This window comes from Gastrolobium bilobum, unplaced genomic scaffold (genome assembly GCF_033153095.1).
Source record: "Gastrolobium bilobum isolate Gb01-03AN ecotype WA unplaced genomic scaffold, APGP_CSIRO_Gbil_v1 utg102952, whole genome shotgun sequence".
Lineage (NCBI taxonomy): Eukaryota > Viridiplantae > Streptophyta > Magnoliopsida > Fabales > Fabaceae > Gastrolobium > Gastrolobium bilobum.
In genome coordinates, this window is record NW_026899060.1 from 1 (window position 1) to 68,558 (window position 68,558).

At 34.7% G+C, this 68,558-nt stretch overlaps 4 protein-coding genes and 1 non-coding gene across 10 annotated transcripts; 2 read left to right on the plus strand and 3 right to left on the minus strand.

Annotated features, from left to right (window-relative positions):
• The first annotated feature begins 6,575 nt into the window (after positions 1 to 6,575).
• On the plus strand, positions 6,576 to 14,329 carry LOC133286770 (TITAN-like protein). The gene is made up of 7 exons (XM_061484219.1): positions 6,576 to 6,914; positions 7,010 to 7,136; positions 11,987 to 12,311; positions 12,424 to 12,494; positions 12,841 to 12,886; positions 13,183 to 13,604; positions 13,824 to 14,329. Exons 1-7 carry the CDS (start codon positions 6,613 to 6,615, stop codon positions 13,857 to 13,859), a joined length of 1,329 nt encoding a protein of 442 aa, XP_061340203.1. The 5' UTR covers positions 6,576 to 6,612; the 3' UTR covers positions 13,860 to 14,329.
• A 5,934-nt stretch (positions 14,330 to 20,263) lies between these two features.
• On the plus strand, positions 20,264 to 24,256 carry LOC133286771 (mediator of RNA polymerase II transcription subunit 30). Of its 3 annotated transcripts, none has more exons than XR_009748173.1 (4): positions 20,264 to 20,744; positions 22,681 to 22,770; positions 23,092 to 23,260; positions 24,039 to 24,256. XR_009748173.1 is itself a non-coding variant. In XM_061484220.1 (3 exons), exons 1-3 carry the CDS (start codon positions 20,358 to 20,360, stop codon positions 23,188 to 23,190), a joined length of 576 nt encoding a protein of 191 aa, XP_061340204.1. In that variant the 5' UTR covers positions 20,264 to 20,357; the 3' UTR covers positions 23,191 to 24,007. The 3 variants fall into 3 exon arrangements, 1 of the variants encoding a protein (XP_061340204.1); XR_009748174.1 differs by having other exon boundaries at positions 24,072 to 24,256; XM_061484220.1 differs by lacking the exon at positions 24,039 to 24,256 and having other exon boundaries at positions 23,092 to 24,007.
• An 852-nt stretch (positions 24,257 to 25,108) lies between these two features.
• LOC133286769 (non-specific phospholipase C6) lies at positions 25,109 to 27,500 on the minus strand. Of its 2 annotated transcripts, XM_061484218.1 has the most exons (4): positions 26,786 to 27,500; positions 26,283 to 26,584; positions 25,598 to 25,774; positions 25,109 to 25,438 (listed from the first exon to the last, which is right to left on the minus strand). In XM_061484218.1, exons 1-4 carry the CDS (start codon positions 27,403 to 27,405, stop codon positions 25,140 to 25,142), a joined length of 1,398 nt encoding a protein of 465 aa, XP_061340202.1. In that variant the 5' UTR covers positions 27,406 to 27,500; the 3' UTR covers positions 25,109 to 25,139. The 2 variants fall into 2 exon arrangements, with proteins under 2 accessions (XP_061340202.1, XP_061340201.1); XM_061484217.1 differs by having other exon boundaries at positions 26,283 to 27,500.
• A 5,795-nt stretch (positions 27,501 to 33,295) lies between these two features.
• On the minus strand, positions 33,296 to 45,639 carry LOC133286768 (CBS domain-containing protein CBSCBSPB1). 3 transcript variants are annotated; one of them, XM_061484216.1, is made up of 14 exons: positions 45,312 to 45,639; positions 44,074 to 44,242; positions 43,824 to 43,956; positions 43,561 to 43,731; positions 43,343 to 43,424; positions 43,118 to 43,231; positions 42,878 to 42,944; positions 42,561 to 42,666; positions 42,421 to 42,479; positions 40,650 to 40,744; positions 40,441 to 40,577; positions 34,657 to 34,742; positions 34,472 to 34,561; positions 33,296 to 33,806 (listed from the first exon to the last, which is right to left on the minus strand). In XM_061484216.1, the coding sequence occupies exons 1-14, from the start codon at positions 45,407 to 45,409 to the stop codon at positions 33,633 to 33,635; spliced, it is 1,581 nt and encodes a 526-aa protein (XP_061340200.1). In that variant the 5' UTR covers positions 45,410 to 45,639; the 3' UTR covers positions 33,296 to 33,632. The 3 variants fall into 3 exon arrangements, with proteins under 3 accessions (XP_061340200.1, XP_061340198.1, XP_061340199.1); XM_061484214.1 differs by having other exon boundaries at positions 42,412 to 42,479; positions 45,312 to 45,636; XM_061484215.1 differs by having other exon boundaries at positions 40,441 to 40,574; positions 42,412 to 42,479; positions 45,312 to 45,633.
• A 6,555-nt stretch (positions 45,640 to 52,194) lies between these two features.
• LOC133286772 (small nucleolar RNA R71) lies at positions 52,195 to 52,301 on the minus strand. Its single transcript, XR_009748175.1, has one exon. It is a non-coding gene; the product is annotated as a small nucleolar RNA R71 (small nucleolar RNA).
• Between the last annotated feature and the right edge of the window lie 16,257 nt (positions 52,302 to 68,558).

The following is a 68,558-nucleotide window of genomic DNA, read 5'->3' on the forward strand; positions in this document are numbered from 1 at the left end:
TATTTAAATGCAAAGAACAATGACTCTTGAGTGACTAAAAATAATTAGTAAGCTGTAAGAACTTCTCTTTTATTTTTTTATCATTTTTCATCGTTTCAACTAGCCTGAGCAGGACTCAGCTTTGATGAGTGAAAAGCCTGTAATGTTTTGAATAGTTCCTGACTATTATATACTCAAAGTCAGTTGAAGTAACCCAAATTCTTTATGAAATTGGTTTCGCCTTCAATATCATAAGAAATGTCTTGCATCTTCTGTGCCTAGTAGAATTCCTGCTCATTTATGATGCTTTCAATTTCCTCCCTAGTCACTAGCTCTTGATATTTAGGAAGTGTGGGGGCGGTCAGCTATTTATATGCAAATTTGTTGGATTCATAATAAAAACTGTGATCTTCCGCCTTAAGATTGTTGGGTTCTAAACTGAAATGTGGTGTTAATAGACAAGGACAACGGGTGGTAGGATGGTATTGGGAGGAGTCCATCTCCTTGAATGGAAATCTGAAAAGACTTTAGTTTGTGAGTTCAGAGATATAATGCTAGAAGTGAAGGAGGTTCCCTTCAATATATACTGGCTAAAATGTAAGGAACTCCCTTTTACTATAGGTCAATTGCAGAAACTCCACTGTGGTTCAAAACTGAGCAATTCAACTCCTTGAACTCACTGAACCTGGTTTATTGACTCCATTCAAGGGGGTTTTCTGCATATGCACAAGAGGTTAAATTTACACTACTTTGCATGGTTTGATAATTTTAGGAAGAAGTTTCTAGTTCAACTCAATACTTCACTAATATAATGAAAAGTATGAAATTCATATTTCATAGACCCCTGAACTTTTATTTATAGGTCGCCGGATCATTAAGTGGCTTAACTAATGAATTTTGACTGACTATCTGACTATGTTTTATTACTTATACCCCTTAAGTAATAAGAAACTTGTAGAAAATCAGAATTCAAATATGTTTCCGTTTTTATTTCCTATTAATTAGGATTGATTATGATTGATTAGGATTGATTGTGATTTATTAGAATTAATTGTGATTAGGATTGATTAGTCATCGCTGAGTCATTCTTAGCGATTCTTTCTTGTATAAATACACACTCATGTAATTTATTCAATATCAATATACAGAAACCTTTTTTCAATATGGTATCAAGAGCGGGTTCGTTCCTACCCTAAATCAGCCACCTTCAAGGCTGAAATCATCCAAAAAAACCACCCAAACACAATTCAACCTAAACCCAAATCTCAGAAACCATACCTACAGACCTCCAATCGAGAAGGTGGAGGTACCATTCAACTCAGAAGGCTCCGACGAGTTGAACGCAGCCGGACCCGTCGCCATCAGACTGCCCACGCGCCGCCACACGCGCGGCCACTCTCCGGCGAGTGGCCTTACCGGACTCTTTTTCCGGCGCGAGCTGCCCAGAACTCCTCGTCGGCCTCTTCTGTCCCTGTTCCAGTGGTCAGATATAAAATCGGAGAAATTTTTTTTTTGGATCCACGGTCAAACCTTCGCTTTCTATTCATGGCTTCCTCGAATCGTTCTTCTGCCTCCTCATCTGCCCCAAATTCTCAGCCCTCTGGAGACAACTTAGGTTTGCAGATCACTAATCACCGGTTGAACGGTAAGAATTTTCTGCAATGGTTTCAATCGGTTAAGTTGGTCATCCGGGCAAAGGGTAAGATGGGCTATCTTGAGGGAAAAATTAAGAAACCTACTGAGGATTCTCCTGATTATGACAATTGGGAGATTAATAATTCCTTGGTCATGGCTTGGCTGACTAATTCCATGGAACCACAGATTGGCCAAACCTATCTGTTCTTCAATACTGCCAAGGAAATTTGGGATGCTGTTCAACAAAATTATTCAGATCTGGAGAATACCTCTCAAGTCTTTGAACTGAGAAATAAGTTGAGAGACTTTCGTCAAAGGGGTATGACTATTACTGAATATTTTACTGCACTAACAAATTTATGGCAGGAATTGGATCTTTATTATGCATCCGATCTTAAAGGATTGGAAGCTAATACCCAATTTAAAAAACACTTGGAGAAGGAAAGACTGTATGATTTCCTTGCCGGACTCAACCGAGATCTTGATGAGGTTCGTGGTCAAATATTAGGGCAGTGACCGTTACCCTCACTTGCTGACGCCTTTGCTGAAGTTCGTAGAGAAGCCAGTAGACGGAGAGTTATGCTGAGAGAAAAAGAGTCGCTTGATAAGTCTGATGATATGTCTGCATTAGCTGCCAACCGTACCATTGACCGTTCCTCTTGGAGAATCAAAACAGGATGGTCATCCATGGTGCACCCACTGCAATAAAATAGGTCATACTCGTGGGAAATGTTGGGAAATCCACGGGAAACCTGCAAATTGGAAGCCCAAAGGACAAAATAAAGGTCGTGCATATCAGATCTCTACTGATGACAAGGTTGATGAGCCTCATGCATCCTCTGACTCTGATGGTGTCTTTCTTAGCAAGACTCAGTTTGAACAACTTCAGAGACTTTTGACTCAACCTCTTAAGGCCACTAGTAATGTGGTCCAGCAAGGTACAACTTTCCATGTTGATAGTCAAAATCATTGGATCCGTGATTCTGGAGCCTCTGATCATGTGACAGGTAATCTTGGCTTGTTTTATTCATACACTCCATATTCTGAACCCTCAAGGGTCAAGATCGCCGATGACAGTTTTTCCCAGATTGCGGGACACAGAACCATTAAACTTTCTGAGCTGATTAATTTGACATCAGTTCTTTATGTTCCTTCTCTGTCTTGTAATCTCATTTCCATAAGCAAGCTGACTTCTGAGTTGCATTGCTTTGCTAAATTCTTTCCACATGGTTGTGTTTTTCAGGAACAGGACTCGGAGAGGATGATTGGCAGTGCTAGAGAGGATGGTGGACTTTACTACTTTGAGGAGGATGTGACTCATGAAGCTGTTTTCGTAGAAAAAAACTCTATGTTTCCTTTTGATTCATGTAATGATGTTATGCTGTGGCATCGTAGGCTAGGCCATCCAAATTTTATTTATCTTCAGAAGTTGTTACCAAACTTATTTATTAATAAAAGTCCTAGTTTGTTTTCTTGTGATATTTGTCAACTTGCCAAGCATACTCGTGCTCATTATCCTTCTAAAGTTCACCATGACTCTTCCTCATTTTCCTTAATTCATAGTGACATATGGGGTCCAGCCCGTGTTAAAAATATTTCAGGTACTCGATGGTTCATTACCTTCATTGATGACCATTCCTGAGTTTGTTGGGTATATCTTCTAAAGGACAAGTCCGATGCAGCATCCGTGTTTACAAAATTTCATGTCATGGTTCAAACCCAATTCCAAGTTGCTATACAAATTCTTCGTACAGATAATGGCAAAGAGTATTTTAACTCTATTCTTGGAGAATATCTTTCCCAACATGGCATCCTTCACCAAAGCTCGTGTCCTGACACACCCCAACAAAACGGAGTTGCGGAAAGAAAAAACCGACATCTCCTTGAAGTTGCTCGGGCTCTTATGTTTACCACGAGTGTTCCTAAATATCTTTGGGGAGAGGCAGTTCTCACGTATCTGATAAATCGAATGCCATCTCGCATTCTAAAATTTCAGTCTCCTCTCTTTAGTCTTTTTCGTACCTTCCCTTCCTTCCGAGGCGTCTCCTCCTTACCTCTCAAGTTATTTGGTTGCGTTGTATTTGTCCATATTCCCTCCCATCAACGGTCTAAGCTTGATCCTAAGTCTCTCCAGTGTGCCTTTATTGGTTATTCTCCTACTCAACGTGGCTATAAGTGTTATTCACCCTCTCTTCGTAAGGTCTTTGTCTCTATGGATGTCACCTTTTCTGAGAATGATCCTTTCTTCCCCGTGACTTCTCTTCAGGGGGAGTCTATAGGAGTAGATGAAGATCAGTCATGGGAACCTGCTGATGCCACAGTATTACCTCTACTTTTGGAAACAGGGGGAGCTACAGAATCCTCATCGTCAGGAGCCTCCTCAAAATGGGGACAAGTTTATAGCAGGCGAAAGCCTCCTCAAAGTTTGAATAACCCAGAGCCTCTACACTGCCAGGATTCTGAACCATGTTCTAGTTCCAGCACCCTAACACTTGAGTGCCATGGTGAAAATGATCTACACTTGCCTATTGCTCTCAGAAAAGGTACTCGATCTTGTACTACTCATCCTATTTCTAATCACATTTCATATGGAAAGTTGTCCCCAGGGTTCCGTGCTTTCAATACTATGTTGGATAGTACAAAGATACCGAGAAATATACATGATGCTCTCGATGATAAAAAATGGAGGGATGCTGTCTTTGAAGAAATGAATGCTTTAGAAAGAAATGGAACTTGGGAGATAGTGACCCTACCCAAGGGAAAACAGGCAGTAGGATGCAAATGGGTGTTTACAATAAAATTCAATGCAGATAATAGCATCAACAGATACAAGGCAAGATTGGTTGCAAAGGGTTTCACTCAGACTCATGGGATAGATTATCATGAGACTTTTGCTCCGGTTGCTAAAGTCAATACCATCCGAGTTCTCGTATCTCTTGCTGCCAACCTAGATTGGCCTCTGCAACAGTTAGATGTGAAGAATGCATTCCTAAATGGTGACTTACATGAAGAAGTCTATATGGATCCTCCACCTGGTTTTGAAAAGGGAAATGGATCAGTGTGTAAACTAAAAAAGTCTTTATATGGATTGAAACAGTCTCCAAGAGAATGGTTCGACAAATTCACACAAGCAGTCAAAAAAAGAGGCTTCATTCAAGCACAGACTGATCATACTCTCTTCCACAAACATTCTAAGGATGGTAAAATTGCTATTCTTATTGTATATGTAGATGATATAATTCTTACAGGTGATGATATTGAGGAATTGAACACCTTGAAGAAATTTCTAGCAGCTCAATTTGAACTCAAAGATCTTGGCACTCTCAAATATTTCCTTGGTATGGAAGTTGCTAGGAGAAAAACAGGCATCACTCTCACACAAAAGAAATATGTTCTAGATCTTTTGTTGGAAACAAGAATGTTAAGGTGTAAGCCTGCTGAGACACATGTGGAACCTAATACCAAGTTAAGTATTGAAGATGGGAATGAGGTGGATAAAGAACAATATCAGCGATTGGTTGGTAAACTAATTTACTTATCTCATACGCGTCCTGACATTGCCTTTGCGGTGAGTATGATTAGTCAATTCATGCACTAACCCATGGAGAAGCATCTTAGTGCAGTCTATGGGGTGCTTAGATACCTCAAGAACACTCCAGGAAGAGGATTATTCTTTAAAAAGGAGTATAAAAGGACAATTGAAATCTACACTGATGTAGATTGGGCAGGCTCATCAGTAGACAGGAGATCTACCTCAGGCTATTGCACCTATGTGTGGGGAAATCTTGTTACTTGGAGAAGCAAAAAGCAAACAGTGGTTGCAAGAAGTAGTGCTGAAGCAGAATTTCGAGCTTTAGCTCATGGAGTTTGTGAAGGAATATGGTTGAGAAGACTTCTTCAAGAGTTGAAGATTTCATATTCCCTACCAATAAAACTATATTGTGACAACAAGGCAGCTGTTAGCATTGCTCAAAATCCTGTGCATCATGATCGAACAAAGCACGTGGAAGTTGATCGTCACTTCATCAAAGAAAAATTAGATGATGGAAGTGTGCGTATGATATATGTTCCAACCAAAGAGCAAACTGCAGATATCCTTACCAAGGGCCTACACCGTCCAGCATTCGAAGACTTGATTGGCAAGTTGAGAATGATCAACATTTATCTCCCAACTTGAGGGGGAGTGTAGAAAATCAGAATTCAAATATGTTTCCGTTTTTATTTCCTATTAATTAGGATTGATTAGAATTGATTGTGATTTATTAGAATTGATTAGTCATCGCTGAGTCATTCTTAGCGATTCTTTCTTGTATAAATACACACTCATGTAATTTATTCAATATCAATATACAGAAACCTTTTTTCAATAAAACTAGTTATTATTTTGCATCACCAAATTTTTTGCTAATGAATTGTGAATTTCAATTTTGATTCCTGTTGATATCTTTCTGACTTGGTAAAAGACTATACAAATCTCACTATTCTAAGGTTCAGCTTGGTGTCCTTTTTTAAAATGGGGTAAAAAATTCTGGGATGTGCTTTATATGAAAAACTTCATGACGAACCCATCCTTGAATTTTTAGCCACAAGTTTAAAGGGATATCAAACTGACTGGGATAAATCACTTGCTCTAAATTCACAATTTGCTAAACATGTTTCTGCTATATTATTGTACCATAGACTGGAATTTGAAATTGTTGCTATGAAAAAGACGATTCTGTAAAAGAAAATTTTATTCAGAAATCAAAATGTCCCCCTTACATAGACTTAGAATCCATACTGTTTATAGTGATTCTTAAAAGATATTGTTACACAAATTCGCATCTTCTTTTTCAGAAATATATATCACTGTTTTGCTCAAATATTTTTGTACATCTTAATTCTGAGCTTTAGAACTATTATTTTGTCTAGTGAAGCTTTCATTTTCCAGTTCAACTAACATGGTTAGTGTTACAGTTAAAAGCATTTGACACTGGGTTGGATGCTAGCCCTGTGACCATGATGATGGGGGAGCAATCTGAGATCAAGAGAAGGAGAGCAGCAACAAGGAAGAAGAACATTGAGTTTGAGTTCTGTAAGGTCTGCAATATAAATCACGACCATGGTCTCCGACACAAGTACTTCCCAAACCACAAGAAATCCCTCTCCACCTTCCTCTCTCGTTTCCGAAACAAACTCTCTGATGTTCGCGTCTTCCTGAACACCCCTAGCCCTCTCAATTCCCAACTTTCTTCTCGCAATTGCTTGTGGTGTGTTTTCTGTGACCAAGATATCCAAGAGCGCTCTAGTTCCTTTGCCTGGTATTGAATTTTGTTTTCTGCAATTCAATTTCAAATGGAAGTTAGTCAAGATTTCCTTTAGCTAGACTGTAATTTTTAATTTGTTCTTGTGGCAGTGCTAATGTGATTCGTCACCTAGCAAGTGTTGAACATGTGAAAAATTTGAAGCACTTCTTCTGGAAATATGGTGGCGCCATGGATCAGTTGGACGCATTTAAGGTTTCTAACGATGATTTAGCTAAGGTGCTGTAAACATTATATCAATCTTATTTTATATGTTTTCGGAGCTTTAGGGAAATTTAAAACAAAATCTCTGATTTATAATTATCAGAGTTTGAGTGAGAGAGAGAGAGAGAGAATTAGAGAAAGAGCCATTGATTTAACTGAATATTCAGGTTGTGAGAATGATACAGAAGAGCTTTATTTATAGAGCAAACGAGAGGACTCAGATCTGAGTCAGCATCTAACTAGCATCTAACTAACATCTAAACAAACTAACACAAAGATAAGAAGCCATCTGATGCAGACGAATGTACAGAAATAGAATCTAAAGAATTACAAAGCTAAGTGAGCTGTATCACTAATACCCTCCCACTCAAGGAGGCTTGGATAAACTATCCAAGACCTTGAGTTTGGATCGTAGTTCAGCAAAGCGAGCACGGGAGAGAGGCTTTGTCAGTGTATTAGCAACTTGATCAGAGGAAGGAATATGTGTCACCACCAATTCCTTATTGAGGGCACGTTCACAGACAAAGAAGATATCAGGCTCCATATGCCTCGTGCGGGCATGGAGAACATGATTACGAGTAAGAGCCACTGTGCTCATATTGTCACAAAGCACTGAGGAGTAGCTAAAGGGATATGAAGTTCCCTAAGAAGAGAATGGATCCATAGGATTTCAGTACAAGTGGTGGCTATACTGCGATACTTAGCTTTTGTGCTAGAACGAGCAACCACAATTTGCTTCTTGGACCACCATGATACAAGGTTAGGACCAAGAAATATGTTGGCACCAGATGTTGAGCATCTGTCATCAGGATTTGATGCCCAATTAACATCACAAATCGTTGTGAGAGACAAAACACTAGTAGAATAGGCTGTGTTGAGCTGCAAACCAAAAGAAACAGTCCCCTTCAAGTAGCGTAGGATTCTTTTGACAACAGCCCATTGCTTCTCTAATGGTTGATCGATACATTGACAAATTTTATTCACTGCATAACTGATGTCAGGTCTAGTAATAGTGGCATATTGGAGAGCACCAACAGGTCTATAGTGATGGGGATCAGGGTAGTAATGAGAACCAGCCCGAGAAAGTTTGCAGCTACTTGGCTTAGGAGAAGAGATGCCTTTAGCTTCTTGCATAAAAGCTCTAGTGAGCAAATCGCGAATGTATTTAGACTGAGACAACATCAGAGAATTTGAGGAAATCCTTTGGACTTCAACACCAAGAAAATAATCAAGATTACCCAGGTCCTTGAGAGAAAACAGAGAATGAAGTTGTGAGACAAGCTGAGCAATGAAAAAGGGACCAGTTCCAGTCACTATGATGTCATCAACATAGATAAGAACATAGATGCATCTTGTGGAAGATCGAAGAGTGAACAATGAAGGATCACAACAGTTGGCGTTGAAGCCGAAAGAAATAAGAGAACTATTTAGTTTATTGAACCAGACTCTTGGAGCCTGTTTTAGACCATAAAGAGCCTTGTTAAGTTTGCAAACCAGTGATTTATTAGAGTCTTAGATGCATCAAGGATGAAAATCAAAAACTTCTGGTGAGAGATGAAGATGTAAATGAAAGATGGTTGAAATACTTCAACAAGCTGTTTAATGGGGATGGAAATACAAGCGAGGTGGACTTAGAGGACGCGTATGATGATATGAATAGAAGATTTGTACGCAGAATTAATACACATGAAGTTAAGGAGGCTTTAAAGAGGATGAAGACTAATAAAGCCTTGGGGCCTGATGGTGTCCCTATTGAAGTGTGGAGAGGCCTGGGGGATGTGGCAATAAAATGGTTGACCAATCTTTTTAATAAGATTCTCCAGACGAATAAGATGCCTGATGTATGGAGGAAAAGTATGATTGTGCCTATCTACAAAAACAAGGGAGATATACAGAATTGTTCAAACTATAGAGGCATTAAGCTAATGAGTCATACTATGAAGCTGTGGGAGAGGGTTATTGAACATCGCTTGAGGAGAGATACCAAGGTTTCTGTAAATCAATTTGGATTTATGCCAGGAAGATGTACCATGGAAGCCATTTTCTTGATGCGACAACTAATGGAAAGATACCGAGAAAAGAAGAAGGACTTGCATATGGTGTTCATAGACCTTGAGAAAGCATACGATAGGGTTCCAAGGAAAGTTTTATGGTGGGTCCTGGAGAAGAAAAAGGTTCCATTAAAGTATGTAAAGGCAATCAAGGATATGTATAATGGGGCTACTACATGTGTAAAAGCTTGTAACGGATCATCAAGTTATTTTCCTATCACGGTAGGTGTACACCAAGGGTCGGCTCTAAGTCCTTACCTATTTGCCTTAGTTATGGATGAACTAACAAAAGATATTCAAGAGGAAGTGCCATGGTGTATGCTTTTTGCAGACGATATTGTGCTTATTGATGAGAGCAAGGAGGGTGTTAATAGAAAACTTGAATTGTGGAGAAGCACATTGGAATCCAGAGGATTCACATTAAGTCGAAGCAAGACTGAGTATCTGAAGTGTGAGTTTTCTCTGGTACAAGATGAGGACCAAGAACCTGTGCATCTAAATGGTCAAGAGGTACCCAAAAAAAATGCTTTTAAATACTTGGGCTCCATTTTACAAAATGGTGGAGAGATTGATGAGGATGTAAATCACAGAATCAGAGCAGGGTGGATGAAATGGCGTAGTGCATCTGCATTTTTGTGTGACCGCAAAATTCCCCTGAAGTTAAAAGGAAAATTCTATAAAACGGCAGTACGACCGGCAATGCATATGGAGCGGAATGCTGGCCAGCACATAGGCAACATGAGCATAAGATGGGAGTAGCAGAGATGAGGATGTTAAGGTGGATGTGTGGGTACACAAGGATGGATAAGATAAGAAATGAAGATATTCGACGAAAGGTCGGAGTAGTACCGGTAGCCGAGAAGATGAGAGAACATAGATTGAGGTGGTTTGGGCACGTGATGAGAAGACCCATGGATGCTCCTGTAAGAACAGAAGTTTGTTACCAAGAGCTAAACACAAAAAGAAGCAGAGGTAGGCCGAAGCTTACTTGGGGGAAAGTAGTAAAACAAGATTTAATGGAGTGGGATATAGATTGGCGGACAGTATGTCTTAGAAAGGAATGGAGAAAAGCTATAAGTATGGTGGAGGGTTAGACTCGCTGTTATTCCTATGTTCCAGATGGTCCTTTTTTAGTCCTTTTCCCCTTCATTTCCCCCACTTCTTCTTGTCCCTTTCTTTTTTACTTTTATTTATTTATATATACATATATTTTTATTTCATTTTATTTTATTTTATTATTTTATTTGTGTATTTTTATTTATTTATTTATTTATTTTTTATTTTTTATTTTTTTTTACTTTTTTTCAACCGTTTTGTATCTTTCATGTGGGTTCATCTACCACCGACCCCAATTAATTTGGGATAAAGGTGTTGTTGATGTTGATGTTGATGTTCAATCCCTTGGGTTGAATCATGTACACCTCCTTTTCAAGATCACCATTTAAGAAGGCATTATTGACATCCAATTGCTTAAGAGTACAGCCATAAGTGAGAGCCAGAGTAAGCATAATCCGAATTGTTACTGTTCGAACAACAGGGCTGAATGTCTCGTTGTAATTGTTAGAGATTAATATAAATCACTAAAAAGTGGTTCTTTACATGGTAACAGAGCTTCAGTGGCCATAAGGTCACGAGTTCGATCCTCACCGCCTCCCACTTTCTAGTGGAATTAAATCAAAGCACAAAAAGGTAAACCAAAAATTGGGCCTGTGCAATATCCACACTTCAAGCCCAAAGGGCTCTTGTGTGAGGGGGTGTGTTAGAGATTAATATAAATCACTAAAAAGACCCTCACCTAACACCTTAAGGTTTTGGGTTGAAGTGGTTCTTTACAGTAATTAAACCCAGGTTGTTGGTGGAAAGCCTTTGCAACCAGCCTTGCTTTATACTTATTGATAGATCCATCATGATTTTCCTCAAGTTTGAATACCCATTTGCATCCTATGGCAGACCTATTAGGAGGAAGAGGAACAAGAGTCCAAGTCTGGTTAGCTAATAAAGCATTATATTCAACTTTCATAGCCTCGAGCCAAGGTGGACTGCTCAGCGCCTGTTTGACTGGTAGGCTCAATGTGAGTGAGAAGAGCTTGAGCTCTAGCTAATGTCTTTGATCTGGTTTGAATAGAATGTACAAGAGAAGTAGGTGTAAGAGGAGATGTAGGTAAAAATTCTGAAGTAGAAGACTCAGGAGAAGAAGATGATGTGGAGACAAGAGAACTATCCAACTGTGAGGGAGATGGTGAGTTTCAGTAAGGGGCTAAATTTGTATGACTAGGTGTAAAGGAGGATGCTGAACCTGATGTATTGGACTGTATAGGACAGTGTGACTGACTAGGAGATGATTTTGCAGTAGGAGAACTTGGTGCATGAGCATTTTGGGAATTTGGTGTTTCAACATGCTGAGTACTCGATTCATCAGCACTTGGAGTGGCAGAAGATAAATTATGGTGTGGTGACATGTCTTGGACAAAGAAAGGAAAAGAATGAGTGACAGCTGGAACAGTGGGAACAGCAGGTGTGGACCATGATGTGTGAGAGAGAGAAAATCAGAGAAAGAGCCATTGATTTAACTGAATATTCAGGTTGTGAGAATGATAGAGAAGAGCTCTATTTATAGAGCAAACGAGAGGACTCAAATCTGAGTCAGCATCTAACTAACATCTAAACAAACTAACAGAAAAATAAGAAGCTATCTGATACAGACGAATGTACAGAAATTAAAGAATTACAAAGTAATTACAAAGCTAAGTGAGCTATATCACTAATAATAATGTAGTTGTTGATCAGTTGTTGTTTTTTTCTTTGTGAGTGCAGTGGGAAAAGAGGTGCATGGCCCTAAAAAATGAAGCTGTGTTGTCGAGTGAGGAATGTTGCGGAGCAGTGTTTGGACCTTCAAGTGATATCCATAATCAACTCAACAATGGAAAAATTGATAGTTTTGAAAATGTTTATTCCCATTCTGTAGAATCATATTCTCCGAATGGTGTTTTTCCTTTACAATGCTATACGAATGAGTATCAGGTATCCTGTTCAGGACAATCTGGAGTTGGCAATACCGGCTTGTTAGATATTGATACCTCTTTTTTAACTTCGGAAGCGTGCTCTGGTGCAAATCCTTTTGCTTTGCAAGATTTTGCTGGTAGGCGTATCCTGTCTATTGGAAATTTCATTTCTTATTCTTTACAACTACCATCGACATGGGGGATTCATTAAAAATGGGTCTTATCTTCTTTGTGCTTATATTGTCTCAGTTGAAAGAAGCCATTCTGTCCCTTGTAATGGTAGACAATGGTCAGGTGATGGTTACTCTTGTAATAAAGGGGTAAGTTCCATGGGTGTGTGTTTTTTTTGGTCGTAAGCTTTGAGTGTTTCACATACTATTTGAGTTTCACACTTTCAGCAGTGGTTGGTATTGGTAACCTCATTGTTTTACAAGATCAATATATCTGAAGTTTCGCCCAATTTTTAGTTGTTATCTAATTTTCATGTCTTGATGATCAAGTATTATAGTTTGCTTCTTACAATGTATGCTAGTACTTATAAATTATAATCTCTAATTTCTTTTTTTTTAACATTTTTTCTGATTGTTGCTCTCTTCCTGTGTCGTAGCTGTCTAATGAGTAATTTCAACTCTGATAAAAGTATTGCATTTTGTATGAATGTACTAGGTGCGTGACAATGGTAGAATGGTAAGCAGAGAGAGCAACCATAAGGGTATTCATCTATAATTTTGTCAATTTTGTTTTGCTTCCATTCTTATAATACTAAAAAGCTGCAAAGCATATGCCAATTGAATATGTAGTGCACTGTTGCATTTGTACATATATGTAAAATATTTAAGTAATATGAATGCAGAAAAAAGGAAAAAAGGAAAAAAAAAAAACTAAAACTTTACTATGGTGTTATAACTTATTCATAGATAGGCAACAGATGAGTTTGTGACTCTGGTGGTGAACTAGCATGAGTGATGCATTTTCTACTCATGATCCTTGATCCTTCTTCATTTTCAGGTCAACAGATGCTCAGCCGAGTCTCTTCTGTGCCTATTGAAAATGCTGGTGGAAATGTTCATTCTGGAGCACCTCCACCATGGTTTGAAACAACTGAGGGAGTGCAGATATATTCTGAGCCTGTTTCAGTAGACCTTGTCTCCCATTCAAACAAGTCAGGGAAGTCCAAAAAGTTGAATCCAAAACGGGTGGGAGCAGCTTGGGCGGAGAAGAGAAAGATTGAAATGGAGATGGAAAAGAGGGGAGAGACTGTGAGGAATGAGTTTGATGCCAACTGGCTTCCTAATTTTGGTAGAGTCTGGCAATCTGGTAGCAGAAAAGAATCGAGAAAAGAATTTGAGAGAGAGAAAGGAAAGTTACTAAATGTTGAAACTCAATCTGAGATGCCAATCAAGATACAGCCTTATGTCAGCAAAAGAATGGTGAGTTTTATCCTATGTCATACACTCTAGGATCACTGGTCAAGTTTCCTTTGAAACTGTCAGCCAAAACTAGCTTGGTTTGTGCCTGGCTTATGCTGACAAACTGAACTGGCTCTAGCTGCCAAAACTGCAATGTACTCTAAAGCTATTATCATATTGATATTTCTGTCATCAATTTTGTAAATATTCAAACGTGTTCTTTTTGTTTGTTCTTTGCAGCGGATGGATAGTTGTGGTGATTATGCAAATGAGTGAAATTTCTGGTGGCAAACATGTTCAGGGAGTCTACATTATTGTATATGCGCATTTCAGCATCGTTTACATTGGAGGCTGACGAATAAACACAATGAAACATGGTGCGTTCATGTCAATCTTTGAAAAAAATAACACAGTCATTGTGCAGTATTGACCCACAATAATAATAGTTAAGTAAAACAACATGCACTGATCAAGGAGCGATGGCTGTTACCCTACAATGATTGTGGTTATAGTGAATCTATTTTACTGCATTTCATGTGCCATGTGACTTCAATTCTTATTATGGTTGGTCTGCTCAATTTTTGCGCAGTTCTGGGTGTTTGATTTTTTTTTTTTCAACCAGCTTGATTTTGAACGTAAGGGTGGTTGCATTGACATTTAGATAGGCGTTGCTTTGCAATATGTTGGTTTCATCCATGGGAATGGGACAACTTATCCATAGTTGTACAGAATACTTAGATTATTCTCCCCAGTTATTTAAGAGATCTATGTTCAGTATTTTGTTGATAATGTGTTTTAAATAACGTGTCAGCACGAAATGTTATTTTTCATTTCTGTTTTGTATGATGACTATGATTTCTGAGACCTAATTTATTTTGTGTTAAATTATGAATTAATATAAATTCAATCAATCAAATAATAATTTAAAATTATAATAATTCTTAATTTGAATGCAACCTTCTTTTTTTTCTTTTGCAAAGTACAATCTTTTAAAATTCCTGAAAATTTAAAAGTATCATATTTACAATTAATAATAATAATAATTTGAAGATTGATTTTTCTTTTTTGTTTGTTAGAACTGAGAAGCGCATTCTTTACTTGATACAAGGGAAAGAAATATTATAATTATATTGTCGATATGGGTAATAAATTTGAAGTTTTTGAATTTATAAAATTTTTGGAGGATAAGATTTATTTATTTATATTAATTAAATTATGATAGTTTAGTTGACGATTGAAATATTTCAAAAAAAAAATTTGTTCATATTATTAATTATTATTTAATTAAATTAATTTAATATTATTTTTTTACAAATATATAAATAATAATATTAATTTAATATTATTTATATGAAGTGAGAATATGAGGATCTGAAAAGGAATATAATTTAGGATGAACGATATTGTTCTGCTAGCCCATAGTTAGACACTTAGACTGGTCACGCTTTTATATCAAATGAGACTTGTCAATTTCTGCCATGTCTACTACTGCTGAGGGATCTAAGGAGATTAAATTAAACAGTATGACATTTTTGCAGTAACTTCACATGATGGCATATTAATTTTTTTTTCTTCATTATATAGGTAGTTGAGCCCCGTAATATTGTACAAATTTAGCTAAATTTCATTTTTTTTCTCTCACCAAAGAGAACTTTTAGCTCAACAGTGAAAACTTTTCGCACATCAAAAGTGAAACAAAAATAGTAAACAACTATAGTAAAAAAATTAAAAGTATTAACTCTTTTTTATGGAATTATTTTAGTATAGTAGTGCTAGTTTTTTATATTGTGCTTTACACATATTAAAATATTTTTATTACTATTATTTTTAAATTTATATAATTATTCTTCTTTATTTTATTTCTTTAACTTATCATTTAAGGGATGTAATTTTTTTAGTTCGTCTAAAGCGGACACTTGGCATGTCCCCTCTTTGTGGTCCATCACAAAGGAAACGAAAACCAAGTTTTGCTTTAACTTATTTGATAGATAATGTAAATTTTTTTTTTTTTTTTTTGATAACATTAAGGGGCGAAGCCCCGATAATGTAAATCTTTAATAAAAGGGTTTAGTGTTTCTTCTAAATAAAGTTATTATCTACAATTCCAAAATAACATTATTTTAGGGTTTTGAAAAAAAAAATACGAGCATCTTGAGAAAGTTCATGTTACAAAAGAGAAATAAAATTATCAAAATGTCATTTTTTTTTTCAAATCCTAAAGCAATATCATTCCAAATTGCTTTGGATTAGTTATACCCCAATATTTTTTTTTAATCACTTAACTTTCTATGGCTTTTTTATTTACACCCCTTCTTAACACTGTTAGAACATTAACTAAATATATATATTCTACCGTTCTTAGTAGAAAAAATAAAATGATAAAAAAGAAAAGAAAAATAAGACCAAATGTTATGAAAAATTAGAACACTTAATAAAAGGAAAAAATAGTAAAAAAAAATTAAATGTGTCTAAATAAAAAAATGTATAAAAACAGAAAATATAATAAGAAAAAAATAGAAGAAAAAGAAAACACAGTTATGAATTTCCAAAATAGAAGAAAAAAACCAAACATATTTAAAAAAAAAAAATACACCAAGGATAAAAAAGAAAAAAAAAATTAAATTAAATATATTAAAAACTCATGTGATTTCTTTTTATTTTATTTCCTTTTTATTTTATTTTTTATCCTAATTTTTAGTCTTCAGTGTACTTTTTTTCATTTTTTTGTTATATTTTAGTCTTTTCTGTCACTGTTATGATTTTTAATATATTTGATCTTATTTTTTCTGGTATTTTTTTTGGATAAACCACTCCACGGGAGGGAATGCTCTTCGGAGCGAGTTTGGCAATAAATCTTTATAGCCTTTCCAATGATGTATTAGGGAGAATCGAACACATGCTCTCACTCCAACTTGTTGAGTTTTCATGTGCCAACTGAGCTACCATCATTTGATTTCTTCTATTTTTTGTTTTTATTATATATATTTTTTTATTTTGACACATTTGATTATTTTTTTTTACTATTTTTTTCTTTTAGTCTTTTATTAAGTGTTTTAAATTATCATAATATTTGGTTTTGTTTTTTTTATCATTTTATTTTTTTCTTCTACAAAGAGTAGAATAATTATACTTAATTAATTTTCAAATAGATTTAAGGAAGGGTGTTGATGAAAAAGACCATGGGGATTAAGTGAGTAAAAAAAAAAAACACTAAAAGTGATTCAAACAATACCACATGAGATTTTTTAAACTTTTCCCAACAGATAATTTTATCGTCTCCAATAAGGAAAAGTGGAAAACACTTCTTTCATATTAAAATATATTAAATTAAAGGAAAAAGTGTTTGTCATTTTTTTTTTTTTTTGATAACATAAGTGTTTGTTATTTTAAATGACATAAAGTTATGTCATTTTAAGAGAGATAGACACAAAATAAATTTTTTATTTAAATTTAAATAAAAATCATCCACTTTCTCTCTCCCATGATTTTTATTTTCTATGTCTATCTCTCTCTTAAAATGACATAATTATATCATTTAAAATAACAAACACAAATGCCCTAAATTAAATTATTATATTATTCATTCAACTTGTTGAGATAACACCTTACAAATTTCATGCATTAATAATTTGATTGACACATTTTTTAATTAATGTATAGATTGTATAACTACAAAATCACTTGACAATTATCGTAATTGACTTAATAAAATCAGCATAAAATAATAATAATAATAATAATAGTAATATTAAAATTAAAAAATAGTTATATTTGAAAGTAAATAAATGACTAAGGTGCATGATTAAAGTCAGCAGTAAAAAATATTCTTATATAATAATAGCTTAAAACTCATAAATAACATAAAAAGTAATCTCAACTCCAGTTAAATATTATATATAATATCATTAATACAAATTAAGTTATTTTAATTAAAATTGAAAAATTAAACAATCATAACCATGCTCATTAATGTAAAAAAAATTAGGGCAAATTACATAATACCACCTTCTACTTAGATGTTTTTTCAAAAAACCACCATGTACTTTCAATTAAAATAATTACGCACCTAGATTACCAAAAAATAAATAAAACAGTTAGGCACCTCATACTATAACATTGAATCAATTAAACATATTTATTCATTTTAAGACAAAATTAATCTTGTGCTCAATCACCCACATCCATAATTGCTCAGCCTCCCTCATCAACCACCATTTTTCAATGTCTGTCCATCCTCACTTACATGAAAAAAAAAATGGTGATCGCCATCGTAAAGATAGAAAGGGAATGATGATTGAAAATTGAAAGTTAGTATCTGCGAAATTAAACTATTGAACTGCTTCTGAGACTAAAAAAATGAGAAGTCTTTCAATAGGCAAAAAACAGAGGGAGTTGAGATATGCATCAAAGCATATTGCCAATCTAGTATGCTGGTGCAACTATAAACATTCTTTGTTTTTAATTGGTTGATAACAAGATTCTACCTTTTATTTTTTGTTCTCGTTTTGTGTCTGCTTCAAAATTGTGATTATGAGAATCACTAAGTTTTGGTATGCTAGAACTAATTTGCATGCTTCCAGAAAAAAATTAACTTAAAAGTTGATATAAAAGAAAAAGAATCAGCCCAAATTCGTATAATGACATTGAAATCTATTTGTTAATCTCTATTTTTGCTTCTGCGTCAATCTTCTTCTGTGTGAATCTCACTAATGCATCCATTATGTGAAGGTTGTTTCAAAGGAAAGAATCACATTTCGAATTTTGATTAACTTACACGATTTGCTACGAGTTTTGTAATCTCTTGTTTCCAAGTTTGTCTATTCATTTAATTGTCTGCAAAATGCTTGATAAAAAATCTAAATCAAAGCTACATTATTGACTTGTGACAAAGATGGTCCAAATCTCTACTCTATAATATATGCAAGGTTTTACAGTAGAAACGAAGCATCTGAAATGACATGGAGACTTGGATTCCAAAAGCATGTAGAAAGCAGGCTTTTTTTTGTGTTAGATTTAAATTTTAAGTGAAATTGAAAATTTCCTACACTTTCGCAAATGCTCCATCGTTCCCTTTCTGTCTTTCTGATGGTGATCACCAATTTTTTTATTTTTTTCATTTAACAAGGGATGGACGGACATTGAAAAATGGTGATTGATGAGGGAGGCTGAGAAGTTATAGGTGAGATGATTGAGCACAGGGTTAATTATGTCTTAAAATTAATGAATATGTTTAATTGATTCAATGTTATAGTATAGAATAGGGGTGTTCATCAACCGATCCAAACCGATTCAAACCGCGGTGACCGAACCGAAAAACCGATAATTGAATAAACCGAAAATCGAAAAATCGAAAACCGATTAAAAACCGCAAATTTTAATTGAATTGGATCGGTTTTTGGATGGGTTGATGAAAATCGATCCAATATATTAATTTCTCTCTACCTGCTTGGGTATTTCTCTAATCATAGCCTAAAAATTTCTAAATCCAAGACCCATTAACCCATCAACTAAACCCAAGAAAAAATCTAGTCATATCTCATCAACAAAATTTTATCTTTATAAAGCTTCATATCTCATTGCTAAAATTAAAAAAATTATATTATAGTTTACTAATGCTTTTGTATTTCAAATTTTTTTTTTTACAAAGCTAATATATACAAAAGATGTTATTTGCACAATAATCATGAAATAAATTTTAGGATTTTCAAAAAACTGAAAACCGATCCAATCCAAACCGAAAAAAATTGGATTGGATCGGATTTGAAAAAAAATCAAAACCGAATGGATGATTATATGATCAAACCAAAGGGATTGGATCAGATGATTTTTACTTCCAAAACCGATCCAATCCACACCACGAACACCCCTAGTATAGAATGGGTAATTGTTTTAAGGGATAGGATATTGTGACAACCAAATAATGTTACTACCAATGTTACTACCACATCTTAACCGTTGATTTCCGCCAATCAACGGTTATTATTTATTGCAAATTAATAATTAATTAATGAGTTTGATTTGAAAAATGATAACCGTTGATTGACGGAAATCAACGATTAAGATGTGATAGTAATATTATTTGGTTGTCAGAATATCCTATCCCTTGTTTTAATTGAAAATACATAGTGGCTTTATGAAAAAGCATGTAAGTAAAAGGTAGTATTATGTAATTTGTCCAAAAAATTAATTGAATTAATTTCAAATTTAGTTATCATTATTAAAATGAATTAGACATATTATTATTTAAATATAATCAAGCATGTATAGTCAAAATTTGAATTGTGTGTATACTACCAAAAAAAAAAAGTAAATATCTTTTTTGTCCCTAACTAAAAAACACGGTCCCCACTTTAGTCCCTTACAAAAAATATTAGTCAGTTGGTCCCTAACAAATTCAAAATGGATCCATTTAGTTGAAATCGTGATCCCTCACAATTTAAAAAAGACCCATATTAGTCCCTCAAAAGGACTAAACTGGGTCCACTTTGAATTTGTTAGAGAAATTTTTTCTTGTAAGAGACTAAAGTGAGGACCGTATTTTTTTGTTAGGGACAAAACACATTCACTCAAAAAAATAATTTGAATTGTGTTGAAATTTTGACAAGGAGGTAGACTTGAAATCTAAAACTAATAGGTTTATTTTATTTTTTAATTTCTTTGCCTTTCCTAATTTTCTTGTTTACAGTGGTGCAGTGCAGATTAGGGTTTTATCATTTCTCCATCTCCACATTGTAATTGCAGTGTTAGTATTCTCCGATTTAGATAGGTGTTGGAATGGAAGAAGAGTCGGTGAACGGCATCATGTCAAGGTCAACAACAACTCCCAAAACTACGCAAGAGTTAGCCATGGAAGGCCACAAGTACCTTGAAGAAACCATACAATACGCTTACCAGATCCTCTCTTCCATGAACGACGAGCTTTGCAACCCCGTTTTGTGGTCCACCTCTGCCTCTGCTTCTGCCTCTCCTAATGCCCCATCCTCAAACGGCGTCGTTAGTGGTGATGCCCCTTCCGATAACTCCAGCCACCACGCCGACAGCGGCGCTGCTGCTGCTTCCTCTGGCGGTGCTGGAGGCGCTCTTGAAGAGGCTCGCTTTCGCTATAAAAATGCTGTGGCTGCGCTTCGGACTATTCTCACTGCAATTCCTAACTCCCCGAAGGTACCATTTCAAACCCTGGTTTTGTAATTTGGGGTTACTTATCTTCTTTTCTTTTGAGATATGTTCACTTTTCGTTAGACACTCGTAATGTTTCATTTTGGTAACTGCTTTTTTGTCATAAAATTTTATTGTTTCTTGAATTTTTTGAGCCCTTGAACTTTAGGGAGATTACAAGCAATGAGGGAGTGGTTGGAATTAATATGTGCTAGAACCAAAGGCAATAAACTAAACTGCGTTTAATTGTGAGAGGGCAAAAACATTACTTGAATTGTACCGAAAAAAAAAAAATATTTGAAAGGAAGGAAATGTGTAACCACTAATTAGTAATTACAATATTAAACTTTTTATAGAGTCTGGATTTAGTTAATTTATTAAATTCACAGAACAATGACTCGTGATTGACTAAAAATAACTAGTAAGCAGTAAGAACTTTTTGATCATTTTGGATCAGTTCTCCTAGCCTGGGAAGAATTTGAAAAGCCTGGAATGTTTTGAACAGTTCATGATTATTTTACACTCAAAGTCAGCTTCAGTAACCCAAATTCTTTATGAAATTGGTTTCCCCCTCAATATCATAAAAAATTTTGTGCAACTTCCTTGCCTACTAGAATTCCTACTGGTTGATGATGCTTTCAATTTTCTCACCCCCTCGCTAGCTCTAGATATTTAGTAATTGTTGGGGCTGTCAGCTATTTATTTTCATATTCGTTGGGTTCATAATAAAAACTATGATCTTCCGCCTTAAGATTGTTGCTTATCTCTTTTTGGCATTTTAGCACCTTGTTGGCCCCTAGGGTTTTAAACTGAAATTTGGTGTTAATAGAAAAGGACAATCGGTAGGATGGTATTGGGAGGAGCCTACCTCCTTGAATGGAAATCTGAAAAGACTTTAGATTTAGAGTTCAGAGATATAATACAGAAATGAAGGAAGTTCCCTTCGACATATAATGACTCAAATGTAAGGAACTCCCTTCTACTATAGGTCAGTTGCAGAAACTCTGCTGTTGTTCAAAACTCAGCAACTCAACTCCTTGACCTTACTAAACCATGCTTATTGACCCCATACAACGGGGTTTTCTGCCAATGCGCGAGTGGTTGGATTTATTCTTCTTTGCATGGTTTGATAAGTTTAGGAAGTCAAGTTGCTGAGATTTAAACCACAGATATGATATTTCACTAATATGATGAAAAATATGAAAACTCCTATTTATAGGCCCCTGTAAATGTTCCAGAGCTGACTGGATCATTAAGTGGCTTAATTAATGAATTTTGACTGACTATCTGACTATATTTTATTGCTTAAACACCTTAAGTAATAAGAATCTAGTTATTTTGCATCATCAAATTTCTAGCTAATGAATTGAGAATTTCAACTTCAATTCCTGCATATGTCTTTTTCACTTGCTAAAAGACTATACAAATCTCTCTATTCTAAGGTTCAGTTGGGTTCCTTTCAAAAATGGGTCTGAAAAATTCAGGGATCAGCTTTATATGAAAAGGTTCATGACAAACCCATACTTGAAGTTTTAGCCACAAGTCTATGTGGATATCAAACTGACTGGGATAAATCACTTGCTATAAATTCATAATTCGCTAAACATGTTTCCGCTGTATTATTGTCCCATAGACTGGAATTTGAAGTTGTTAATATGAAAAAGATGATGCAGTAAAAGAAAATTTCATTCAGAAATCATAACGTCTCTCTTACGCAGACTTAGAATCCATACTGTGTATAAGGAAGCTTATAGGATATTGGTACACAGACTCACATCTTCCTGTTCATATATATATATATATATATATATATATATATATATATATATATATATCTGTTTTGGTCAAATATTTTTGTGCATCTTATTCTGAGCTTTAGAACTATTATTTTGTCTAGTGAAGCTTTCGTTTCCCAGTTCAACTAACTTGGTTAGTGTTACAGGCAAAAGCATTTGACACTGGGTTGGATGCTAGCCCTGTGGATGAAGCTGAAATTGAGAAGTTAGAAGACCGAGCCTCTTCTCTAAGAAAGGTAGGTTTTAATAAATCTATTAACCTCAATCTCAATGCTTGACCATGTTTTTTACAAATCCTGAACATCGAAATTTTGCGTTGGGCTCATATTTTATTTGATTGGGATTCAGAAAATACTAAATTTTCAATCATGTTATATCAGCTACAGTTAACAGAATCCATTGACATTATTCTTATAATGGGTTTTATACTTTTAACCTATTGCTGAAACAATTTAATTTGGCAAAAATTATTAGGTTCTATATTGAAATTACTGAGAGCCTCTCTTTTTTAAATTATATTGTTGTGTTAAACATTTAAGTTCTGCTCATAACTGTAGGAGCTTGCCTACAAGAACTTGCACCTGAAGATACTTATAGATCAACTGCGTGATCTTATCACTGATATATCAACATGGCAAAGTCCTTTTTCGGCCTGAAGTTTGGGATGAGTACTTAAATTTGTAGAGTGGTGCCACCAAATGGAAAATTGATAGAGTACAGTGACGGGTAACTATGCTTCTTGATATTGTAACACTTGAAGTTTCATCAGCTTATCTCAAGATGTTCTCATTTACTTCCTGAAACTATGATTTGAGAGGTGTGGAATGACAAGAGGTTATCTGTAAATGTTTGTCCATTGGGCTTGTACTTCGTAGAATTTTTGGCATAAATTTTATAGAATAACAACCAGCTAATGCTTAATAACAATTTGATGGAATCCTTCATATGATTGTTGTCAGAAATTGTACGTAAACAGTTTTATTTTGAAGTTTAGAGAAGGGTGCATGTTTTTGGTCCCAAGAAGAAACTCTTGATGATCTTATTCACCAATTTTTGCATTTTTCATTGCTTGTTCCTTAGCTGGATTCATTTCATTTGTTTCAGTTCTATTATTTGATTTTGAGGAATATTTGGGAAAGGAAGTAGGAACAGGAAGTTGGTACAGTTTAATGTAAAAAGTATCTTTCTCTTATTTATTTAGGAGATGAAGATTGAAGGATAAAGAAACGGAGCAGTATCTTGTTCAAGATTTTCTTTTTAAAAGTTTGCCTCCAATTGAAAGGAGAAAAAGTATTATTCTCCGGGAGGAGGAATGGGAAATGCACCCTCCACTTCCTCCCCTTTTCAATTTAAAAAAGAAAAAGAGAGTCCACTAGACCAGGACTGACAATAAAGACAAATGTATTATGTATCTATTCTTTACCATTTTCTTTACTATCCCCTTCTTTTTCATCTACCGATTTCCGTACATGGTCTCACAACCTTTTTCAATTTTCTGTGGCAGGAGTTCCTGTCATTATTTCGTCTCATTCTTTAGTGGAATTCGGCATGTTGCAAAGCTAGTGGTATTCTCTACCCGCAGAAAATTTGCAACCCTTCTCATTTTTAGGACAACCCTCAGTGGATTGATTGTACTGCAAATACTCTGTTCTTACTATATCCCTTCTATTTAAGAAGCTGGATTTATAAATACAAACTCTGTCTTGTATAACTTTTGGATTTTATGAGCATTGCCTTATTTTCAAGCAAGATTATTCAGTAAAATCAATTTTAATTTTAAAAGAATTGATATTGAAAAAATCACTTTTGAAAATGGTAATGTTAAAAAAATAATAATTTTGTTTAAAAGGTAAATTGAAATCGCTTTTGAAATGTAAATATAAATATTTTTAAAATTTTTAGTTTACCCAAAATCAATTTTACTGAGTAAAATTAATTTTGACCTACTAAGAAACAGATTAACTTAGTAAAAAATGAGCTTTGTTGTGAGTTTGTTGACGCTACTGTGCCCGACTGTAGCCAAAGAATAAATCTTTGATGCTACTGATGTACCAAAAATTCAGTGCATCTCACTAATAGAAACATTACATGTTAGTTAAAATTCTTTGCACTGAATCTAGGTGCAACAGATGCACCTAAGATTTATTCATAGCCAAAGAGACACTAATTTAACACGAGGTAACAGTAAAATATTTTACCATAAAATAGAAGTAACAATAAAACGTTATGAAGTTACCTCATTGCAGTTTCGTTCAAGAAATTCAAATAATATAAGCAATTCAAAACAAAATTATGGTGCTTCATTTGTATCATGGGTTTGTATTTTGTACATAAGCATTGGAGTTTTCTACTTCGAAATTATTCACTAGCCAAGCCATCACTCGGTTCATGTTATTTTTTGTTTTTTTTTTTAATTCCTTAAATTCTTTCAAACGTAAAGACACTCTTCGTCCATGCATGAGCATGACTAACTGAGCATACTAGCAAACACTCTTGCCCTTCAGTGCATTCCACTTTCACAATCCTAACAATAATCAAATTACCTATAATAATTAGATACATAGATAAGCCACACTTTTTTTTATTTTTTGGGTTTTATTTTATATTAATTGTGAATCGAAGATCTAGTAGTGAGAGATGATCTCATATCCACAATAGCAGACTCATCCGCTCCTAACTTGATAGCCTCTTTGCTAGCTCTTATGAATCTTGAAACAGCTCCACGCACATACTCATGAGCTTCCTTTACATTCATCTTCTTGCTCATTTCATCTGGAAAACTGCTCAAAAAATGGTCCCCATTGAGAACAGCTGCCAATTGAACTACCTCACTCTGAAACTCAGATAAAGCAGCATCCTCTTTTGCTTCACTGCTCCTTAGAGGTGTCACATCCGGCAAAGTCACTGCAATACACATATTAAGCTCTCTTAATACTTTATTCACACACTACACATAATAAGGTCATTATAGGCCATTTCTCTTAAAGTTGTGATTCATATTCAAATACATTATTATTGATGAGTTAAACTAATTGACATGAAAAGGGGGTTATTCAAATATACCTGGGCAATCGGTTCTGGGGGAACTTAAGTCACCAACAACATGCTCAAATGTCCCAGCCCATGCATCTCTGTGAGTCAAAAAATTAGAGGAAAGGTTGAACATCTTCTTTATGGTGGCAGGAATAGAAGAGTGCTCATATTCGGAGTTTTCAGCAGGTCCTTTGGCGCCACTCATCACTGAGAAACCGAATCAAGTAGTAAATTAGTAGGCATGTCAAACCATTCAAAAGCAGGTTGAAGCTTTAGAATCTAACATATGCATCCAAAGAGATCAGGTAAACGAAAATCATCATAAACACAGTACTCAAAATCAATATCTAGTTTGTTGACTTAATTTGATTAGAAAACAGCAGACCTTAATCCTTACTCTACTCAAAACACTAGGGAAGGACAAGCATGAGCTTATATGTGTCAGAAAAAAACAAAAAACAAAAATAAAATCAACCAACTGAATGTAATTCAATGTCAAGACTACCTGACAAAGTAATGGCATCGGAATATAAAGTAAGAGAAAGGACAATGGTCCCGGAAAACTAGATATAGCATTCAATAGAATAAAAACCTGCCATTGTCTTCATGAGAGAAGTATTTATACACAATTATTTGACATCTTTATCATAAAAAAAAGAAAATGTATAATGGCTTTGACAAAAATATGTATAATCTATGAGGATTTTGAGCTTACCAATCCCTTTCTTAATCCAAGGAGAGATCATAATAGTTGGCACCCGAACGCCTAATCTATCAAACTTAAAGAAATAAGGAGCAGGTCCTGTATTCCCATCTGGACTAGGAATGTTGACAAAAGGAGTCTCCACATGATCAAAAAATCCACCATGTTCATCATATGTAATGACCAGAAGAGATTCATTCCATTGAGGGCTTGCTCTTAGAGCCTCATAAACCTCCTTAACCAGCATTTGTCCATTTGCAACATCATGAGATGGGTGGTCATCATTCGCGGGCAAGCCCTTCAAGTCAAAGTACCTAGGCTCAATCACAGTCAAGGGTGGAAGCTTCCCATCTCTAGCATCTTTCTTGAACTTCAAATCATACTGATGGAATTTGAATATGTATTTCAACTTCCTTAGATTTCTATAGAACAGAGTTGTGGGTATGTTCTGAAAATAAATTCCAAAGTCTAAGCCATTCTCATGCAGAGAGTCAAAAATTGTTTTTTGTGGATACCCTTTTGCTAATTGCTTCTTGACATGACTTGTTGAACCATGAGAAGTTGCAGAGTAGACAAAAAGCCTATTGGGTTGTGTTGGACCAGGAATTGAAGAAAACCACCTATCAAAAACCGCAAATTCTTGAACCAAAGCGGCATAAACAGGCACAGATTCGGGTTTAAACCCTTTCATCACTGTCTCAGAGAGGTTCTGAGACATGGACAATGCTTGTTCTACAAACCCATCCATGGAAGGAATGGAACCGGAACCAGAACCGAATACCTGTTGTAACACATCTTCAAATGAATGCCCTGGATCCGGATCCACGAACTCCGCATCATCACTGAAGCAAATTGAATCTTTCCTTGGATTTTTAGTAGAAACCGGGTTGCATTCATCTCCTGTGACCCCATTGATTAATGGGTTGATGGCTTTTTTCATCCAACCCAGCATGTGATCAAAGGAACGATTCTCCATAACCAAAACAACAACGGTTTTGATAGGTTGCTGCTGTTGTGCGGTTGCAAAACCACACCTTGTTGGGTGAAGGAACACACTTGACAGAGTGAGAAAGAGCAAGATAATGGAGGAAAGAGGGTATGGTGATCTTGGTTTGCTAGCTCCCATTCTTGCCATCAAAGATGGAACCTTTTGGCAAATGGGTATGTAACTTTGTATATAGATGTGAATCCAAAAGCCTTTTATCTATTGACTTCGTACTCTGTACTGTTTAACACTGAATATGGAAGAAATGAACAGTGTATGTCGGTGCAAACTCGAATGAATATGAGATATTTTGTGGAGTGAGGATAAAATTTTCACTTAGTGTGTTTGAATTTAGATATATGGATAGCAGTAGCAGAGCACTAGAAAGGAAAGAGAACCTTCTGGTTCTGGCTTTGTGCTTTACTTCTAACTCACTCACTCACTCACTCAATCACCTTTAATGGAATATTGTAGTTCATAGAAAAAAGAAGGTAACGCAATTAATGGAATGTGAATGGAAAAGTGTTGTTTTGTGAGTATTTTCCGTTTGATGTGTGGAAGTTCTTACGTGGCATCACCTTCCCCTCTATCGTAGTTGGATCACAGATTCATATGATGTCCACTTTTGTAGGGTTTCTTTTTTTGGCACATTGTAGGCTCTGTTATTTGTAAAGAATTGTTTATTTTTATGTGATTAAGAAGCTTTATTATTAAATGAATAGTACGAAAATTTGGTGGATCGGGATCATTTCATGTGAAAATTCACATGATCATATAATGTGGAAAATCATAACCATACAAAGGTGAATCGATGGTAATAAAAGAAAAGAAAAAAAAATGTTAAAATAAATAATTACAAAATCATAATCGTTAATTTATCTTTGTATGATTGTGTCACGTCTCCAAATTTTGTACACAAAACAGTTTGCGAATGATTTGGTCAATTGTCATATGTTGAACTTGCTGTTTTCCTTCGCACTAAATAGCGGTTTTGCAGTGTAATTAAGTTGAAACAGTTTATTTATTTCATGACGGTTACATCTTCCGTTTGATTGGAGAAGAAATTTTGTCACCTAGAGAGTGTGTTGGGTTCACAAGACCAAAAGAACAAAACTTTGATGTGCATTAGAATCTTAAATTTGGAGGAATTTGAGTAACAGAAATCTTGATAGCTACTTGATATATTTTAGCTTTAAAAAAACTCTAATATTCGTTGTTGTTTTTTTTAGAACAATGTTTTTTTATATCTTTATAAAATACATCAATTCACGTATGAGATAAGTGGAGGAATTCGTTACGTGTGTAAAAAATAAGAATAAAGTTAATTATCATTAAACAATAAAATAAGGTATGTATAACCACGTGGAAAAGTGTAATATTCTTGTGAGGAACGAAGACAATTTATGTTGCGCTGGCATTGCAAAATATTTTAATTTAGTGATGATTTTGAGTGTGAAAGTCGAAATCAATCTGAAATCACCATGAATTAATAAGTAGGTAATCCCATAAAAAATTAACTTCATTCCTTTCCCGTATAAACAACTTACCATCATATTATAATAAAAAAAACAACATTTTATCTTGTCTTAACTCCAAAAAAAAAAAAAAAATTAAATTGAATATGCTGCTTTCGTATATATTATATTAAAATTGCAAGAGGCTCTGGAAAGAGAAACTGGCAACATCCACGGGTGAGGGCACAAGGGTAGGGAAGGGAAGATATTGTATAGACTTAAGGACCCTAGCATTTTATATTCCTCCCGAGACAAATCGGTGGGCAATCCGCAATTGTATCTGCACAAAAGCATGCATGTGAATTGTGAAGAGTAACATTGAATTTTATTTTTTATTTTTCGCATGAAGATTTCGGCATCATACGGATTCCCTACCATTGGCAACACATCACTGCCGAAAAACAGTTACAGAGATATAACATAAAATTATTGATTAAATATTCCTTTTATCCTTATCAAATTTTACGATTTTCGCTTTAGTCTGTAGCAAATAAAAAGACTATTCAGAATCCCTAAGAAATTCAAAGTGAATCCATTTTAGTCCTTCTGAGGAACTAATGTGGGTTTTTTTTGAATTTGTGAGAGACCACGATTTTAATTAAATGGGGTCCATTTTGAATTTCTTAAGAACTACGAATAGTCTTTTTATTTGCTAGGTACTAAAGCGAATATCGTAAAATTTGCTGAGGACCAAAAATAGTATTTACTCAAATTATTAAAAGATTCATTATTTATAAGTTTAAGTTTTTTTGGTTGAACTGTTTCTTTATCAAGCGATCACGAATTCGATTTTCATCATTTTTATTTAATTAATAAATAATTAAATATTATAAATTTTTTTAACATAGGTAGGTAGATCTATATATTATCCCTTTTAAGTTCAATGGATCCTACATAAACTTTCATTATCAAGTGATTACGAATTCGATACTCATTATCGCTATTTAATTGATAAATAATTAAATATTATAAAATTTCTTATCATAGACAAATAGCTCTGTGTATTATCCTCTTCAAGTCCAATAGATTCTAGAAAAATATAAAATTACTAATCAACCTTCGCCTGATAACTTTTGAATTGAAATGAACGTAAATTGTGGTGACTTGGAATAGCATCTTTCATACTTAACGAGTAACCAATACTATGCGATGGTGTCGGTGCTCGTAGTCAAAGAAATCACATCAAACAAAGTGATATTAGTGCGACACGCTTTACCCTTTTATTTTTGAATCATTAAAAAAAAAAGTAGACGAAAAAAGAGATTAGACATCCTTAAGAAATAAGATGTAAGGACGGGCCAACAGGGCCCAGACACCGACAAGAGACTCATAAACACAGGACCAGATGGGCCAGGCCCTATTTTATACGATCGAGAATTGTAGGCCTATTAATATGCTGTCGATTCTCGCGGTCCATGTTCCTCGGAGGCTCGTAGACATTGCGTAATGCCTACATCTATAACTGCAATACACCACAGGAATAATAACACTATAATAATACAAGGAGATTTATGTAGTAAGAGTGCACATGTTATGGTTAAAAGCTTAAATACTACTAGCCTAAATTTTAGCTTCACTAACTTGAACTTAGAGCACCTTTGTAGGTAATCCCACAGCAGCTGCTTGCTTTCTAGCCGGTCTCAGACCACTCCACCTACCCACACGCATGAACAATAATTCAAGCTTGTTTATACAGCCAAATTTGACTGTTTACTTATTCAGCTCGCGAATTTCATTAAGTAACCCTTTTAACAAGAAAACTCAAATGTTTAATGTTTACATATTATGTACTCTCCAATTTAGTTGCAAGTAACATTCTTATTTATACTTATCTTTTATGCATAAGTATATCATTTTTGTTTATGTAAATAAAATTATTTCACTTTAGAGGGGTGGAATCATTTGACCCCTAATATTTTACACTTCATCTGAACTGTTAATTTTTGTCAGCGATAATTTATTAAAAATTAATAATTTATTAATGGATGCAACTCAATAATAATATGGTTCATATGATATCATACTTTTAATTTGACACCAATATTAAATAATCTTGCAATTTCAAATTATACATGAGTTATGCGTTGTTACTCATGAATTTCATAAGTAACCCCTTTAATAAGAAACTATAATGTGTAATGTCTACTTATTTATGTACTCCAATTTATTTACTTGTAAAATTCATATTGACAATTATGTACTAGTATATCATTGTTTATGCAAAACAAAATTTGTAACTTCAGAACACACGAGTTTGTCACTCATGGTTCATAATTTCCTCCGTTTTCCTTTCAAACCTTTATCTTTTAAATATAAATACTAGTATATTACTCGTGCGATGCACAGAGGAAAAAGATCAAAAATTTTGTCATCCGTCGTGGTTAGCTAATCGCACTGTAAACCTTATACTTACAAAAAACTGTGTTGCTATCTTGTTCTATATTTTAGGTGGAAAAAGCTACAGCGTTGACACAAATTTTACAAATATCAACCATATACAGAAATCTGCTATCCAGAGTGATCAATAGTATGCAAATCAAATATAGTTATCTACTCGATGAGTTATGTAAAAAATAAATACGTCATAGTAGACTATGTTAAAATGAGGATGGCTAAAAAAAAAAAAAATGCATACAACTTATTGCTAACTATAACAGCCACCAATAAAAAGGTAACAAACAGATCAAGCAAATATGGAATTAAAAGACCAGCTTGTACCTATAATAAGAAAACGCTATTAATTCAGTGTCATTCTGTAGCAATCATTGGTGGGATGAGTTCAACACATACCAAACATGTGATTCCCTATGATTATGCATTACCAAGGACATCCTCTTCTACAATCACATTTATGCCTGCGAGACAGAATGCAAATACTCATTAAATAGATTACGTTAATATGCTAACACCCAGAAGTAATAGTCTTAGCAAAAAAAAAAAATGGATTAAATTTTTGTTTTAGAACCCAAAAAACATTGTCTAAAAGGGATTTGAAAGCAACTTAACCAAATAGGTATGTATGAGCCATATTTTTTGCTTACATTGGAACAAATGTGTCTAAACAATGTCAAATCAACTCACTAATCTTTGAAATACTTCCTTGTAGACAATGTTAAAGGTACTATTTGTAACATAACCATTATCATCAAGTATCAATATCTTCTATTTTGTTTGAAACAAATAGTCGAGTACTTAACTCCTTTTGCAATTTAATCTTCTTAAGAAGACACACAATCGAACAGTTAGATTTGTCTTCAATAGAATCAATAAAATTCGTAGAAGGTGTCAACAAGGACAGAGAAATTTCAGCATCACCGGTACTTTCACAGGTTTGACTCTCAATATCCTGATGAGAAATATTAAATAATCTTGCAATTTCAAAGTATACATAAGAGTTATGTGTTGTTACTCATGAATTTCACCCCTTTAACAAGAAACTAAAATGTGTAATGTCTACTTATTTATGTACTCCAATTTATTTACTTGTAAAATTCATATTGACAATTATGTACTAGTATATCATTTTGTTTATGCAAAACAAAATTTGTAACTTCAGAACACACGAGTTTTGTTACTCATGGTTCATAATTTCCTCCGTTTTCCTTTCAAACCTTAATCTTTTAAATATAAATACAAGAGATCATGTATGCAAAGAAAACAAAGCTCTACGTAAAACCTCGAATATGACGGCTAAACGTTCGACAAAGAATCCAATGTCAAACAAAGTAGAGTCAAAACTTGAAAAAAAATATGGTGTCTATAGTCTAAACTATTAATTTCAGGCTAGTAAGCTTGGGCTGAATGTTTATGTAACAATATATATAGTAACTGAATAATCAAAATTAAGAAACTAACAGGGTTTACCAAAAGGGACAGGATATATTTATCATCAAAAAAAATTATCACATTTACAACCAACCTAATCACCGTTGATTTCTGTCAATCTACGGTTATAATTTATTGTGAATTAATAATTAATTAATAAATGCAACCCAATACTTTTCAATAAATCATAACTGTTAGATTGACGAAAATCAACGGTGATTAGAGACAGGATATATTTACCACCAAAAAAGTTTACCACATTTACAACCAACCTAATCACCGTTGATTTCTGTCAATCTAACAGCTATAATTTATTGTGAATTAATAATTAATTAATAAATGCAACCCAATACTTTGCAATAAATCATAACCGTTAGATTGACGAAAATTAATGATAATTAGATTAGAAATAAAGGTTGTAAACTTTTTTAATGGTAAGTATATCCTTCCCCTTACCCAAAAAAAAAAAAGAAACCAACAGAAACTTCTTTGAGCATTTTATTATTCGTCTCAGCTCAACTACAGCCCTATTTACAAAGGAAGACAATAATTCAAAATTTCAAATCAACATCACGTAAATCTCAATTATACCAAAAACTAATTAACATTTGTAACTCGACACCACATCACTACACACTACTCATAAAATTTGATTGATAAACTGCAAACACGATCATCAAATAAAAAATCATTATTCCCTATAATCTCAGTCCTTATCAATTGATTTTATTAAATCATTATGTCAGAAAAAATGGACAGAAACTTCTGTTTAAGCCATTTGTTATTGTACACAACCTCCAGGATTGATGAGGCTGCAAAACCTAAAATTACAAATATACAAGCAGCAAGGATGCTGCAACCCAAATTTCAGAAAGCACAATACCCAACGCTAAAAAATGCTTTAACCTCTTCCTCGTATCAATAAATGTAGTTGTACAAAATTTCAGAACATAAAGATGGCAAGCGCAATGTGCCCTTCAAAGTTCCAACTGTCTTCAGCTTGGCCCACACTAAGAAAAAACTCGCTTCTTCCTTTCATCAAACTCGCTTCAGATAAGTTAATAGGCCTAAGCCTGCAACGAGTGCAGCACCAGCAGCAACAGCACTATACGCTGAGGCCCATGCATCTGAATTAGCATGCTCCAGACTTCCAGAACGAGAACCTCTCCCATAACCACGTGTTCCTGCGTAGTCTAAATGCAATTTCAAACCCTACAAAAGTGATCAATCCAAAGTCAAATTCCTTTTGAACAGATCTATACGTATAAATATACCTTTACCATAAATGATGAGTCCAATATCTACCATAGCTTCTTTTGTAAACAAGGTTATTCTGATGGGGAGGGAAGGCTATTCCATTCGGCAAGGCATTGCCACAATCCTCAATGAGGGATCACAGTGATACATACGTTAAACATGACACCTACCAAGGGGGACTGCTGGCAGCGGGAATCAAACCTACTCTTTTCAAGCAAACTGCTTCAATGTTCAATCCTTACCAGCAGAACCAACCCCATTGGCTATGCCAGCTAGGTTTTTTATGCTGAAGCTTGCAATAACAGTTAAATGAAAACCATTCAAGATAAGCCTTTACCTAATAGCTTAAACTTTTAAAATTATTGGTGTTTGACATGGTATTAAAGTTCAAGGTATGATTGAACTGTGCTCACATATAAAGTTCTCGGAATTGCTATTCCCTTTTGATATTTGCAATCCTATACCAAAATTAAAATTTAATATAAAAAATAAAAAGACCCATTATCCTATCTTCCCTTAATCAAGATTTCCTTCAGAACTACAAATCATTACCCTCTTCCAGAAAGGAAAAATAAATCCATTCAGGACTCGGAACCTGCAAACAAATACATCTACTATACCTTCAAACCAGCCGTCCTTGCATGGTCCACAGCTGCAGCAAGATCACTGTCCGAAGCCAGTACAACTTTATCATGATCTTCATCTTCATACTACAAACAAAAATTTGGCCAGCTTGCCTTAGGAAAGGGAGGAAGCATATCAAACTCAACCTTAAGAACATAAAATTCAATGTCTTGAAAAGTACCAGAATTTGGGGCAGGTTGTTGGGATCAATATCGTCACCAAGTCTCTGAAGGATTGAAGTTATAACTTCTGTCATGTTCCGGGTATCTGAACTTGCAAGCAACCACACAAACCACTCAACTCTTAGTTTTCTACTTACAAATAATTTACTTGAAATATGCTGACTGCATGCAATAATAAGTTAAGAGGGCCGATTATACTATCCTTTTTTCTTGATTGAGAATGAATAAAAAGAAAAAGCCCTTTCACTAAGAAAACCAGCAATCCAAAAAAGAAGAAACCAATACGAACCCCCATCTCCCCCTATTAGAAGAGATCCATTAAAGGAAAGCTTAAGAAAATGAGAGAAAGCGAGAGAAAAGGTTGAGAGAGAAAGAGATGAAGAGAAAGCATTATTCTATTGAATCTGAACCAAATGAATCATTATTACAGAGAGAGAAATGAAGCTAACATTTATATACTAAATGGCTAACAGCTGTAACAGTGGCTAACAGCTGTAACAGCTTATGGTTGACAGCTGTAACAACTTATACAAATAAGTGGCTGTGACTAAAGTAAAGAGTTCTACTGTATATACACTAATATTCCCCCTTCAAACTTAAGTGGGTTGGATCAGGAGAGCATGATCCAAGACCTTGAGTTTGTCTTTTAATTCTGTAAACCTTGCAGCAGAGAGAGGTTTAGTAAATGTATCAGCAACTTGAAGAGAAGAAGGTATGTGAAGGACAGCAAGAGACTTTGCCAAGACTTTTTCACGAACAAAGAACAGATCAAGCTCCATATGTTTCGTTCTTGAGTGTAGAACAGGATTGTGAGCTAAGGCTACTGTGCTTTGATTATCACAGTATATAATAGGAGTTTTGCTTGACACATGAAGTTCTTGCAATAGTGTCTGAACCCACAAAATTTCTGCTGCAGTGAGAGCTAGGCTACGATACTCTGCCTCAGCACTAGATCTTGCCACTACAGACTGCTTCTTGGACCACCAGGAAATGGGATTGGAACCAAGGAATAAGCAAGCACCTGATGTGGATCTTCTATCATCTGGATCAGCCCCCCAATCTGCATCACAGAACCCAACAAGAGAGAGAGGCTGGTGTGGTGAGGCTGGATGAAATAGAAGACCATGAGACAATGTTCCCTTGAGATAACGCAAAATCCTTTTGACAATCTTCCAATGTTCTTCCAATGGTTGGGACATAAACTGGCAAACTTTATTTACGGTAAAGGCAATTTCTGGCCTTGTTAAGGTAACATACTGCAAGGCACCAACTATTGATCTGTAGAGGAAGGGATCAGCAACATAATTCCCCCCATGCTTGCTTAGTTTGCAGCCACTAGGCATAGGAGTAGAGATACCTTTTGCATCTGACATTCCAGCTTTGCACAGTAAGTCTTTCACATATTTACCTTGAGATAACAGAAGTCTCCCATGAGAAAGAGGCTTAACTTCTATACCCAGAAAATAATCCAAGGTTCCTAACTGTTTTAGAGCAAAGTGAGAGTTCATTTGATCAGTGATCTGTTGAATTAGAGCTGAGTTGTTTCCAGTGATGATGATATCATCCACATAGACTAATACATATATGCAGCTCCCATTAGAGTGAAGAATGAATAAAGAGGGATCACACTTGCTAGAGTAAAAACCAAGTTGTCGAAGAGTAGTTCCAAACTTTTCAAACCATGCACGAGGGGCTTGTTTTAGCCCATAAAGAGCTTTGTGTAATCTGCATACTAGATTCTTATTCTCTGTTTCAAATCCAGGGGGTTGTGTCATGTAGACCTCTTCGACAAGCTCTCCATTAAGGAAAGCATTGTTGACATCGAGTTGTTTTAAGGGCCAGCCATAAGAGAGAGCTAGAGTGAGAATAATTCTGATTGTGGTGGGTTTAACAACTGGTGAGAAAGTCTCATTGTAATCATAGCCCTGCTGTTGATGAAAGCCTTTGGCAACAAGCCTGGCTTTGTATTTGTTAACTGTTCCGTCAGAATTTTCCTTGATGCGAAAGACCCATTTACACCCAATAGCCTTCCTGCCATGTGGTAAAGGAACAAGAGACCATGTGTGGTTAGATTGCAAAGCATCATATTCTAATTGCATTGCCTTAAACCAGTGAGGACTAGTCAAGGCTCCCTTAACTGATGTGGGTTCTGAATGAGTGAGGAGAACAAGATTTCTGGTTGCAGCCTTAGAGCGTGTGATAATAGAGTGTGTTGGAGAGGGAGGGTGCAGAGGACCTGATGGGACATACTCAGAGGAACATAATTCAGGACCAGAACTAGAGCTGGTGTTTTGACTGGAAACATTAGGAGTGTGAACAGAAGGTGATGGGGAAGAAGGTAAATGTGTGGCTGAATTCGAGAAATGACCAGACTGGTGTGTAGTGTTTGCTGACAGAGAAATGTTGGAGGAGTCAGAAGAAGGATCACTGTGAGGAACAGATGTTGATGAGGAATTAATAGATGATGCTGAATTAGTGGTGAGGCTGGTTGGACAAGTTTGTGGAAGGAAAATAGTTAGAGGAACAGAAGTAGAAGTAGAGGTAGACTGGTGCAAAACAGAAGAAGTTTTGTTAGTATGCCATTCTGTGTAAGGAAACTTGTATTCATTGAATAGGACATCTTTAGATATAAATATTCTGTTTTCTGGACTCAAGCAAATATAGCCTTTATGATTGATAGAGTAACCAAGAAAAATGCACTCTTGAGATCTAAACTCAAGCTTATGTTTGTTGTAAGGTCTTAGAAAAGGGAAACAAGCACAACCAAAGGTTCTAAGAAAGCTGTAATCAGGTTGTTGATGGTGCAACTTAATGTGAGGGATTTCAAATTTGATAGCAGAGGAAGGAAGTCTGTTTATAAGGTAAGTAGCTGTGGTAAAGGCATAGTCCCAGTATTGCATTGGAAGAGATGAATGAGCTAAGAGGGCTAGACCAGTCTCTACAATATGTCTGTGTTTTCTTTCAACAACACCATTTTGGTGAGAAGTATGTGGGCAAGTGATTCGATGAGCTATTCCTTGCAAGTTAAGATATTGAGTAAAGGCTCTAAACTCCCCTCCCCAATCTGTTTGTAAAGCTTTTAGAGGGAGTTGGAACTGATTGGTCACCATGGCATGAAATTGTTTGAAAATGCTTATTGCATCTGATTTTTGCTTTATTGGATAAAGCCATGTGTACCTAGTGCAGGCATCAACGAATGAGATATAATAAGCATTGCCTAGAGTGGATTTAAGAGGTGATGGTCCCCACAAGTCACTGAAAACAAGAGTGAATGGCTCTTTGTATTCTGTATGAGATGGTAAAGAATGTTGTCTATGAGACTTTGCACAACAACAAGAAGGACAGAATTCAGCCAATTTATTATTGATGTGTATATTACAAGATTTGAGTACACTTTAAGGGAATTAAAGTGGGGATGTCCCAGCCTATAATGCCATAAGGAATACAAAGAGCTAGAAGGGCTACATATATCAGAAACAGTTCTAGAACAATGACTATGTGTTTTGCTATTTGGACTAACAGCATTAACAACATTAACAGACTTGTTGATAGTCGAGGACACAGGAGAGCTAGCACAGATGTTACTGGTTGCAGAAGTATGACTTTTGGAGAGCTTCAACTTTGGAAAATAGTACAACCCATCAGAACCCACTGCACCTTGAAGGAGGACTTTATGTGAAACCTGGCATTTTACAAAACACACATCAGAATGAAACTCAAAGAAAACTGAGTTGTCTTTAGCAAATTTGCTAACACTGATAAGATTTTTAGTAATGGAGGGAACCAAAAGTAAATTCTGAAGGTGCAGGTGAGTGTTAGAGTCAAAAGGAGATTGAAAAGAGGAGGAACCAGTAGCTGTTATAGGAAGACCTTGTCCATTTCCAATCAGAACATGATCAGTACCACTAAGTTGCTGGCCTTGCATAATATTTTGAGATGTACCAGTTACATGACTTGATGCACCAGAATCTGGTAACCATTCAACCAGAGGGGGAGAACTACATGTGGAAGGTAGACTAGAAGGAGCAGCAAAGTATGCTTGAGGCTGAGACTGACTTGTTGGTCTTGTATACTGGAAAGATCTCATTGGTTGAGATTGCTGGTGTTGATACTGGAAGGACCTCACTGGTTGAGGTGGTTGATGAACAAAGTAGTGAGGATAAGGAGTGTTTTGTGGTGGAGGTAGATTCGGAACAAAATTCTCTTCAAATCGATGCCAACAATCTCTAACATCATGTCCAAATTTATAGCAAAGTTGACAGTGGACATGTGTTCTGGTGCCTCGTCCTCTTCCACGACCAGACCTTCCACCTGAACGTCCTCGTCCTCTATTCTGACCACTTGAGGTGTGGAACTGACTGAAGTTTTGATGCTCTGTTCGACTCTGTTTTCTGGTTTCAGAAACAGAGTCTTCTTCTTCATCTATAACTTCTCGATCTGAGCTTGGAAGACGCTGAGTGAGATTTATAGTTGCTCCTTCAGTCAACAGAGTATCGTTTTGCTTGATTAACAACTGTTCATGAGCTAGTAACTCCACTGTTAGATCTGCAATAGTGCAGTCTCGTTCTCGTCCGTGTATCATCATAACGAAAGAAGTATACTCTGATGGTAATCCTTCAAGAATAGTCTCAGTGTGCTCCTCAATAGAAATAGGCTTCCCAATCGACTTGAGCGAGTCACATAGTGTTTTGATACGTGTTAAGTATTCTTTAATAGTCTTCGAGCCTTTCTTCATAGTTTTCAACTCAGATCTGAGTTGACGAACTCGAGACTTCATGACTCCATGAAAAAGTTTGTGAATATTGTCCCAGGCCTCAAAGGAGTGCTTCACAGGTAGAATATCATTTACAGTAGACTCAGAAATAGTGGATAGGAGCCATGTAAGTAGCATCTGATCTTGATTGAGCCAATCGACATAAGCGGAGTTCAGAATATCATTCTCTCTGTCTTCGTCTGAAACAAACTTGAGAGGAATTTTTGGATTAACAAGAAAACGATGCAATTGGTGTGAAGTAATTACCGGTTCAATGATCTGATTCCAGAAAAGGTAATTATCTTCGGTAAGTTTTGCAGAAATTTGAAGATTGAAGAGAGAAGCTGTCTTGATTTTCATTGAAGTGGACTTTTGTTGAGATCTGGATCTAGGTTGTGATGCGTTCGAGTTGTCAGAAGCGTTCGAATCAGAGTCGGAAGCAGAAGACATGATAGAGATCTAAACGGATCAGGCCCTCAGAGAGAGCTCTGATACCATATTAGAAGAGATCCATTAAAGGAAAGCTTAAGAAAATGAGAGAAAGCGAGAGAAAAGGTTGAGAGAGAAAGAGATGAAGAGAAAGCATTATTCTATTGAATCTGAACCAAATGAATCATTATTACAGAGAGAGAAATGAAGCTAACATTTATATACTAAATGGCTAACAGCTGTAACAGTGGCTAACAGCTGTAACAGCTTATGGTTGACAGCTGTAACAACTTATACAAATAAGTAGCTGTGACTAAAGTAAAGAGTTCTACTGTATATACACTAATACCCCCACACACAAAAAATACAAAAGTTCCACTACTTATTCAAAACAAAAACTCAAGCAGACAAGTTTGCTTATTGGTTTATTACTACAGCGCTGCCTATCAATGTAAATGCAAGATGCAACTCAGTCATATTCAAGTGAGACTCATGAAAGGACTAGATGCAAGCATATATTGAAACCATCATTTGTATGCTGTGACAGATGGAAGGGAAACCAAACAAAGATCTGATTGATAACATGCGATAGTTTGCATACCACATGTGAACCTGTGCATTCTGCCCTTCTTATCTTGTATTTTGAAGGAAAATGTATTGGCCATGCTTGATGAAAGATGAGGAAGGGATCTCCCTGTTTCTCCTCCCTCAGAAGCCAATTTCAAGGAACTGTCACTGCTATACAATCAACAGTATGTAAGTACATTAAAAACTGAAAATATTTTCCCAAACAACTTCAATGCATATAACCTTCGAGTTTCGTCATCATCATCATTTGGAGTTAAGGCCATGGCTGAATCCCAAAATCTTTGCATCATGGAGGTGGCAGCTTCATTGTTTCCAACCTAATTAGTGGGACAAAATGATACCATCATTAGAAATGTTACCTAAAAAAATACAGAAGTCTTTTATAGAAAAGGAATTATGGTTTCATAGTGTTTGCCAATTCACAATTAACATCATCAGTACGCTCTAACCCTGGTTAGTAGACAAATCAATGATAGAAATTAGAATGATATCCTTTTTGCGAAAATATAGTTTTGAATCTTTTTATTTAGGTCTTAGGCTATGATGCACAAATACATGTCTTTAACAGATACACGCAATACTGCTTGGATTTGAACCATAAGACTTCCATTTTATTTCATTTATTTTTAAGTTGAATGCTGCTATTTTGAGGCCTCCTCACTACACTATTTGTGGAAGAACATCATATTCCTGTTGCTCTGGATTATCTGCTCGAGTGCTTAGGTTCCCAATGAATTCTACTTGGCCTCCAGGCTTATCTATTGCTCCCTTCAGCAAGGTCTGTGATTGAGCCTTAGGAGGGATTGCTGTTATTTATGCATCAGTGGTTGGGTTGCTAGCATTTAATTTCAGCTTGAGTTCCCAGTTTGGCTCATCCGTTGCTACCCTGGTCAAGGTCTATAATTGCATTGTTTTCTGACTGCAAGGTATGTTGTCCTCTTCCTCTACAATAGTAGCATCTTCTGAACAGAGGGATTCATCTCCACTACGGGAGTGTGTTAATCTCTTGGTGAAAGAAACGCAAACTCAAAAGCTTAGTGATCTTGGGATTTTATATATATTTTATTTATATATCCCACAATTTTTTGGAGCAAGGACAAAGTTGCTCATTGTGAACGAAAGGTCACGGGTTCGAATTCGAAACAGTCTCTTAATGAAAATGCAAGGATAAGGTTGCATACAATCGACCCTCACCTCTACCCTTACAAGTTAGGAAGCCTTATGGATCGAGATTTGCCCTTCCATATCCCACAGATTCCATCCCACCGTACCATATCCTATATTTCTGAAATTTTGTGATATTTGCTTATTCTATCCAATCTGGGTTCCCATATCTATGCAACATAGATCATAGGGAGCTCAGTTACATGTCGCTAACAGTGGAGGGAAGAAACAAACCTACATTTCTTACCTTTGGTGGTGACTTAGGCTACCATTGAACCGAAATTGCCAATACATAGAGAAAAATTTTCTTGAGGCATCAAAGTGATAAACTATTAAACAAGTTAATCTTTTTCTGAATCGACAAATATGAGTTGAGACATGTAATTAAACTTTCTAAAAAGGGGACCATATATGTAAGGATTTTGACAATTCCATTATGTTTAACACACAGTTAATGGAAAAAGTGCGCTTAAAAGATCAATCATTTGTAGCTGGTGAACAATGAAGCTTCCAGATTCTTACATTTCCAAGAAGCTAAAATAAATGGGTGATGACTGAAAAAACCATTAGTATTTTGCCAGGTTTAGGACAAAAATGCAGACTGTAGAACTACTATAGACAGTACTCTCAAACCTATATTTAATTTAACAATATAAACAAAACCAAATCAAGGACATGAAAAGTTACAAAGTTTATCTGACCAGAATCATGCTAAAAGCTGTACATAAATAAAGCCATTTTATCCCATTTTTAAGCAACAAGGATTCAGTAGAGGGTCTAATCAACAGTAGTGGGTACAACACAGTCTAAGATAACACACCTTACTTACTGTCGCCACAGCAGCATGAGTGACATGAATCACATCAACCACAGCAACTACACTGCCATCTGTATTCAACCACCCAAACCTGAATCAGAAAAAATAATAATGCATGAACCTCTTCCCCTTCCCATATATCATTATATTACCTCTATCAACCACAGGAAGATGCAAAAATTTTCCATCATGCATAGTGTGAAGTGCATCAACAATTGGTGTATCAATTACTGCACATTCTGGATTTGGAGTCATGACCTGCATATTTTGTTACATATATATCAAATAAGAGGGACAAGAAAATGATGAACCCTCAGATTGACCACTTTTTCTTTTCCAACATGGTAGAAAAAACATGCTCCTAAAGATTACTAGATCTAAATGTAACAAAATATAAGAACGGAAAAGGTATGAAAGTACGAAAAAGTAAATAATTTCTTGTAAACAATGTACAAATAAATCAAAGTACCTTCTCAACAAGAGTTGACTCAGGGGGAAGATTTTGTGCAATTACCCGCATCAAGATATCCTTTGAACTGAAATTTGTAGGCAGATTATAATCTATCAAAATTAATCTAAGCATAAACCAAAACCACTCCCCGTTAAATCCCGACTAATGAGGATGGGGTGAGAGCAAATTTTGTATAAAGGCAAAAGGAACTTATCAGAAAAAGAGAACTGCTGGTGACGACAATGGCTACAAACTTACGTAAAAATGCCATGAGGTTTGTCATCGACTGTCACAACAGCACAACTTGCACGAAGTTCAAGCATCTTCTTAGTTGTTGTCAAAACCGAGTCTGTTGGTGAAACTGTTACAACCCTAAAAAGTGCCACTATCTGTTAAAGTAACTTGGGTGGTAACCAAAACATGCAGACAAATTAAAACTGAAGTAGTTTTTACTTAACTCAAACAAAAGAAGCTATTACCTACTTTGAATTCTCAGGAATGATAGTAGACAATGATGGCTTGAATATCTGCTCCCGAAGAGTCTCAATGAATGATGAATTGGAGTCTGCACAAAGACTAAATTAGCATGAAATAAACCTAGTTATCAGAAACTGTGAACCTAACTACAACGGTGATATTTTCCTAGGATGCCATCATTAGAAATCAAAAAGCTATACGTGAAAAGGAAATAATCTACAAACCAGGAGCAGATGCTCCCCAGTGTTTTTCAACTCCTTCAACAGCTGCTGCAATTGCTTTTCCTTTCTCAGCTGCCCTTTCCATACGGGCAATGGCATCATACAAACACTTTGCTATGTCAAGTAAAGCCAAAACTTCTCCATTCTCCACCACAGGTAAATGTCTGAATTTCCCTGTCAACATATATCAGCCATGCATTCAAAAAGCAAGATACAGATAGCAACTAACTTGAAAAGTTGATTGTGTCTCTATATACACTACCAACCTTGCACCATCTTTTGGAGGGCTTCCACAGCAAGAGTTTCAGAAAGGACAAATACCGGATTCCTTGTCATAACCTTGGAAACAGGTGTCTCTTCAAGATTTATCTCTCGGGCAATAACTCTTGTTGCTATATCCTTTATCCACAAAACAAGAGAGCAAATTATGCATGTTAAAATTGCAAATAAATAAATAGCCTCAAAACTTTCTATTCTTCATTTTAATTGATGAAAAAAAAAAGGTCTGAGCCATACCTTGTCCGTGAGGATTCCAGAGAGCAAAGCATTAGAATCAGTTAGTAATAGAGCATCCACTCTACGGGCAGCCATCCGACGGCAAGCTTCATAGACAGTTGTTGTTTCAGGTACTGTTAGGGCCTTTGAAAGTCGCAATGACTTCACTGTCCTCTCTCCCGTTAATCCCCTGTTCCGATTCCAAGTAGAAACAAGGCATCATCCCATGATTTAAATTGATAGAACCTTCACTGACTTATCTTCTCTTTAATTGAGTACATTTAACAACTCATGAAATGTATACAAGCTTCTCTGGTCAACCTTTTAGACAAAAACTGATCTGTTATAAAATATGTGATTCAATAATACAGATTCTTATACAGATAGCCATGGCATGATCATATACCTCTCTGTAACTGACAATCAAATTTATAAGGGAGAAGAGGAGAAATTCTTGTAAGTCCATATTCACTTTGTGGACTCAACGGACCAGATTTGTTCTGTGCAGTCATCAAATACAAAGTAAATATGGACTGTGTCCAAAAAAGAATTCCTTTATGGACTTTGTTTATATTCCAGAATCAAATACAAAGTTACCTTCACTGGCAGAAAAAGTACACCTACTTAGTAGAAACAATGAAATATTCCAGAATGCACTTTGTTTATACTTTCTGCTTGGTTAGAATTCTTTGAAAACGACATGCAAAGAAGTGCTTTAATCAAGTGAAGCTGATAGTAGAAGCAAAGAAACTTTTCCCAAACCAGACCACAATCAAAGTCCGAGTTATTTATTAGAATCATTGTAAATCAACCAACTAGAAAAGACTTTGCAGGGCCACATTTATTTGACTTTGACACTTTGAAAAATAATGACACTTGCAATTATGGCACCGAACAACCTCAATATCTGTTCCCCAAAGTGAAAATCACAGGAAAAGAACGAGAATAGCTACAGCCATAAATTTATAATATTTCAAATTATTATGAGTACAAGGTAACTACTTTTTCCAAGTTAAGTTGCTTTAGCAGTTAAAGAATAGAGCAGACGAAATCAACAGATATATGCAACATAAAATATTTTTATTTTTAAAAATACACCATCCATAGGAAATTAAAAAGAAAAAAGAAAAAAGAAAAAAACGAATTTAAAGGATTAAGAGTCAAATCCAGCATTCAATTAAACCCCGGAACCATAAGAATAGATTACAGCAGCATATATAAATAATCAGCAATAAAGCTAGAGCAAGTGAATAACATACGTAGGGCGCGAAGAGGAAAGAGATTTTCGAGCAGTAGAGTCAGAAGGTTTCTTCGTTGACGAAAAACTCCTTCGAGAGGAACCGCTTTGACTTGCCATCTTCTCTTTCAGCTCCAATCGCTGCAACCAGAAAAGCTTCAACTGAAACCGCCGGAAATATGATCGGAAAATAGGATTCCCGTCACCGACGGCCGGCGAGCGGGAAAGAGGAGAGAAAGGAGAGAGAAAGAAGCCAACCCTAAGTAACCAACAGACGAAAAGATGAAGAGAAAAGGGGGAGATGAGAAGTTCAACGCGATTCGAATAGGACCAATAAGAGGCTTCCACGTCAGCAATTCCTTTTTTGTTGGAATCTGAAATCAACCTCGTTCGTGTGTGTGGTGCGTTGAAATTCTCACGCGAAGTTCGTAACGTAAAACGTTAGCCACGAGGGGAAGAAGGAATAAACATGAAAAAAAAATGAGATACAGTAATTGGTTAATTTCGTAAATATGAATGGGGCTCTTCTTACTCTTACAGATTAGGGAGGTAGTTTTTGTCTGAATGCACTCTGATTTAGTTACTTAGCGATGGTAATTCTACGGTTGACTTGAATAATCTTTGGTTTCCGGTCATGGATGCGGTTAGACTAATTTTTACATCATTTGAGTTTGATGACAATATTATGACATTAGCATTTTCATATTTTATTTAAAGAAAAAGTATTTGTCACTTTAAATGACATAAAGTTATGTCATTTTAAGAGAGAGATAGACACAAAATAAATTTTTTATTTAAAATTTAAATTAAAAGAAAATCACTCACTTCCTCCTCATTATTTTCATTTTTTGTGTTTGTAATTTTATATTATTTAAAATTACAAACATCAAACTCTTTATTTAATGAACTTGCATATATTAATTATTAAATATTTAAATTTTTTCAATAATATTAAAAAGATATTATTAAATATATGTATAAAATAATTTTAAAATAATAATTTAATAAAATCACATAAGTAAGAATCGTTAATTTGATTTTGATCCAACAATAACAAAAATAATTCTAAGAAGTGATAAGAAAAATAGATTCAAAATTAGATTGGAAAAGTTTTTATATGACTTGAACAAATAAATGTTTTCCTAGTCCAATTACATGTGATGACATTGCTTAAAATCATTTTGGACCAAAAGGAATCAAATTTTGAACCATATATGCTTCTGCCAAGATATACCTGAATATGTCTAACATCATATTCGAATATGAGGTTTCATATATCTGAATATGAAGGGGTTATATATCTAAATATGTTCTCAACATATATCCAGATATAAATTATTTAGAAAAAGGTTTCGACGACTATAAACAAGTAGTTTTTGTTGATAACCTACATAAACTTGTTTGTGTAGACTTTAAAACTTCAAGAACATTGTTTCATATTTTATTGAACATTGATTCTCTCACCTAACTTGCTTACACTAGTTATTGATCATTTGATTCTTGAGTCATTTATTTGCTATAAGTCATATACTCATCTATCTCTTCAAGATATATAACATGTGTAACACTCCGTGTGCACCCGGTGTATTAAACATACATATGATAATAGTGCAGCTACATAAATGCGGAAGCTAATTTTTTCTTTCCAATTATGAACTATTCATTATTAACCAAGTTGATTACTTATTCCTTTTCAAAATATCGCCTGTATATAAATTGCAATAAATAAATAACTGAATAACCTCATCAAATATATATGCATCTAGTCACGGAACTACACCACGTAGACCGGACAATATCCAGATACAGTTATACAACTCAAGCATAAACAAACATGTCTGATAACGATGTGGCATGGACAACCCTCATGCTCACCAAATAAAATAACATAATCATCATGTCTAAAATACAATAGCCATAAATGAGAATCAGGCATAATCATGTAATACAGATAAAATAGTAAACATTCATAAGTCAGCTCAACTCCGACCTCTTGCCACCAGAGGTCTCAACCCCCGAGGTACCTGTACCTGAAAATGTGCCCCAACACGGGGTGAGATCTCTAAAAAGAAATCTCAGTAAGACAAGGGGTCCTCAAGGATCTCTCCACTCCAAGCTCACTTACATGTGCAATATAAGTTCTAAAAGATAACAGCAGTATAATTTCATAATATGTGCAATTCAGCATATATCCATGTCATGTGTGTAAGTATCCTACTGGTCGGAGAATCAAAGGTAGGGATTACATATGTCTACAACCTACAGTACAAAGCTCCTCGCTTGTACCTCACCCACGGAGTTACCATCTTGTATGTCTCCACATACTCAGGGTTTACCATCTAGGTGGAACATCACATATATATTATATGGCATTTGCACTCATAAAACAACTCAATAGCATATCAATAATCATCACATATTTTCATACCAAAACACAGCATGCATATAAATCATCCCTCCATGAGGTATGGTGGAACCAACAATGGGCAAAACCGAGGACACAAAAGCTTACATGTAGTGCCAAAATCTGTATCCAAAGGCTCGGTAAACACATACAACCCAACAGTCTCACAACACGTCAATTGCAATCTGTTCGTATGAATACACAATTTAATATTCAGAAATCTCAATATCATAACCATTAAACAATGTTTTCTCTTTCGTTTGCATCCTTTTTAATTCATAATTATCACGCATTAAGCCCCACTATTAAAGGTATTAATGTTTCCCAACAGTAATACTGACTTCCTAGGGCATCATGCCCCAATGAAAACTTTCCCACGCATTAAAACTGGTTTCTGGTCATTCTGACGGGAGGTAATCGATTACTGCACATGGTAACCGATTACCAAAAACAGGGTAATCGATTACCATACGAAAGGTAATCGATTACCACGCGGACAGAGCAGAATTCTGTAGAATTTTTCTGCATAATCTGCGACCCCAAAGGTTCCCCAAGGTCCAAGGTTCGGTTTTTTCTCAAAACAGCATTTCATTATTACTTATTATGCCTAGATAAATAACCCTTAACTTGAATTATCAAAGTTCCCTCTTTTAATGACTCAAACAAGCTAAAATCATAAAATTTCAAAGGAAGTGATCATGGTTTACCTATGGACCCTTGAACTCAGAAAAAGGAGGTGGCTTGGTGGTTTCTATACCACTCTAATTTGCTGCACAAGTGAGGCCACGAAAATGATCCATAAGTTTGGTTCTTTACACCAAAAGGTGGCTTCTTAAAGCCACAAATGCCAAATAAATGGCTCCCACAACACTCACTAAGAAGTCAGCCCCCAACACTCATCCAAACAGAAGCTAAAACTCAGAAATGCATTGCCTTTCAATATCCCAAGGCTTGAGCACACTCACACATGGAGATTTTGTGAATGAATCAAGAGGAAAGGTGGCCTCTTGAAGGTGGAGACAAGGTGGTGCAGCCAAGAGCCTCAGAAATTCACGTAGAGGAGATGAAAAACTGACCTAGAAAATTGTGTCCTTTAGTATTTATAGTCTCCTTAAGTTTGATCCGTCGGTATTAGCACTAATAGCTTCGCTAATCATTTTAATCTCAAAATTCATATTCTGAACCTAGCCATTTTTCTAGTATTTTTCATATTTTTATTATAATTTTTCGCAACACTTTGCCGGTACGCGTTTTACACGTAGCCGGTATTAGTTCTGACATCAACACTCATAATTATGATTTCAAACTTGGTTTACTCAACTTAGGTATTTTTCTAGGAATATTCATGTACTTATTATGATTTTTTAAGATACTTTATCGGTACGCATTTATACCATGAAGCAGAACCGGTATCTGCACTTTTCGTCAGAAAAAAAGACTTTCAACGTTATTAAGACCTTATGATAATTATTTAAATCTCCCCATATTTATTCGACATCAATTATGGAATCCTTCCTTAAATTAATAATTAAATTACTAAAATTCCTAATTTAACGGTGCAGGTTCTTACAACATGCACTTTGAGAGTGCTTACCTACTGTCAAACCTTGTTGATTGAAGATAGTAAGACCCATTGATTTTGAGAGATAGCTAAATACCTTAGGAAATTTTGGAAAAAATTGTAAGGTTGCAAAGTACAAAAACTTGGTGGATTGTATAGGTTTGCCAAGCACTCATGAAGCTTGACCAATAGCGTAAGGGTTGATCAATTGACTTGCAAATTGGATGTAGATCACATGCAGTGGTGATCAAATCAGTATAAATCTTTGTTTGCGATCTTTATAACTCAACTATTTATTTTAGCCTTTAATTGCTTCATTTGATAGTGTTTGTGTAAGGACCCGCACCGTTAAATTATAAAAATTTACGGACCTGCACCGTTAAATTATAATTTTAGAAATTTAATAATTATTAAATGAGGATTTTTGAATGAAAGATTTAATTATTTTAAATAAGTTAAGTTAAAACACCTATTTGAGAAAATAATAAATAATGAGGGTTTCGCGGTAAAAATGAAGTAGGCAAATTGCCTGAAACTTAAAGATAATTAGCAATTATTATTCTAAAATTTTATAAGGTTAATGACAACAAAATAATTATGATAACATTAGTAGGAAATATTAATTAGTGGAATTTAGTCATTTTCGGTGAAAAATGATGATACTGGGGGTACCGCTGTAGAAACAGAAGGTATAGAAAAATACTCAGAGCTGAAATAAATTACATATTTATGCGTCAAAAAATTTATATGACTCGGAGGTCTAAAATGATTAGAGATTTAAGTGACTGAGGTTTTGCGTATTGATACAGGGTATTTCACAGTATAAAATGCGTAGCGGTGAAGTGTCTCGAAAAATTAAAATTAAAATATGATAATTCCTAGAAAAATGTTTAGGTTAAGAATATAAAATTTTAGAGTTAAACAAAGAAAGAAACTAATTAAACTAACACTGTTAGTTTTAGTCGGTGAACTTATAAATAGCTAAGTGGTACATAATCCTAGGACATGATAAGTGTCAAAGCACTATGTTTTTAATGTCAAAAATAATACAAATAATAATTAATATGATTAAAATTATGGTGTTAATTAATAAAATCTTAAAGAATATTAAAATGCCAACAATTAGATAAGATTCTAATCTTTTTTTATTGTTTCAGGTTGTTTTATCAAGGAGAGACTACTAACCTGATAAGGAGAACCGGCTGAAGATAAATCAAAAATTAAGAATATAAAGATTTAATCAAGATTCGGTCGTCCCCGCTATTCAGCTCGCCTCAGCGAAAAAGTGAAGTGAGAAGCTCGCTATTCAGCTCGTCTCAGCGAGAAAGTCAGCGAGAAGCTTGCCCTGTTGCTCGCTTCTGCAAGCACAACAACGAAGGGAGGAAAATAGCTCGCTAAGCAGATCGCTTCAGCGAGCTCATCAGCGAGCGAGCCCAAAAATTAAAGGCCCAATTTTAAGCCTTTAAATACAACGCGATGAAGGCTGTGAAGGAGGATTGAGAAGACTAACGAAAGAAAGGCGGAGACGAAGGCAGAGGGCAGCAGTAGAGGAGAAAGTCTGGAGCGGGATTCCAGAAGAGGAGAAGAAGATTGAAGTTCATCATTGATCATCAACCAAGTTTTATCATGAACCTCTTTCATCTTTCATTATTTATTAATTCTGAATTTATGAACATGTCTCGCTAGTTTATTTATGTAGTTAGGATTATGGATCCAATGTGAATCCTATTAGTGGTTTAATTTAGTTTCTTTAATAAATTATTTCAGTATTTGTGTTTTACCTTGCATGAATTTTTATATCCTTGTATGAACTGATCACTCTTATAGGGATTTGAGGGTTAGGGCTCGCAATAGACATATTGGGGTTTTAGTCTTGACTGGGGTAAAATACCAATTCTTGTATGACCTAGACATAGGCTTGCTTGAGTTGTAGACTTTATAATCCATCGCGTTTAATGCTTATTCTAAGAGGGATTACTAAGACATTAGGATTCTAATTAGATTAAAGGGTTAAAGTCGCTAAGACATTAGGAGGATCTGAGGTGAAATAATTCCTAACTGCAGCTTTTGTTTTTGATATTTTAAATTTAATTCTCAATTCTTGCGTTCTTGATATTCTTGTTATTTACTGCAATTAATTTTAGTTTTAATTTAAATTCAAAAATTATTCTCAACAATCAATTCGAGTTTTCCAAATTAAAGGGAATAGTTATAATAGTACTTGGCGCATTAATCCTCGTGGGATGATATTCTTATTTCACTACTTTATTACTTGAAACGATCGGTATATTTGCCGTATTTGTAACAAGTTTTTGGCGCCGTTGCTGGGGATTAATCACGTCAATATTATTCATCACTTTCGATCTTTGAGGTTGGAATTTATTTTTATTTTATTTTATTTCTCTTGTTTATGCGATGTAGAGTAGATCTTGAATCTCTACAATTTGATCCGAAAATAGAGAAAACTGGAAAAAGAACAGAAAACTCACTGAACAAAGAAAACAAGAAGAATCTTCGAGTTCATAGCCCATAGCAGAACTCGAGATGGCTGAAAATAATCAGCCACATCACGAAGAGGAGTTGATGGAGTCAATCCTCACTCCTAGTTTTACAAGGCCAAATTCGAGTATCGCGAGACCAACAATCACGGCTAATAACTTTGAAATTAACCCGACGTTAGTCACATTGATTGAGCAATCTCAATTCGCGGGAGAGGACACAGAAGATCCTCATGAATTTCTTGACAGATTTCTTATGATCTGTGACACAGTCAAGAAAAATGGAGTATCAGATGATGCGTTGTGACTACGATTGTTCATGTTTGCTGTAACGGATGAAGAACTCAGATGGCTGGAACGACAACCAGCAAATAGCATCAGCACTTGGGAAGATCTAGCTGCAAAATTCTTAGCCCAATTCTTCCCGATGACAAAGTACAATCGGTTGGTTAATGAAATAACCAATTTGATTCAATCTGATGGCGAAACTCTATGTGCAGCCTGAAAGCGATTCAAGGAGCTTCTGAGAAAGTGTCCTCAGTACGAGTTGCAACCCAGACAAAAAGTTCAAATATTTTTCAACAGGATGACACCAGCTTCAAGGATGGTTGTCAATGGTGCAGCTGGAGGATCTATCAGGCAAAAGACACTCACTCAGACTCTAGAATTAATTGAGTCTATGGCAAGGATGGAGAATGAGAGTATTGCAGCTCAACCAAAGAGAGGAGTCCTCCAATTAGAAGATAATGATTCCATGCTGGATGAACAGATGCTCCTCTCACAACAAATTGCTATTTTGAGTAGCAAGTTTGAAAAGCTTCAGGCTTCTATAGCTCAGTATCCTGCGAATACTGTAAAGGGGAACATGAGACTAATGAGTGCAACGTACTCATAGGAGCAGATCCTATCCAAGTCAATGGGATCTGGTATGATCGGAGGCCTCAGCAGAATCCTCATAGAAATCAAAACAATGCTGCGGGAAATACTTTTAACCCCACGTGGAAGAATCATGGAGGTCTGGATTACAAGTCAAATCAATATTTGCAACCTTCACCAATTTCGAATCAATCATCTGAGTTAGAAAGAGCCTTGCTGCAGTTGACAAAGACAACTGATACATTCATGAATGGGACAAGATCTCATCACAAGAATCAAGATGCATCCATCAGAAACTTGGAGAGTCAAATTGGCCAACTTTCAAGACAACTAGCTGAGAGGAGTCAAGGAACATTCCCTAGTGACACCGTAATCAACCCGAAGGAGCAATGCAATGTCATCACTACTAGGAATGAAGAGCTAGGAAAAGAAGAAGTCAAAGTTTCTACAAGCAAGGATGAACAAGTTCAAAATGATAAAGAAGAAGCAAATGAGCAACCTCCTGCAGCTCAAAAGAAGCAATGAGACTTTTAACGTTTTGAGAAACCTCCATATCCCATAAGGAGCAAGCAACATGAGCAAAGGAAGCAATTGTCTGAAATTTTAGGTATTTTAATAAATTGTAAATTAACATTCCTTTTGCAGAAGCTCTGGAGCAAATGCCTTCGTATGCCAAGTTCCTGAAGGAGACATTATCTAAGAAGCGAAAGCTCGTAGAGGATGAACCGATTACACTAACAGAGGAGTGTAGTGCAATCTTACAGAAAAACTTGCCTCCATAGTTGAAGGATCCAGGAAGCTTTAGTATTCCATGCACCATTGGCAAGACGACTATAGAGAAAGTCTTATGCGATCTTGGTGCCAGCATTAATGTGATGCCATTAACCCTGATGAAAAAACCGAGAATTAATGAAGTGAAGCCAACTAGGATGAATGCTCAACTAGCCAACCGCTCAACAAAACAAGCACATGGTATTGTGGAAGATGTGTTAGTTAGGGTAGACAAATTTTTAATTCCTGTCGATTTTGTTATTCTTGACATTGATGAAGATGCCAGTGTGCCTATGATCTTCGGAAGTCCATTCTTAGCAACCTCAGGAGCGCTAATTGATGTACCTAAGGGTGAGTTGATAATGCGCGTGGATGGAGAGCGAGCAATATTCAAGGTACTTACAAATGAAACTCCTTCATTGCCTGCATCTCAGCCTAAAGATCAAATCAATTACATTGCGGAGTAAAAGGTTGAGGAAGAAAACAAAAATAAAATCCATTAGCGGCATGATGAAGAATGAAAGCCAAAGGTTAAGATGGAAAATCCCAAGAGCAAGGAAAAACATGTGAAGACTAAGTTTAAAGTTCCTGAGAATCCTCCTCCTTATCCACATGCATATGAGTATAACCATGGGCAAGGGTATGGTGTCATCAATGAGCCCGAGCTACCAGCCACCATGATCACATAGAGTACGTCAGGCTAATGACGTTAAACAAGCGCTTGTTGGGAGGCAACCCAATGGATTTATGCTTTTTATTTAATTTGCTGCATTTAGTTTTTGTTTTCGTTTATTTTATTTTAGTTTTAACTTTTTATCCATAGTGATGTATATTTGATGAATTTCTTATGCTACTACTTGTTATTATTACGTGCTCATTATTTCTGATGTGTAGTCCATTGCTGAGGACAACAAAATTCTAAATCTGAGAATGGGGGAGCACCACATATACAGTAGCAGTCAGATTTTCATGTGAGGATGAGTAGAGCTTCATATATAGTAGCAGTCAGATTTCCCTGTGAGGATGAGTAGAGCTTCAAATTTTTTCAGATAAACATGGAACCTTCTTTTAACTTCTCTTAATTTTAATTTTATTTATTTATTTTCTCCTCTTTATTTGATTTATTGATAATTATTAGATTATGCCAACGGAGAATTAATCAGTAAAATTTATCTATGATGTGATGACTTAGGATATATATTATTTTTATGAATAAGCATTGGTTGAGTTAGTCTAAGAGTCAGCATGAATAATAAAATTTCAGTACGAGTGACTGAGAAAGAGCATAATTTACTGAATTGCACACTTATAGCCGTGAGGTTTTGAGCCTAAACAGAAAATTCTTTTAGGTGTGCACTTCACTGTTGAAAATACTTCTAGAACTTGCTTTGTTTCTCTTTGAAGTGGTTGTTTACATGCATGTTTGAAATGATTGAGGCATTTTATTGTTTTAGCTACTTAGCCAAAAAGCCAACCATTATGATATCTTTTGTTTAGCCTTTTGAGCCTAGGCCTTTTCTTTTCTTAATTCATGATATTTTAATTAGCCACTTCACATACACTTCTACCTTAAATAAGATTGGATTGTAGAAATTTCATGGTAGGGTGTAAACATGAGTACTTCATCATGTAATTTTAAGTGGTGGAAAAGGAGGTTAGGTGAATGGAGTAAAAGCAAAGGTTGGAAAAATGGTGAAAAAGAAAAAAAAATATTTATTGCTTCTATGTAAATAAAAGTATTGAGAAATATAGAAAATGAAAATGAAAAAAAAAATTTGGGGGTTGAAAAAGAAAAATACAGAAAAAAATGAAATTGCTGAAAAAGAAAAAGGAGGAAAGAAGGAGAAAAATGATTATCTCTAGTGTTGACACTTTACCATGATCTTTCTGTGTTCCAATGTTTTAGCTAGCTCTCTCTTGTTTATCTTTCCTTTAGCCAAGCCCCATTACAACCAGAATAAAGACCTCTTGATCTTTTATGCATGTTAATTAACTGTAAAGAGTGAGAATATGGCCAAGCTTATGGAAGTATTGATACAGCGAAAGGTTAAGTGAAACACTTACCCCTCAGACAGATGAGTGATTTAATATTTATAGTGAGGGGTGTGTTAAAATTCAGCTATTATGCTTAATTGATAGATCTCATGCTTTAATTTTATAACTTGCTTGCTTCTGATACTGCTTAGTTATATGTTTATTCTTGAACTCTTTTATTTTCTACCTAAGTCTGATCATTGTTGGATTGATGTACTGTCTGAGTATCACATTGAGCATGATATTTGAACTTTTGCATGTATCCCATGTTCTTAATTTAATTCATTGCTGAGGAAAACAATGAGTAAATCTGGGAATGTTTGTTAAGTGTCAAAGACACTATGTATTTAATGTTAAAAATAATTCAAATATTAATTAATATGATTAAAAATATGGTGTTAATTAATAAAATCTTAAAGAATATTAAAATGCCAACAATTAGATAAGATTCTAATCTTTTTTTATTCTTTCAGGTTGTTTTATAAAGGAGAGACTACTAACCTGATGCGGAGAACCGGCTGAAGATAAATCAAAAATCAAGAATATAAAGATTTAATCAAGATTTGGTCGTCCCCGCTATGCAGCTCGCCTCAGCGAAAAAGTGAAGCGAGAAGCTCGCTATTCAGCTCGCCTCAACGAGAAGCTCGCCCTGTTGCTCGCTTCAGCGAGCACAACAGCGAGGGAAGGAAAATAGCTCGCTTCAGCGAGCTCATCAGCGAGCGAGCCCAAAAATTAAAGGCCCAGTTTTAAGCTTTTAAATACAATGCGACGAAGGCTGTGAAGGACCATTGAGAAGACGGACGAAAGAAAGGCGGAGACGAAGGTAGAGGGCAGCAGTGGAGGAGAAAGTCTGGAGCAAGATTCCAAAAGAGGAGAAATAGATTGTAGTTCATCATTGATCATCAACCAAGTTTTATCACGAACCTCTTTCATCTTTCGTTATTTATTATTTCTGAATTTATGAACATGTCTGGCTAGTTTATTTATGTAGTTAGGATTATGGATCCAATGTGAATCCTATTCGTGGTTTAATTTAGTTTCTTTAATAAATTATTTCAGTATTTGTGTTTTACCTTGCATGAATTTTTATATCCTTGTTTGAACTGATCACTCTTATAGGAATTTGAGGGTTAGGACTCACAATAGACATATTGGGGTTTTAGTCTTGACTGAGGTAAAATACCAATTCTTGTATGACCTAGACGTAGGCTTGCTTGAGTTGTAGACTTTATAATTCATCGCGTTTAATGCTTATTCTAAGAGGGATTACTAAGACATTATGATTCTAATTAGAGTAAAGGGTTAAAGTCGCTAAGACATTAGAATTTAACCAACTATTTTTAGAAGACGAATTGTCCGAAACATCTGAAGTAAATTATTATTGAAATTAATTTAAATTACTCTAAAAGGATCTGAGGTGAAATAATTCCTAGCTGCAACTTTTGTTTTTGATATTTTAAATTTAATTCTCAATTCTTGCGTTCTTGATATTCTTGTTATTTACTGTAGTTAATTTTAGTTTTAATTTAAATTCAAAAATTATTCTCAACAATTAATTCGAGTTTTTCAAATTAAAGGGAATAGTTATAATAGTACTTGGCGCATTAATCCTCGTGGGACGATATTCTTATTTCACTACTTTTTACTTGAAACAATCGGTATACTTGCCGTAATCGCAGCAGGACATTTTTTAAAACCCACGTTGCTGCATTTTCACTTTCTCATGGCAGCCAAATGTTCTCTACCTTGAGCCCATAATTCCCTCTTCAAGAATCCCTCAAGACATCATTTTTCTTCATCTTTCCATCACTCTCATCTTATAGAAATTAGAGAACAAACTGTGAGTGAATGAAAAACACATCCTTGGGGTGTTCTTGCTACTGTGTGTAAGAGGGAGAGGGTTGTACACTTGAGTTTGTATGTTGGGAGCCATTTCCACACCTTTTTGTGTATCAAAGAACTAATCTTTGTGAAGAAATGACCTAGCTTTTGGAGTAATTTTTGTGCACCATTTGGGCAGTGGCTTGGACCATCTTCAAAGCCCACAAAATTCTCTCATCTTTCCATTTTCAAAGGCCCCAAGGTAACCTCTCACAATTTCTTTTGTAAATTCATGAAAATGGCTTGTTTTGAGTAATGAAAAAGAGAAACTTTAATGATTTGTGTTAAGGGTTATTAATCTTAGTGTAATATGTGAAACCATGTCTAAAGTAATTTAGATGAATCCCTAGGAGTGTAAAAATGATAGCTTGATTCATTGGGAGCCATTAGAATGGAGATTATGCAGAAAAAGCTGATGTTTTGGCCTCTGTCGAATAGGGATTCAGATCCCTTTCGAAAGAATTCGAATCCCTACTGTTAAAATGCTGAATTTTGACTTTTGGGAAGGAGAGATTCGAATCCTTCTCGAAGGGATTCAAATCCCTCCAAATGGTGCCTAATTGATCAAAGGGTGGCATATAAGGTTCAACATATCTTGGTACTCTTACAACCCACAAGAGACATCAATCTAATTCTTTGCTTAAACCTCAAGTTATCACAATCACTTACTTGATTTAAAAGTTATTAACCATTTCATATACATTATCCATTTTTCATGCATTAATCATAGTGAAACAACATCATTACCTAGAATAAGCCTATTGTCATTCCATCACATACATCAATATTTAATTATACAAGGTCCTCAATATGTCCAATTACATTTACATCAACTACAAATATAACTATTACAATTCAATAGCAAAATACCAATAATTACATCCCATTGAACTTAGACCAAAAAGGTGCATGAAAAGCATCTATGCATAACACATATCAAGTCATGTCATATCCAATGTTCATACCCTAAGTCCAAAATGCGAATAAAATCATCAAAATGAATGTCAATGCTCCAAAATATATATCCACTATCAAGACCTCCCAAAATGAATTAACTTGCCAATATGCTCCTATGTGGGCCTCTTGTCGAAGGCCTCTCTTGCCGTATTAGTAGTACCTGAAATGTAATCCCCATATCGCGGGGTGAGATTTGACAATCTCAGTAAACCAATGGTCTTGGAGGAACACACCACCTAATGACTCACTCGAATGTAAAGCAGTAATAATTTACATATAACAGAGCATACATCAATCAATCAACACTCGGCTTGAATCCAAAAACATATCCCCGGGTAGTTCAAGGAACCCATCTTATAACTCCAGAGATATTCCTACTACCGCTCCCAAAATGAAGACAACATTATGACATTATACCAACTGAAACTCCCTACGGAGGCCTATCCAGTGGAAGTTACCTCAAATATATCTATTGGCTAGAGATACAGGTATATCAAAACATATACCAAACAATATGTCAAGAATGCATAAGCATATTATATCACATACCATTACAGTCCACAAATTTCAACCACTACCCCAATGGACGTGGTGGAGCACACATAGGGAATCAGGGATTAACCCCAAGACAAAGAGTTTACCTTTTCGAAGCTTCCAAGCTAGATAGCTTTAACCACAAGTCAGCTCACAATCCTTTACTTTTACCACAGAAATGCCTACAATAAATTTTATTGCATTTTCTTACACAAGACATCATTCCAAGCAATATTCATCAAAGCCATATGGCCATCCAAGGCCTCTAACTACCTTAACCATCATATACACATGAGTTGGTCACAAATTTTCGATCCAGATGAAAGAGTAGATGGAAACAAGGATTCTTACTACAAATCAATTCATAGACTTTCCAAGAGTGATTTCCAAGCACCTAATCAACTTGAACACCCAACAATGGCTCCACTTTCTTCAAAAAAATTCCACTTTCATGGAGGAATAACTCACTCCATAATGATTTTCAAGAGCAGTTTAAGATATGGAAGTTGATCACAATGTCAAGGGGAACAATTTTTGTGTTGGAAGTTTTGGCAATGGATGACAAGAATGCAAGATGAAATTTTGAAAAGCTTTCCTTCCCTTTGAAGATGGTGGCCACGGGTTTCTCTAGTAGGAGGAAGAAGATGACTAGCTTTTTGTGAGGAGGGACATTATTCATTAGTTGTTGGTTCACAAGGATTGCCACATAAACGTACAAAAGACAAAAAATCACTTAAACCCATCATTTAACTCACTAATCACCAATCAATTCATGAATCATTCATTTAGTCAAAAATTTAACATTCACCAAAGTCTCTTAAATACAATTTAACATATGATTCTAGAGTTTCCTGATAATTCAGTGAAATTACAATTTTATCCCTAGTTGTGCACTATCGGTACATTTTCCCAAAACCATCAAAATTCACTAAATATTTCAAACAATCATTTTTCTTAACTCTAGATACCTCTTTCAACACATATCCAAATCCTATATCAGTAATCTCGTTTCTGGTTTACCAGATGGAATTTACACGTGGTATTTTATCTGGTAAAAATCATTATTTTTCAGTTGTTTAGAAATTTGCCTATCCATTTCTGGTATTATTTACCTCAAATAAGGTCTATTTTTACCATTTCACATATCAAGGTTACATATTTGTCAATTTACCATTTTATCCTTCATGTGTATTTTGACCTAAAACTCAAGATTTCACTAAACACAACCTCTAACCTATAATTTAATTATTAAAATACGTTTCAAATATGTGAGGAGTTATACCATTGACATCCTTGTTTTGAACTGGACCATATGACCTTTGTGTAGCTCACTCTCCACTCCTCACTACAGGACAAAATGTTAATATAAGGGAATATTTCACCTCTCTCCAAATAATCAATTTCGCATGATTCTATTCACACACTCTTGTAGAGAGATTCCTTCCATGTCAAACCTTATAGAATATTTCCTAACAACCTATATAATACACGTTTAGCACATTTGCAAAGGACATTTTGGCTCATTTGCACATTGCTCCCGTCTCACTCTCTTTACACACTAAGGTTTTGTTTGAGAGTTTGGAGGGGAAGGAAAAAACATGGATTCAAGGGGAAGGGAGGGGAAGGAAGGGCAGGGAAATGAACGGTATTTTTTCCCTTGTTTGGGATTTAAAAAAATGGTAAGAGAAAAGAATGAAGAGTTAATGAGATAATTTTATCATTTTATCCTTTCTTTAAAAATTAATATAATTTTTTTGTGTCTTTTGTTCAATTCTAACAGCTTTCAAATTTAATTAGGGAAAATTAATCGCGTTTATAAATTAATAAACAAAAACTAAAATATGAGAATCTAAAAAAAATAAAATGGCTCACTAACTTATTACTTTTGGGCTGGGCTTAAATGAAAACTAAAAAAAGAAAAGAAAGAAATATGTACTTAAAAAAAGAAAGAAAGCCCTAATTCCAAAACACAGAGAATGAGAAAGTGGAATCGTGAAGTAAAATGGCAACAGCTTGAAGCGGCAAGGTGAATGGTGCAATAGAGAAGGAGACAGCGCAACGCAACATGGTGGTGCTTGTGGTCACTCGCGCGTGTGTCGATTTTGGATATGAATGAGTGATGGCGCTTGACTCAATGGGTTCGATATGGTGGTCAGAGAGGAGACATTGATGACGTGGTGGAGCTCGCGGTGGTCGGTGGCATGAGGTGGTGGTAGCTGTCATGGAGGTTTGGTTCATGGTGGTTGGAGTGCACATTCGGAATCGTCAGATAAGTAATTTCCAATATTCCTTTTCTCAAACCCCCCCCCCCCCAAAATGGCAGAACTTAAATTTTAAGAACAAGAAGGGTTTTATGAAAATTCTAAATTCCTTCCTCTCACTTTTTTAAACTCACAAACAAGGGAAGAGATTAAGAAAGCCCTCTGTTTCCCTTCCTTTTCCTCCTAAATCTAACTCCTAGACAAGCCCTAAAGCTCTGTGTACCATATTTTTTCTCCATCGTTCACATGGAAGAATCCAATTTTTCCTTTCTTAAACTAACATTAATGGAGTTTTAATTCCCTCATACTAGTACCTCCAACTTATGTGCCACGTTAATCAATCACTCCTCAAAATCGGGTTGCACATTCACACCTCATATAAATCCCGAATCTTGGTTGCCTTATTGGTATACAAACACTTTAGAAATACATGTGTAGTTGTCTCTTCTATGGCTTTATAAACATAATAATCACGTGTAATCATATGTTCTCAAAATGCATACTTTATAGTATTACATTCTTGAAAGTCAATTTGAAAAACCAATGGATAATATTCTTGACACGTCTTAGAATCCTTGAAATATTTTTCCAAGCCAAGAACATACTATTGGAAGGTTTGAGGCATTAAAATTATAATTGGAATCATTTTCAGATGCAAAATCACCCTTTGATAAGAAATGATTCGAATCCCTCCTGCTTAGGATTCAAATTCCTTACTACTGGTTGAAGGAATTCGAATCCCTCATTAAAGGATTTGAATCCTTCACTAGGGATTCGAATCCTAACTAGCCAGTACGGCTTGTAACGACTAGTAATGGTTATTTTTGAGAGATACATATACATACCCATCTATTTCGTCCCCAAGAAGAAAGGATCACTGTTCCTACATATCTTAAGGATGATTTGAGAGCTTCTACACTTCATTTGCATATTCTTTCATATCTTTCAAAGTTCAAACATATTTGAGCTCATATCTTGAAAAATCCATATATCAATAGTGCTTCAATTTGTTTATCCACACTTTGAGAGTGTATATTCATTTTCAAATATTTTCCTTTTTGTGTTCTTGAGTTGAAAGGGTTATGAGACTCATTGTTTGAGAGGTAGCCAAATACCTGAGTAAATTTGGAGAGAATGAGAGAATTGTAAGGTTGCCAAGTACCCGTAAACTTGAAGATTGTAAGGTATCCAAGAACCCGAAGTCTTGGAAGATTGTAAAGGTTTGTCAAGTACCCGTGAAACTTTATCATTAGTGAATGAGTTGATCGAGCGGCTTCAGTCTGGACGTAGGTCACAAGTGGTGGTGACCGAACTAAGATATTTTGTGTTTGTAATTCTCTAAACTCTAAACTCTTTATTTCTAGCATTTTAATTGCTTCTTTGATATTTTGTATGTGCTAGTATAAGTTCTATAATTGTGATAGATTATATATTATATATTGTTTGAATGCATTGATTAGCTTTTCATATATCAAAGTGTGCTTGAAATAATTATTTAGAAACTAGAATGAGGCTTTTGTGAATATTTTATAATACTCAATTCACTCATCTCTTGAGTATAGAAACCATATTCCTAACACATGGGTCTGTGCATTATCCACTATTTAAATTCAGTGGACTCTTATGTGAGGGAAATGTTAGAAAAGTATAAAAATTATTAATGTAGCTTCACCCAACAACTTAAGCTTTTAAGTTGATTTAGTTTTTTACAATTTCATTTGATAGTCATCACGAGTTGTATATATGAATTAATTATACTTTATCTATATTAAAATATTTATTGTTTAAGGTAATTGTGTAAAGATTAAAAAGTTATTAAGTACTCGTAGATATAAAAAAAGGTAATAGTTTTCTCATGTAATAAGAGATAATAATTATCTCCTACTGACTCATTTGTATAAGTGGGGTTCACTTTCAAGGGTAGAGAGAGAAAAAGTAGAGTGGGACCCATCTTGAATTTGTGTGTGTAGGAGATATATTTTTTCTTATGTAACATAAGAATAATAAATCCCATAAAGAAAATGTAACTACATTTGACTTAATTATTTTTTTAATTAAAATACTTGAAATTTATTATCAATCCATTACATCATTAAGGGGAGAAGGAAGACGAAAAAATAATTATTAATTATTATCACTGATTCTGTGAGACAACAATCAAGGCAGAGTAATAAACCTTTCTTTTTCTTTTTCTTTTGTGAAGGGGCAGCCCCAAAGCAAAACAAAGAAATTACATCAAAGAGTATCTAGCTCAATGAACAGAGCTAAAATTAGAAAATTACAACCACATAATATCTGGAGGAGGAACATGAAAAATCATAAAATCATCTTGATCTAGCTTTAGCAGAGGGAGATTAGCTAGCCAGTCTGCGCAAATATTTCCTTCCCTGTAAGTATGCAGCAACCTAACACTCCAATCCTTTGAAAGCCACTCCCGTATTCGAGTCACTAAATGAGACTCACGAGATTCATCACCAAGTTTGGTGAGCAAAGTGATAGCATATGCTGAATCACTCTCCAAAATAATTTTCCTCCAACCTCCTTCCCAAGCTCTTTCCAATCCTTTTAAAATATCCCACAACTCAGCAATAATTGTACTGCAGTGACCTATCCTATAAGAAAAAGCTTCCAACCATTTACCATCAGAACCTCTAATCAAACCCCCACAAGCAGACATACCAGGATTCCCTTTAGAGAACCCATCTATGTTAATTTTTATCCACTCATCCTCAGGAGGCACCCACCTAATTAACTTCTCAGTCAAAGCACTCCTATGAATATCATTACCATATGCTTCAAAGGATGAAATAACTTCTCTAGCATATAATAAAATAACCTCCAGACTATACCTGTTCTCCACATTACCCGAGCCATGAGTAATTTCGTTTCTCCAAGACCAAGCCTTCCAACAGGTAATTCCAAAAATCAGAGCCCAGGGAATATCAAAGCAGTGAGATGACAACTGCTTCAAATTTTCTATTAGCCAATCCTGCAAATTCAAAGAGAAAAAAATCTGGAACAGCCAAGTGAGGAGAAAACTGATTCCAAATATTTCCAATACTTGAACAATCCCCCAACAAATGCAAGGTATTTTCAATTTCTTGGTTGCAAACCAAACAAGTTGAGCTGCCCAAATTAAACTTGTTCAATCTACTCTTGGTTAATAACCTGTCATGACCCACTTTCCAGAGAAAAAAATTGATTCTCTATGGGCCAAACCACTTCCAGATCAACTTCCACAAATCCGATCTTCCACTTTGAGTATGATACGGCTCAGATAAGGCAGAGTATAAACCTTTAACTGATAGTCTTGGGGAACTAGGAAGACACCAATGAAGTCTATCAGCTCTATCATTACAATTAGGACCACAGCTCTTAGATCTTTCAATTTTCAATCACCATTTATGTCAACATATTGGTTTACCGTTTTATGAATTTCATCCCACCCAATTGGATGAGCAGAGTGATCCATCAATCTTCCAGAATAATTAATCCATTTATCTTTCCAGAATTGGATTGAACTACCGTCGCCAATTTTCCACACTAAAAGATCCTCAAGCTTTTTCCAAACATTACAAGTTTGCTTCCAAGTTCTGGAATCCCCTGCCTTTGATTTAAAAATATTATTACCTTCCCTCCCATCTGCATATTTAGCTCTAATAACATGAACCCATAGAGCATGTTGGGAAAAAATAGCTCAGGGTAGTTTAGCTATGAAAGCTTCGTTCATGAATTTGAGATTTTTCAAACCAAACCCTTTAGGTAAACCTTTCAATTTGTAAGATAGGAGTCAAGTCAGTCAACGCCGTTTGTTGTTTTTAGGTAAAAGAAAAATAGTAATATAATAAGGGTTAATAACTTTTCCTCTTACACGAGCAGTTCTCTTACTTCCGGCAAATACAACATTTGTGGGACCGAGAGAAAAAAAAATCAACAATCACGCAGATCAATGGCTTAGTAGGAAAAAAATGTCTTCTTAGAGAAGTATATATCCCATATAATGATTCACGTGATAGCACATCTATATTATTCTAAAGTAAAACCGTTTATTGGAAACTTTGATGATGTGTCGCATTCTCCTTGAATATGAGGTTTGTGTTCACACTTAAAGAAATTTGAAATGTTTCCTGTTATAGTAATTTTTTAAATTATTTTTTAAGCTTAAAATTTTAAAACATCAATTGAAATCCGATTAAAAAACACAATTAAATTAAATTCCCACTATCTCTTTATTGAAAGCTGCGAAAGTTGGAAGCTGCAACAATTTATTGAACCTTATTGGGAGTTGAAAAGTTTTTTTAAAGTAGTGCCTTATTTGAAAGTTGAATTTTTTTTTTTTAAAGTTGTGCCTTAAGGTACTTCTCAAATAATGCATTGAGTTTTTGTATAAATAGAGAATTGTTTCTTCTTCTTTTTTGTCTTGCCTGCATTTTTCTTTCTTTCTGTTCATGTCTGCGTTTTTTTTTTCTTTCTGTTCATGTGCGTAGGGATTGTTCTATTGGTATAATTTTCGGTTTCTTTATGAACAAACCCTATGAATTCGTTTTCATAAATTTTTTACTGACACTGATTTATTCATTTTTTAGGGTGGAAGGATTCATGATACTGTGAGTGGTTATTTACATATTCAGCGTCTTCCACCTTCAATTGTTTCGATCCACGACTACCAAAAGAGATCTTTCTTCACAGTGCTAATTCATTCTTCTTCCACGGAACAGTGAGGGGCTTTATGCTTCCAAAGTCACCTCTTCCAATGACACTCAATCTTTCGAAGAAAAGTCCCTCAATGGTAAATCCTTCATCACGTATTCATTCTTATCTCTTTGTTCTTATTGTTCCATCCACTGAGAAATCTTCACCACCAACCACGGTATTCCTTCCTATCCACAAAATAGGAATGTTTGATCCATTTCTTTCTCGAGAAACAGATTGAGTTTCGTCCCTTTCTCTTGGAAGTGAGTCGGGGAAATTTAATATATGATTTTTCTCTTCATCAAAGAAAGAGATGCATATTGTAGAAGACAACACAACCGCACAATAAAAAGAAGACAAGGAACAACGCAGAACTGAGCAACTCAACAAAGAGACGAGCATTGCACAAGACTGAAGAAGATATGGGTTACCTTCTTTTGATTTTTAAATTTTGCAGCTTCCCTTTTTTTTCTTTTATTTGAATATGTATCATACAATTGTGGTTTCATAATAGCGAAAAAGATATATTATTATATATTATTTCCTTTTCTTATTATTTTTTTATTTTATTTTTTTCTCCACCGAACATAATTACTAATATCCTTTGTATATCCAAAAAAATAAAATAAATTTTCTTTATTTTATGTATGACTTTCATAATAATGGGTTTAAAAGTTGTTACCATTCATATTCCATGTGATAACTTGAAAAGTCTCTATTATTGAATGCCTTTGAATTTAAAAAAAAAAATGGTTGATGGACGCATTGGAAAATGAAAAGCCTCATGTGTGTGAATTATAATAACATTAATTGCTAAACCTATTATAAGATAGTTGTTTCACTTGAAGTAAATGGTCATTATGAATAAGTGGAGCTTCTTTGGGATTTTAACATTTTGTAAATGCAAGTAATACACATCAGATGTGGTTTACTTTTCCAACGTTATTCATTAATTTTTTTGAATTCCAATGGATGCAAAACGACACTCTTCAATTTTAACGAAAACAAAGTCCAACATACATCCATATGACAATAGTCTTGAAACTGGAAACACTTAGAATAATTACGGAAAAGATTCATAAGATTAAACGGTTTAAAGATCTGACAATGGAAATCTATGATTGAAGCAATCAAGCAAATATAATCTATTATACTCAACATAGAACAGTAAAAATGGAATATAAGAAAACAATAGCCAATAAATATATAAATTATGAAGAAAAAAAATTCCCTCTCATTCCCTTTTTATAGTATAAGGAAAAATAATAATAAATAAAACTCTACTTTATATCTACATTCAGTCATCTACATAAAGTAAATTAAAATCTTAACTTAAAATAATGATACAAAACGGAAAACAAATTCGCACAAGAAACTTTTTAAGAAATACTTAAGATAAATATTTTAAATGTATATATATATATATATATATAGTATAAATTAAAAGAGAAAAACAATATTTTTTAAAAGTATGTATAATTAATTATATTATCATGTTGAATTTTAAATTTTAAAATTAAATATATTAGAAAGAAATCAAACTTTTATTCTTTTGATGTAAGAGTGTAATTAACACAATTTCCTATGTCGTGAATGATTACCTAGAAGCTATTACTTGGAGAATGTGCCTAGACTTCTATGCATGTTTCCCTTTATTTTTTGCATAGAAAATTGTTAAGCCTATTAATTTATTATTATGTCTATTGGGAGGGAAAATATTTAATACTTAAAATTTAAACTTTCTAAATTTGAATTTTGAACTTGAGAGGTGAGAAAAGATTCAGCATTTAATATTGCCTACTACTTTTTGCATGGGAAATTATTAAGCATATTAATGATAGTTATTACTATATCTATTGGGCTTAATTATTATACATATTAGAATTAATTATAAAACTGGAAAAAGGATATGTATAAAATAAATTTAATTTTAATAAAAAATTATGAATTAAACGAAAAAATATTTAAAATTGTAAAAATATAATTTAAAATAAAGTAAATTAAATTCTTAGCTTAAAATAATGATACAAAAAGGAAAATAAATTCGTACAAGAAACTTTTTAATAAATACTTAATATAAATATTTTTATATATATATATATATAATATAAATTAAAAGAGAAAAAATTATTTTTAAAAAGTATGTATAATTAATTCTATTATCATGTTGAATTTTAAATTTTAAAATTAAATATATTAGAAAGAAATCAAACTTTCATTCTTTTGATGTAAGAGTGTAATTAACACAATTTTCTATGTCGTGAATGATTACCTAGAAGCTATTTTTGAAGAATGTGCCTAGACTTCTATGCATGTTTCCCTTTATTTTTCGCATAGAAAATTGCAAAGCCTATTAATTCATTATTATGTCTACAGGGAGGAAAATATTTAATACTTAAAATTTAAACTTTCTAAATTTGAATTTTGAACTTGAGAGGTGGGAAAAGATTCAGCATTTAATATTGAGCATATTAATGATAGTTATTATTATGTCTATTGGGCTTAATTATTATACCTATTAGAATTAATTATAAAACAGGAAAAAAGATATGTATAAAATAAATTTAATTTTAATAAAAAATTATTAATTTAACGGAAAAAATATTTAAAATTATAAAAATATAATTTAAAATAAAGTAAATTAAAATTTTAACTTAAAGTAATGATACAAAAATGAAAAAAAATTCGTACAAGAAACTTTTAAAAAAATACTTAAGATAAATATTTTAAATGGCCTATTAATAATATTTATTATTATATCTATTGGGGTGACACAAAGAAAAAATTTTTTAAAATTTAT

What these genes read in the sequence shown, in the direction of transcription:
- LOC133286770 (XM_061484219.1), top strand. Translation starts at nt 6,613, where the DNA reads ATGATGATGGGGGAGCAATCTGAGATCAAGAGAAGGAGAGCAGCAACA. An exon ending in CTAACGATGATTTAGCTAAG is followed by an intron (nt 7,137 to 11,986) that starts GTGCTGTAAACA and finishes TTGTGAGTGCAG; the next exon opens with TGGGAAAAGAGGTGCATGGC. An exon ending in GTTACTCTTGTAATAAAGGG is followed by an intron (nt 12,495 to 12,840) that starts GTAAGTTCCATG and finishes TGAATGTACTAG; the next exon opens with GTGCGTGACAATGGTAGAAT.
- LOC133286771 (XM_061484220.1), top strand. Translation starts at nt 20,358, where the DNA reads ATGGAAGAAGAGTCGGTGAACGGCATCATGTCAAGGTCAACAACAACT. An exon ending in CAATTCCTAACTCCCCGAAG is followed by an intron (nt 20,745 to 22,680) that starts GTACCATTTCAA and finishes TTAGTGTTACAG; the next exon opens with GCAAAAGCATTTGACACTGG. An exon ending in GAGCCTCTTCTCTAAGAAAG is followed by an intron (nt 22,771 to 23,091) that starts GTAGGTTTTAAT and finishes TCATAACTGTAG; the next exon opens with GAGCTTGCCTACAAGAACTT.
- LOC133286768 (XM_061484214.1), bottom strand. Translation starts at nt 45,409, where the DNA reads ATGGCAAGTCAAAGCGGTTCCTCTCGAAGGAGTTTTTCGTCAACGAAG. An exon ending in ATCATTCCTGAGAATTCAAA is followed by an intron (nt 43,232 to 43,342) that starts GTAGGTAATAGC and finishes GGCACTTTTTAG; the next exon opens with GGTTGTAACAGTTTCACCAA. An exon ending in AGTCAACTCTTGTTGAGAAG is followed by an intron (nt 42,667 to 42,877) that starts GTACTTTGATTT and finishes CAAAATATGCAG; the next exon opens with GTCATGACTCCAAATCCAGA.
- LOC133286769 (XM_061484217.1), bottom strand. Translation starts at nt 27,405, where the DNA reads ATGGCAAGAATGGGAGCTAGCAAACCAAGATCACCATACCCTCTTTCC. An exon ending in TTGGATTAAGAAAGGGATTG is followed by an intron (nt 25,775 to 26,282) that starts GTAAGCTCAAAA and finishes TCGGTTTCTCAG; the next exon opens with TGATGAGTGGCGCCAAAGGA. An exon ending in CCCCAGAACCGATTGCCCAG is followed by an intron (nt 25,439 to 25,597) that starts GTATATTTGAAT and finishes TGTGTATTGCAG; the next exon opens with TGACTTTGCCGGATGTGACA.